Source organism: Pogona vitticeps, chromosome 1 (assembly GCF_051106095.1).
Source record: "Pogona vitticeps strain Pit_001003342236 chromosome 1, PviZW2.1, whole genome shotgun sequence".
Taxonomy (NCBI): Eukaryota; Metazoa; Chordata; class Lepidosauria; order Squamata; family Agamidae; genus Pogona; species Pogona vitticeps.
In genome coordinates this window covers 245,472,677-245,526,897 of record NC_135783.1, presented here as the reverse complement: position 1 = coordinate 245,526,897, position 54,221 = coordinate 245,472,677, and the positions used below count along the sequence as shown (strand labels likewise).

Here is a 54,221-nt window from a genome sequence, read left to right as displayed (position 1 = left end):
TAAATGCAGATACAAAATGGTGTCACTCGCTTTTACAGATAGGCATTGTATACTTACCTCTCCAAAGAGTGTAAAATTAAGATTTCCAAATCACACCAGGAACCAGGGAGTATGTGCGACTATCTTTCTATTTCCATATTAACTTGCTAATTATGTTGTTTGACTCTTTCCTCATATCTGGAAAGGATGTCAGTCTGATAATGTCTAGAAGTTTCCTTTTGTTCAGCCTTGTTTGTACAACTTCTCTTATCACTGTGAGCTAATGATTTCTGCAGTGTTTGTGCCAAATTCTAAACACTATTGGGATTAATTTGAGTTATGATCTAACATGTATTAAAATAAAAAGAGGTAAAGGAAGGACACAGAAGGTCACTTAATTTTTTTTATTTATTGTCCTCAGAATTGAGCCACTCTGAAGACACTTTTCCCAGAAGCTGTGACTGCAGCATGCACAAACATGGTCTCCCCCTGTGCATCCTATAAAGTGTGGAAGAGAAACGGGCATCTGTAAACTTTCAAGGAAGACCAAATATGACATGGATTGACTCCATATAGGAAGCCAAGGCCTGAGTTTACAAGAAGCTGAGTCCGGCTGTTGAGGACAGGACATTTTGGAGGTCATTCATTCATAGGATTTTAGGAGCCTTGAGATCTGATCACATCTCCTCGATCCCAGCCTGCTTGCATTGGCTTCCTGTATGCTTCTCTGCTAAATTCAAAGTATTAATGTGGACATATAAGGCCCTTAACAATTTTGGACTTTGTTAGCTGTCGGAGTGCCTGTCCCTAAGATCTTCTGCTCTTGTCACCCATTCCTCCAAGCTCTGATGTTGTGGGTGGATACCCTGAGAGAGACTCGGAAAACTAGAGGAATCAGCCCTTCCTGGTACTGTCTGCAACACTATGGAACACCCTGTCTACAGAGATGCACCAGGCCCCTTCCTTCTAGCCTTCTGAAAGCTGTAAAACTTTGTAGTGAGGTTTTTCAGAAAAACCTTTCCCTGTGATAAATTTTTGTTATTTTGCTGCCATCACCACCAGGAGTTTATATTCGGATCGTCTGTCTGTTTTTTTGGTTGGGGGTGGTCAGGTGTTTTTAGGTACTGTGAACTGACCAGGGCAGTGGCTTGCCACTAGATGAGTGGTATATAAATGCGATAAAATAAATAAACCAAAAGTGACTTAATGACATGTTACTTACAACAACAAACTCACAAGAGAGAGGCATTGGGAGGTGTAGTGAATAGAGTGATGGATTCTGGAGACCTGGGTTCAAATCCTATTTGGCCATGGAAACTCACTGGGGGATGGCAGTGATAAAACAATTCCTGGAACATCTCATATCCCTTTGAAAGCTTACTAGGGTTGCTACAATTTGGTAGCACAGAACAGCAAAACTCACAAGGACACATAGATAAATGTCACAGAAGACATTTGGCTTCACCTTTCAGGCATAACGTTTAACGGCATTCTCACCACATTTTGCGGTGGTGCTTCTCTTGTGCAACTGTCCTGCCTCATTCACAAACTTATGATGTGGGTGTTGTCATTCACTTATAACCCTTCCATTTCCCCTCTTGTTTCTTCAGTCCTTTCACCCTCCTTTAGATACAGTAAGGAAAAAAAAGATTAAATAAATGGATGCTTCTTGATTGCAACAGACACTTCTAGACTCATAGTGCTAGGAGCTATCCACCTGGTAGCACCCACCAAAGCAAATACTGGCAGTTATGTATAAAAAATAAGTGTGTCACGTAAAGGGCAAATCCAGTTTTCATTTCACGGTTTACCTCACGCTGTGGATACCAATTTTCTTCCAAACCAAATTTTTCATAACAGTTTAAAATCCCACATGGGGCTGTTTTTTTTTAGATTTCTAAATGTTAATAGCATGGTTAGTATTATTTTGTTCAGGCAAGCCTGCTGAAATGACCATCAGTACACAAGGAACTGCTGTCACCAATACATGCTGTTGCAGAGTTTTGAATTTTGGTTAAATTCCTCTAGCCGTGCAGTGGAAGTGCAGGGATTCACAGAGCAGAGTAGCTTCATTAACTGACACTTGCAGTCTCAATAACTCACTCTCAGACATTAATTGGAGAAAGAACAAAAATCAATTTTCTTTACTTACAGTTGTGAACAGATCAAACAGCAAACTGAGAAACATGTCTGCTTTCAGCAACAGACTCAAATAGAGGGAAAGAGCCACTGAGTACAGAGGTGGGACTCTTTTTGAATTCAGAAGCAGGAGGGAACTATTGGTTAGTGCTGGAGAGATTGACAGTCACCCCAGCCCAGAAAGGTCTTTCTGAGCCAAACCTACTAAAGGCAGTATGTGAGGTTGCAAAAACATCAACAGATGCTTATGTGGTAAAGCTTGAAAACATTTATTTTTCAGACTAGAGCACCCAAAATCCTCCAGCCAACATCATCATGCTAGCTGGGAGATTATGGGACGTAGTCCAAAAAAGCCATTTTTCTATGCTGTGGACAACATAAAGCCATTCAGTACGTATGTGAACGAGTAGGAACAGAATAGGTGGAAGGTCCTCTCCTTCCACCCCTCAGTATTGTGCTCTGCTGTGTCAAAGCCACGTACCTCTTTTCATCTGAGTAAAATGAGTTGTTGTAACTATTTATGAACAATGAGGAAAATACTTCACTGAAAATTTAAATGTGCTCTGTGCAAGAGTCATGGCTGTCAACTATTTCCTCTCAGAAATGATGGGGAAGCAAGCTGTAGCTCTTTCAGTCCACAGTGGCACATCTTAGATTTGTCATCCAGCCTCTTCGTGTTCCATTTCCCTTTCAGGAGGGAAATGGTTGGAATGGAGTCCCAAGAAGGGAGTATTTAAGCACACTGCAGGAAATAAAGTAGAGAGTCTTGAAATCTGTGCAGCTGCCACAAGAAACTGGAGGGAGGGAGGGAGGAAGCTGCAGCAGTAGCATGTAGCAAAATGTTCGGAAAAGATAAGAGCAATGTCAACATCCTGAGCCTTGGCCAACAGGAAGGGGGATGGGACAGAGACTGAGGAGATGTACAAGGAGAGACAGGAGTCCCTACAGCCGTTCCCTGAGTCATATAAATGTCTGCAGGAGGCTGAGCAGCATCACTGTGGAAGGTTCTTCCCCAACCCTAACCCTATTCACTTCTGTTACGTGGGCCTGTTTGTATACAAAGACACTCGTCATGTATCCTAGTACTGGAGCCTTGTAAACAGTTTTGTTCTTTTTTAATGAAAAATCTGGAAAATCTCTGTTATTTACTGGTTTGGAAAAATATATGCTACCCTACTTTGCTTACATCACAAGAAGAGGTCAATATATCAGCCGCGACAGAAATGTCATAAGTCATTGCCATCTGTGTATCTAACTACCAGAGTTTGTGAAGGATAAGGAAATATCTGGGCTTACGAATATATTGCATAGCTGCCTAATGCACTACAGTATTTGTTTCCAAATTTCAAACATTCCCAAGGACTGAGATAGCAACATATTGGTTTGGATGCTAAGCACCTCCCATAGCAGGGGTCTGCTCTTAATGGGGAGAGGGGGACACTCCCCTCACTTTGCAACCCCCAGCACAATCTTCCTGACTACTTTGCAGGAATCCTCCAACTATTCGGAACAGATTTTTAATAGCTCCTGGGTCCAGTTTCAGGGGTGATGCTTGCTTGCATGCATATATTCCATTTATATCCTGCTTTCAATGCCACGAGCTTAAAGTGCCATGTATGGCTTTCCTCTTCCACCGTTTATCTTTGCAACAGCCCTGACAGGTAGGACAGTATGAAGAAGAGAGATTAGCCCAAAGTTGGTGAAGGAATTTCAAGCTTCAGTGAGATCTTGAATATGGACACTCAAACTATTAAAGCCCCTGGACACTTTTCTCCACTTTCTTCTTATGCTCTTAAAATGCCGATTTACTAGCCCATGATCTTGCCCCCCATGCCAGCATAAGGCACATGTTTATTGACTACAGTTGGCACATGGGGATCAAACAAGGAAATGGAGGGGTGGAGGAGGAAAGGGAACTCACAGCTGTGCCTACAAGAACAAAAAGCCCAGTGGGAAAGAGCCCCAAACTGCACTGATCAGACATTTAGCTCCTCACCCATCAACCCTTCATCTAAAATTGTGTCTGACAAGAACTCACACCTCCCTTAAAAAGCACTTATGCCTCTTCACGTTGACTCCCATTTTAACACATATGCTGAAAGCTGTGGAAAATAGAATGCAGATGTATGCAGCGTTAATTAATGTTTGACAGAGGCTTTAATCCAAGAGGACCAAAATGATTAAAGGCATTGCTTTGCTTGAGCATGCCACATGATGGGGATGGGGGAAGGTATGGAGATAGGTGAAATTCAAGGAGTATTCTGCATTTAATCAAGAAAAAACAGCAACATACACTCTCAATATAAAAACCAACGTATTGTAAGCATATATGAAATGCAGCTGTAGACTCAGGACAAAAAGGAGGGTACGGTCAGATGGTGAGAAAGGATTGTGTCTGTTCACACCAGAAAGGACTGCTTTATTGGGGGGTGATCTTCCTTAAAGTGACACTTCCATCCACCCCCAAAAAGAGTAGTGTTGATGCCGAACCGAAAAGGCCCGCCTTGGGCATGAGCCAGGGTTGGGCTGGAGCGCTATCGCCTATACATCATGGGATCACCGGGAAATTGCTCATGCCAGACCACACCTCAAGTGTTCCAAAATGCAAGCTATATGCTGGTGTGATTTCACCCTGAGTTAGAATAGAAAGGAGGAAGTTTTCCCTTTTCTAAATTTGTCACCTGTGGGTTGCCTAAAAATATGACAGACTGCTGCCTGAGTAAGCTTCCTATGTTCCAGTTACTGAAGTGCCTTGGTTGAGACAAACAGCCTGAAGCTGAAAAGTCTTGCCGTTCAGCATGAAATGGCAGGAGACAAGGCAATCATTTTGAATTAGGCATCCCATCACATTCCAGAGCTTCATTTGGGGGGTCTGCAGAACTTTACGACGCAGAGAACACAGGAGAGGATGTTCAAAATATGACTGAGTCGCCAAGCAAGTCAGCCTCACTTCACCCAGGCATGTGCAACAATAAAGGAATGAATCCTAGGAGATGTGATGAAGTATCCTTCCCTGGATACTTTTGGAGATTTCAATTCCTCCAGTTTTCTTCTTTCTTCCTGAAGTAATAATGTAACAAAGCAGTGGCATTCACAGGGTCCAACCCTTGTCCTTTTCATTTAAAGGAAAGGTTGGTGGCATAGATGTGGATATGCCAGGGTAGGTTTAAGCATGTTGGTACAATCTAGAGAGTCCCTCTCTCTCCAAGCCAACGTTAATGCCTTGGACAACCACCTGTCAGATCTCCTTTAATTTGGATTCCTGCATTGAGCAGGGGGTTGGACTCGATGGCCATATAGGCCCTTTCCAGTTGCATGATTCTATGATTCTTCTATGATTATTCTAAAGCCAGTGTCTAAATTGTCCTTGACTGGTTTTGGGGTTGTTCTTATGGAACAATACCAACATATTGGCTCCTCATGTGTGCATTTTTAAAATGTCTCATATATAGGAAATGTTCTGGAGTTGCAGTGTCTGTTTGGTAAACCTAAGTGTTAACATGATCCTTTGGAGCAAATGATACCCCTGGAAATAAGGGGAAGGTGCAAGGCAACACTAGACACAGAAACACCCTGAAAAGGTCACATCTGGCTTTGAGAGAGCCAACCTGTGGCTTGGTTAACTAGCTTTGCCAGGAAAGTGCCATTGAACTGGACTACATTTGTGCCCCAAGTGCATCCTCCTGGGACCCCCACCCCCCCCACCCCAACAGAGGGCAAGCCATCCTTTTTGTTTTCTCTTCCTTCTGGGAGGCAAGGTGAGGAATTTCAAACCTGCTTTCACACTCTTCTTGTCAGATCAAAGAGCCCCATAACCCCTGGCTGTTTGTAGACACCCAGCCCCAGCTGTTAAGGATCAGCCTTTCCTTGAGGGAAATGAAAGGAGGAATAGTAAACCTGGGTAGAAAGCTCAAGAAAATTAACATCCAGGCCCCTCACTTACACAAACAGGAAAGACAAATATTGCTCAGCATGATAAATAACATGCAGATGGCAACAAAAGTAGTTTGGAGTTTTTGCTTCTCGAGCTAACAACAAGGAGAGACAGTGACAAATCCTGTTATACAGGATGACACTTTGTGACTAAAAAGGTCATCTAGGTGGCTAGGTCTTCCAGTAAAGAAAAACTGCTAATAATATGATTCTATTGTATTATTATTATTATTCTGAGGAGTTTAATTGTAATGTACACTAATTCGGAACTGGCAGCCAGCTAGGAAGAGTTCAGAGCAGTTCTTAATCCCCAAAGCTGGAACAATGCATGAAAGCTTCCGTTGCTATATTGAATGATGGCCACTGGATGTAGGAGAATATTTTATAGAGGCTGAGGACTCAATATTATGCCTTTCTATGCCCTTTTCAGTGCCTGCAATGGGCAAAGGGATGATTTTAATCCACATGCTAAGTACTCCTTCATGGTATGGCCAAGACAGGGATGAATCACCAGAAAAAGACAATTTTCAGTGACATCCCCATGGCAACTTGTAATATGTATTCCAGTTCAAAAATCATGTATGCAATGCCACAGGTCATTTTTATCTTACTAGTATCATTTTCTGATGTTCAACAGTGACACTCATTCTTAAAGAAAAACCACTTCTTTTCACCAACCTTCCATTGCTGGTAGCACAGGGAAATATTTATTGAAAAGCTGTAGGTTATACTAGACATTAAAGGGACCTGGTGGTGCTGCATGTTAAACCGCAGAAGCCTCTGTGCTGTAAGGTCTGTAGATCTTCAGCTGTAAGATCAAATCCACGTGACGGAGTGAGCGCCCATCGCTTGTCCCAGCTCCCGCCAACCTAGCACTTCGAAAGCATGCAAATGCGAGTAGATAAATAAGGACCACCTCGGTGGGAAGGTAACAGCGTTCCATGTCTAAGTCGCACTGGCCATGTGACCACGGAAGATTGTCTTCGGACAGACGCTGACTCTATGGCTTGGAAACGGGGATGAGTACCGCCCCCTAGAGTCGAACACGACTGGACAAAAATTGTCAAGAGGAACCTTTACCTTTACCTATACTAGACGTTAAAATACCTAAAATACTCATGCTTCAGAATATAATTCTTGTTGGTCTACAACCTGGAATGTTTTGTGTATGTGTGTGTATATGATTGTATTGGCTATATGTTGATATGAACCTCCTTTTTGTTAAGCTCTTTCTAATGTTGGCTAATTTGTGGCTGACGAGGTACATCAATCCAAATTTCTCATTTTCTTATTTTGAACCATAGGTTCATACTGGCATGCCTATGTAGCTGGATTCTAGACTAGGTGACTCTTCAGCAACTCCAGGTACTCTTGAGCCAAAATGATTTCTCTATATCTTTTACTGTCAGGAAATAGGACTGGTGTTATCACACTGGAGCTGCCTTTGTTACCATGTGGAATGGTCTTTGGAAAGGAAGACCATTCTTTAGACCACACTTGTGTGCTAATTTGTTTCATTCTTGGCCTCCAGCTTGCTCTTCTATAGGAACTGGGTCACCAAATCCCCATTGATTTGATGGGCTTATTCTAGTACAACATACTGTGCTAAGCAACAGGATTTCAGCCAATATATCATCAATAAATTCAGTCACAGTTTGCCGAAAGAAAAAGACATGTAACAAATCTGCATGTTGGTGAATTGCACTTCCAGCATCTATCCAGCAGTGTTTTTTTTAAAAAATATCTAATTGCTAATTTATGAGGCGTAAGGTACCAGTGAAAAAGGGTTTTATTTTCTCTCTCACACTTACTGAAACTGATACAGATTTTTGAAGGGTTTTACTGCTGAGGATTGTACTAAAGATTTGGTATATTTGATGTGATTGCTTTCTTTTGTTATTTGCATTTGATATTATAGCCCTTACTACTTTGGTGATTCCTGGTTAGTAATGCTATAAAATGAACAAACCAGTATTAGTGGCTGTTACATTAAGCATGATCCGCTTTAGACTATACCTGGGTAAACAGTTCCTTAGCTATTACTCTGTGTTACAGCAGCAGAAGGTTTTGATGGTTGATAATGGAACCCACCACATGGTGTGACTTGATTTGCCTGCATACTATTTTTGAGACTAGATAATTTTTTGTTAACTGTGTATCATGTCTGCAATATACAGATACTGATTAAAACCTCATGTGACAGAATAACAGCTCATTAAAACACACACACACACACAACAGAATGACACAACTAAAACAGGCCCGGATGCAAGTTTGTTCACCTCAGGGGTGGTAACGCAGAACCCAATTCCTATTAGCTTTAGGTCCCGAGCTGAACCCTCTCATAGCCTGCTGGAACTGGCTGAGACCTTCTAGGCCTGCCTTTTAAAGAGACAGTGTAATAATAAAAGATGTAAACCATATTACAGGCCATTGTCAATGGTCAGGTGCAATGTTTCCTAGGAAGAGCAAGACATTTTAGCCACCATGCTTTCCCCAGTTTCAGACTGTACATAATTAGTCCTTATGAGAACCTATATTCAGCATAAAAGCATATGGTAAACACATGCTTTGTATGCCAGAATGTTTAGTTTTGGGTATTATTGCCTCTGATTTTTGGGTAATTTATGACAGAAGTGATCTTTGCTCTTCCTAAGATTCTGGGAAATTGTTGTAGATTTCCTAAAAGGATGAAAATGTATTAGGCTAGATAGAAAAGTAGTCTGTTCCTGTATTAAGGGGGCAGCTACGTTTATTTTAGATCATGAACTAGATAGTTTTATTCTGGCTGCCCTTTGGATGGCCGTCATTTTAGTTGTGTATCATGATTTCCTTTCTTTCACTGTCCCTTCAGTTCCATGATTTATGATGTATTTCTACATTCCTTACATGGTGAGCTGAAAAACAACAAAACCGTTTGCTAACCCTGGTGAGAAGACGAATAATATTATGAACATACACAGTTTCCCATTTTAAGCACACTTAAATCATAACACTATAAGGACTACAAGGATAAAACAGATTTGGTATAGATGTAGAAGTGAAATATATTTACTTGGGGTTACATATCATTTTCTTGTACAGAAGTGAGATATTATTTTAAAAATAAAAGTAATAAAATACTGTAATAACAGTCACATGCAAATATACAGCTCCTTGGCCAACAGCCCCCTGACTGCAAAACGTGTTTTGAAATAAGGAGAAAGAATGCTGGCGTGAACAGCATGGGGTGTGTTGAATTCCATTGGGATCATGCCAGCCCAGACATTGATGCCACCCCTATTTGCCTCCTTATTTGCTGCTCTCTGGGCAATGGGCCCTGGACATCAGCACTCCAGTTGAGGTGGTTCCTCAAGGAATGAGCACCACAAAGTCTTTTAAAAGGCGCTGCTGTGTTCTCACAATAATCTTGAATAATATCTGTGAGCAGGCCTTTAGATAGCAATAAAGGATGCCTGACCCTTGAGGTGTTGTTGGACCACAGCTTTCCCCATCTCTCACCACTGACTATGCTGGCTAGGGTAGACGGAAGTTGCCTCTCAAGAGCATCCGAAGGCCACAAGTTGCCCAGGCTTGCCTTAAGATTTCCCTGAACCTTGCCTCCTGACTTGTTCCCTTGCATCACTGACACTTGACGTGGTGTCCCTGTGCAGTGGCTGTGGATATGGTGCTGATCTCCTTTCGGGAAGCCCTTGGCAAACTTGCAGCAGGAACCGCCTGCCACTGGTGGCTTCAATTATGAATGTGTCCCTTGGGGGAAGACTTCTGTCCCCTTCAGCATGTTGGAGGAAGTGCTACATCTATGGCCTTTAGACAGGGGCATTAAATCTGTCGGGTTGGTGACATGGATAAACAGAAAGAACAAATACCACCAGCGCTGGGAGCAGGATAAGGTGACACTCAAATGGGTGCAAATGGAATCCTCATGTTTCCCTTTGAGGAAGCCAGGCAGAGCTGTGTGAGCGTGCATGCGTGAGGTCCAAGGCAAAACATCTGGAGCAGAACTGGGGAAAGGGCTCACAGACTGGGGGAGGATACGTTATTCTGCCCAAGAGTACCTCTCTAGGATGCTCAACCCAGGGAAGCACCCATTATCTCACTATCTGTTACTGTGGCTATCTGCTTCAACCAGACATAAATATTGAGAGAAACTGGAGCAATGAAAGCGGGAGGACAACTCCATGGACGATATCTTGTCCTTCTCAAAAATCTAGTGGTCTTTGTGATTTAGATAAGACCAGACCACAATCTTTGTGGTTTAGATAAGACCAGAGCCCCATTCCACTCCCTTCCCCTCCTCCCACTTCCCTCAAGCCTATCCTGCCAGTTTGTGGTCTGTATGATCAGGCATTGACTGAAATGTTCATCTCCCTTCTTACCTTTTCTTATTACCTGGTGATAGGTTTGGGGCCCATTCATGCAAAGAAACTCATTATACTTTTATGGGGGAAGGCCTGCTCTACACAGGCCTGTTGTTGTAGTATAACTTATAGTGAACTGCAATGAACTTTCAAGCCAGGTCAAAAGATATAAAAGCCCATCCACACTGAGAATTTATTTCACTTTCCTAGACTCATGGAACTGGGATTGCATCCCAATGTCCATGCAACATAGGGCTGAAACTAGCAGTGTTTGTGTGGGGTGGGGACTTCACTTTCTGGGTTTTCTTATATAACCACCAGATGCTGACGTAGTTTTGTTCTGCTTTTGTTCTTTGATGTGCTCCAGTGCAGGATCTGCTGACTAGGACTCCTGTATTGTGTTGTTCTGTATTGATCTGCACACTTTGTGGGTGGATGTCATTGGATGATGTTCCTTTAGGGCACTTTATTGCTGGCCAATCTCTTCCTGCTGTTTAGACACGTAAAACAAGAAAATAAGGAAGGAGAATGAAGTAGGTGGGGAGACAGTGGAGAAGATAGGTAAAAGAGGAGGGCAGGTTGTGTTGGAAGTGAGACATCAGAGATCACTTCTGGACACATTCCAGACATAATCAAGGATAATAAAAATTTAATTTGGATGGACATGGAGAAGGAAGGTATACAAGAAAGCGTGGAAAGAATTTTGTCTAAAGAAAAAAATTGCAGAAGAGATTAAAAAGATCAAAAATCCTTTCCTTAAAAATATGATGGAAAATTGGAAAGAATTCAGAGAGGTATTGAGTCCACCGATATCTCCTTTATCTCAGGTAGTGGAATTAAAGAATTTTCCGGAAAATTTAAAAAATCTAAAGAATGTACTAAAAGTAAACAGATAAGTAGATTAAAAGACTGGATAGAGAAGATAAGAGGAAAAGGGGATATAAAAAAGGTATTAGGAGGAGAAGGGATTTCATGGTTAAATTTAATTCAATTAGAAAGGTGAACGAAAGAATGGTATATTAAAGAAGGGGAAGGTATAGAAATTACCAAATTTGAAGAGATTATAGAAAAAAGACTGAAATCAGAGGAAATGACAGAAAGAAAAGGAACAGTAAGCCAAATATATAAATTATTAACTCAAGCAGAACAGGGTATTTTAGGGTTAAAATGCAATGGCAAAATGATTTGGATAAAGAAGAAATAGGAGAGGAATGGGATAAAATATGGGATCAGAGAATTATGAAGAACATGTCAGTAAGGATTAAAGAAAACTGCTATAAAGTAATATGGAGATGGTATTTAACGCCGGTTAAAATGAATATAATGGATAAAAGTGTGTCAATGCTATGCTGGAGTTGTAAAAAAGAGAAGGGGACGTATTTACATATGTGGTGGTTATGTGAAAAAAAGAAAGAATGGGAATTAATATTTAAAGAAATATCTGAAATAATTGGATTGAATATTCAAATGTCTCCGTTAATAGCCTTACTGAATCTGATTAAGGAAGACCAACTGGTGAAAGAAAATAAGGAGTTAATAGTAATGATGATTACGGCAGCAAGGATAATTATTGCAAGGAATTGGAGAAATGAAAATCAAGTTAACTTGGAGGAATGGTATAGAGAATTATGGGATATTGCAATTAACGATAAACTGACATGTGATATGAAAATAAGTAGAGGCCAAATGAAAAATAACGATTTTAAGAAAATATGGAATGTATTTTTAGAACACGTATTTCAGAGAGGGAGGGGGTATACGCCGAGAGAAGAAACAATGAAATTTTGGAGTAAAAATGGATGGAAAGAAGTGTAATGCTAGTCCTGAGGGTGATGGGTGCACAAGGGTCATTGTATGTTATTGTATTGTTTTGTTTTGTATTTTATATAGTTTTTTTTCTGTAGTAGTAGGTTATTAAAAAAAAGAAATAAAAAAAGAGATCACTCTCTGGAGGTGTGTAGGCAGGCAGCACCAGGACAACCCAGTGCATTTCAGTACATCCTGTAACAAATACCCTCCCCATGTGTGGACACCAACACCTGGAAGACCTATTTAAATCTGCAACAAGATTCCAGAATTATCCAGAACAATCCTAAACAGAGACCAGGGTAGTGACGCTTTTCCTGCACAGAGATGTACAAGCATTCTGTCTGCTGTGCAGTCTTTGAAGACACATGAATTCTCCCACAAAAGATTGTGAAGTGTAGCTGTTGATACCTCTAAACTCATAGCAGTGTACATAGTTCAGGTCCCCTATTTTCACTCTCACAACAACCCTGTGTGATGGGCTAGCAAGAGGATGGACCTCCAAGATTCACTGCTGTGGGGGATTTGAAGCTGGGCCTCTCCAGTCCTATTTGAACACTTACCACACGATGACATACTGCATCTCAGTAATCTTCCTCCTCCACCTCCTCTTCAAAATCAGAGTCCTTTATTATCACAAGAATTTTTATGAGAACTCGATGGCAGGTTATTATCATACATGTTTTAGGCCAGTGGGTTAGGCCAGACTGCATTGCCAGTCTGCAGTAGATGTGGGGAGCTGGGGAGAAGTAAAAAGGTTGTTCTAATTTGGATTCATCTTAACTAGCCCAGTGCTATCTCTGGACTGAGATTCAGAACTGCTAATCTTGGATTAGAAAGAAACATGGCAGGGCATCTGAGGAAACAATGGGTAAGTCAGTAACATAAGCATTTCCCCACCATATACAAACACACACCTTGTTTCCCTTTCCTTGTGGTACTTCCCCACTGCAGTCCCAGAACACAGATGAATGAGGAGACGAGATGGAGAATGGATCGGTTATCCACACACGGCATCTGTGGAGGCTAACATATATTGTTGCTCCCTGGGGGAGAAAGCAGGGCAAGGCTAGCATTAGTGAGGCAACGTTTGTCGGGACACAAAGAGCAGCTGCTGTTTGACCTCCCAGACCCCTGGCCTCTAAGGATGCAATGTTTGTGGTGACCTCTGACTTCTGCTAATATGCTGATTTGAGTCTACAGCAGAAGGAGGAAATATTAAAATAGAAACCAGCCGCTCTCCACTCAGTGTCTCTCCTGCGTTTTGCAGATACATAAAATGAATAATCTTAGCCTTGTGGATTTGTTAGGTTAATGAGGAAAATGGCAGAATCAGCAAAGTGTGCCATTTTTGATTGCACACACAGACACTGTAAGTACATAGTATATAATTCTGTAACACACCCATTATAGTGTATTATGAACATATTGTATGTATGTATTATAGGTACCCATGCATATAGCCGCCCCGAGTAGATGCTGTCTGGGTGTGGGTGTGTGTAAAAACCTAATGAACAAACAAACAAATACGCAATACAATATCTTTATTCAGTGCAACTCAAAACAAAAAAGTATTTGATTTCCCGAAAGCCCAAACTTGTTTATTTTGCAAACTCTTATGTCTAAGCTTTGATGTACAGTAAATTGCAGGTGTGAAAAGTATCGAAAAGGATAGACACCTGAACCTCTCATGCACTGGGGAAGCCCCATGCATGGTTGTGCTGTGGACTCCGATGCAATGGCCATGCCTTCTTTTGGTGACGTGTGCAGTAGCCATGTGAAGGAACTCAGTACATACTGAGTTGCAGGATCCCGTTACATGGCCACTATGAACAGAAGGGTGAGGGAAGATATGGTTGGTGTATAGTGAGACAGAGGCAAGCAGGGCTACGTGCCAAGACGTCATGACACTTGCTCAGTGTCTAGGACTATCCTGGGTGTATTCCAATTAAGTAATGGTTTCTTTGAAGTCAGGTCATTCTACCTTCCACGAAATTGTAATAGAGGATTTCTAGTAAAAACATTTGTGTGTTCTGCCTGCCAAATTCAGACATAATCCTCTAGAATCTGTTTCGGAGTATTGATCTCAGTAGGCCTTAGGGGGAGGATTTCCATGCATTTCACATTTTCTCTGAAATCTATATTTGAACCCATAAGCAAGTTCAAACATATTTATGAGTAATCTGGCTTTTCTCATAAACATGTTCAAACCTACCCATAAGTTGCAGGGGAAAACATGACATGTCATAGAAATCTTCCTCCTATCAGTGTTAATGGGGAGGGATTATGGAAGCTGTGGATGGAAATATAGCCCATGACTGGAACTGGAGTGTCCCTTCTGAAATTTTGGAGTGAGGCTCTGCTCAGTTCGATTCACAAGCTGCTCCTAGCTCAAAGTATTTAGAGAGGCTGCAGTAGATTGTTGGAGAATGTCACTGTGTGTGTGTGTTCTTAGTTAGTACAACCTATTTATGTACATTATGGGCATGCTGGTGTCATAAAAATTTTTGACACCATCTAATGGCTGCCAGTCTAACACTGTAGCAGCAGTGAGAGAGAAAGGGGAAAAAACAGAGATGATCCCTGTATATTTTGATGGAGAATCAGATCTTGGCCATGGCCAGGTCTGCCTTTTTTCAGCTTAGGCAGATTGCACACCTTTACTACGGTCTCAGTGGGAAGCCCCTGAACAACACTGGATCATGTGCTCATAATCTCAAGCATAGAATATTGCAATGCTCTTTACGTGGGGCTGCCCTTCAATGTGTGGTCCAGAAGCTGTAGCAAATGCAAAACACAGTAGTCAGGTTAGTGTCAGGAGGACCATCAAAACATGACCACATCTCGCCTGTTGTGGTGCATTTGCACTGGCTACCAGGATGCTTCTGGGCCCACTTCATCGTGTTGATGCTGACATTCAAAACCATAAAGGGTTTAGATGCTGGTATTTATCTGAGCATTGCTCCTTCAGAATGACCTCTTGCCCAATCTGGACCTCACCAATCCATGATATTACAAGTGGTCATCCCAAGGGAGGTCTGGAAATGAACAATGGGAACCTGGGCCTTCTCTGTGGTGGCTACTGTGAATTCTCTCCTGGTAGAGATGCAACACTTGAGAGTCCCCTGGTCTGCAAGGATTGGAAAAGATCAGTCTACATCCCAGTCCCAAAGAAGGGCAGTGGCAAAGAATGCTCCAACTACCAAACAATTGCATTCATTTCACATGCTAGCAAGGTTATGCTCAAAATCCTCCAAGGTAGGATTCAGCAGTATGTGGACTGAGCACTAGCAGAAATACAAGCTGGATTCCAAAGAGGCAGAGGAACTAGGGACCAAATTGCTGACATGCTCTGTATTATGGAGAAAGCCAGAGAGTTCCAGAAAAACATTTACTTCCGCTTCATTGACTATGCAAAAGCCTTTGACTGTGTGGACCACAGCAAACTATGGCAAGTCCTTAAAGAAATGGGAGTGCCTCACCACCTTATCTATCTCCTGAGAAATCTATATGTGGGACAGGAAGCAACAGTTAGAACTGGATATGGAACAACGGATTGGTTCAAAATTGGGAAAGGAGTACGACAAGGCTGTATATTGTCACCCTGCTTATTTAACTTATGTGCAGAATACATCATGCAAAAGGCAGGACTGGATGAACCACAAGCCGGAATTAAGATGGCTGGAAGAAATATCAACAGCCTCAGATATGCATACCACTCTGATGGCAGAAAGTGAGGAAGAATTAAAGAACCTCTTAATGAGGGTGAAAGTGGAAGGCGCAAAAAATGGTCTGAAGCTCAGCATCAAAAAACAAAAAACAAAAAAAACCCTAAGATCATGGCCACTGGTCCCATCACCTCCTGGCAAACAGAAGGGGAAGATATGCAGGCAGTGACAGATTTTACTTTCCTGGGCTCCATGATCACTGCAGATGGTGACAGCAGCCACGAAATTAAAAGGCGCCTGCTTCTTGGGAGGAAAGCGATGACAAACCTAGACAGTATCTTAAAAAGCAGAGACATCACCTTGCCGACAAAGGTCCGCATAGTCATAGCTATGGTTTTTCCAGTAGCGATGTGTGGAAGTGAGAGCTGGAGCATAAAGAAGGCTGTCTGCAAAGAGAACAAACCTATCCATTTTGAAGGAAATCAACCCTGAGTGCTCACTGGAAGGACAGATACTGAAGCTGGGGCTCCAATACTTTGGCCATCTCATGAGAAGAGAAGACTCCCTGGAAAATACCGTGATGTTGGGAAAATGTGAAGGCAAGAGGAGAAGGGGACAACAGAGGATGAAATGGTTGGACAGTGTCATCGAAGCTACCAGAATGAATTTGACCCAACTCCGGGAGGCAGTGGAAGACAGGAGGGCCTGGCGTGCTCTGGTCCGTGGGGTCACGAAGAGTCAGACACGACTTAATGACTAAACGACAACAATGATAACTTTAGGCCAACAACATTTTGCTCACTGATTCTGTACATTAAAAAAAATTCCATCTCTACAATGCTCCAATATTCCAGCAAAACTATCCCAGTGTAGTCTGATGTAATGCTTCATTGTTCCAATTTTTGAAATGCCTGCTTGAAATCTAGGGGAGTATAAATCTATATAATGGTGGTGAATAAGTTCATAGTAAAGTCTAAGCATCAGAAAATAATTTATACATGTTTTTCCTGAATTTTCCTCACTTTCTTTGTGTGTGAAAAGGAACTAGTCATAATATTTCCCATATTTTTTGAAAACAAATCCTCCATTTTGGGAATTCTACCTCACAGACCCATATCTATGAACACCTAAATGTGGCTCACCTGGACAAAAGGCCTAGTTGGGAAAGCTCCATTGCTAAGCATAGGCCGAGTTTCCACTTCAGGAAGACGCCTACCCTACTACTAGCCGGGACCTTCCTTTTTAAACAGGAAGATAGGGCACAGTGCTTTCCCAGCTAGGCCTTTTCTCGAGGTGAGCCACATTTAGGTTTCTGTGGGTACAGCTGGGCCGGGTGGAGCCCCCAAAATGGAGAATTATGGGATTTTTAGCCACTCCCCCTGAAAATCCCATGCCTGAAGGGAATAATAAAAGGGAAATGGGACCCCAAAATTAAACCAAGGTGATCAAGTTTTTGGATGATCTTTTGCGGATTTAAACTGAACTGAAAGCTCAAGTGCCCTGATTCTGCTATCTCTCTAAACCATCTAGTTCCTTGGGAGGGGAGATGTGTTCTTGAAACAGTAGTGTAGAATAACAGGAAGTGTGATTAGGAGAAAGGGCCAGAGAAAACACACTTAATTCCTTCTCCAGACTACATGTGGCTTCTGTTTTTTCCCTCCCTTTATTGCTATAGATGGACTTTTCTTTCCGTTTGGCTGTTGGGACCCGGCATGAGCAGGAAGGCACAAAGAAGTAAGGGAAAATCTGCCCGATCCCTGGAGACATTCACTTCTTTGAACATCCTCTTGCTTGCGAAAGACGGAAGGCTGTGAGTGTGCGCAAACAGTTGTATGTACATAAATGAGAGCGCTGCACTACGTTATAGACACCTAGGTTTGCTAGACAGATTGATAGTCAGAAACACAGAAACACTTGTTTATAAACAGAGAAGCATTTGCTAGATGGTACACTCATATATCGTATATCCGGTGTTGTTCATTTTTAGGTCCCTCAAACACATGTGAGACATATTGTGCCTGTATCTTGAGTCAGTATACACACATGAATGAACATTGCTTGATTTGCTTGGACTGCAGCAACTCCAGCTGATGGTTAAAATACTTTTTTTCTTGATTTTGTGACCCACCCTGAATGTGCTCCACTAGCCTTGTCCACCAATAAACTTAATAAACCTTCTCTCTGTGGTTGTACTAGGTATGGGGAACCAGTGAGGTTGTCAGCCACTTAACGTACCACTGTACAGTACTGGGAAGCCCTCCTGTCTTCCACTACCTCCCAGAGTTTGGTTACATTCACGTTGGTTGCTTCGATGACACTGTCCAACCATCTCGTCCTCTGTTGTCCCCTTCTCCCCTTGCCTTCACACTTTCCTAACATCAGGGTCTTTTCCAGGGAGTCTTCTCTTCTCATGAGATGGCCAAAGTATTGGAGCCTCAGCTTCAGGATCTGTCCTTCCAGTGAGCACACATTCTCTCTCTTAGCACAAATTAAATAACACCTCCACCTTGTTAAACTTTTTATTTTCGTGTTACATTTATGAAAAAAATTCCTCACAGTTACAAAAGTTTATAAAATCTATTTGCAGAAGGTGTTTACATTCCCTTCCCATTTGACTCCAAAGAATTGTCATAATACAGAAATCTTAAAAAAAAAAAAAAAAAAAAAAAAAAAAAACCTGGCAGCTCTGCAGAGTTTCTCAGTCCAGCCATAGCTGGTTAGAGGATTCATTCTCTGAATTTCTTCTGTGTTGCATCTAGAATTAATACCACCACAGATTGGCATTATCTGTGTTGATACCGAAGAGTGGGTGATCTTGGGAAGATTGTTCCATGCACCCCTTACTACCTCAGCCCTATGGTCTTTTCTCTCTGTGTGTGTCTGCACATATTTTTTTAAAAAACTATTTTAGCAATATTGCTTTACCTTCTTTGTCTTCGGTTAAAATGTTCATTTCCTTGCACAAAAATATAAAACTTTTTTTTTCATACACACTTCTTTTTGTTCCCTTGGTTATTGTGAGGGAGAAGAGAGAGCCAAGAGTAGCCTAGAAACAGGCAATGACGGATGAATGCATACAAAAGTACTTTTACCATGCAACATTTGCTCTGTGCCATTCTCCAGTAGCTGATAATGTCATTCTATGCAGGTCTATTCAGAAGTAAAATGACAGTCTTAATTAGCTGGCAGTAAGTGCCACTGAACTACGTAAAATATATATGAAGCTGGGGGAAAGCACAGGGTTGAAGAGGTAAAATGAACTTGCATCTTGTTAGCAAACTTGTTACTAAAAGGAATAGTTAATCAAGTTTTTAACTAGCTTCTATAGTGGCATAAGCAACCTGTTACAATGTGATGTGGGCCAATTTATGTGTAAAATATACACATAAATGCACACACACACACACAGAGAGAGAGAGAGAGAGAGAGAGAGAGAAGAAGAAGAAGAAGAAGAAGAAGAAGAAGAAGAAGTGGTTAAACCAAAGCATTGGCTGGCAAGAAGAAGCACTGAGGTTGCTGTCTGTCTCTTCCATCTTATTCTACACCTATGCACTTTTCCCCAGCTGGAAAGCACAGTGTTACAGATATATTAGATATGAAGGAAAGTAATAATAGCTACAGAGTCTTTGGACTGGTAGTGTTAGGATCCTCCTATCTAGAAGTACCCTAAATCACCCTGGCTGCCAGTTATGCTGTCCTCAGATCCTATATCTATGTAATCGATGTACATTGCAGATATTCAGCAAAAGAAGTAAGACAAAACAGAAATTGACAGAGGAGAAGCAAGTGTTTTAATAAAAACCATCCTCTGTATTGTGACTACCTACCCAAATCTGAAATTGTCCTATGGATGTAAATTCTGGGGACATCATGAATTTCATAGCATTCAAAATTTAAGGATTTGAGTCTCTGGGATCTCGATTTCGTCACTCCAGAGAACATTATTGACAGTGTATGCCCTCAAAACTGCTTTTTGCAGTAATGTGAATATATGAGTTCATTAAAACACTGAAATAACATGACTATTCCAGATGCTTTCATGGAACACACAGTTTGGTTTACATTTCCTTGAAAAAAAGAAGACAGATGCTTTTGGTTTTCCAAAGCACCCAACACTGAAAAAGTTTCCTGAAGTATCCAACTAGTTTCACGGAGCTCCTTACCCTGTCTGTATTTCATGGGCTAGACACCAGAGGTTCCAAAATGTTTTTTGTGGGGATGGGTTTAAAAATTTGTTTGGGCACATTAAGCCTTACATAGTCTTACAAGACACCATCACATCTCTCAAAAACAGATGATGGACAAGACAAAATGTCGATGTTTCAACCCAAACATGCTTGGTGTTATAATACAGATTAGCCTAATCTCCAGAAATCAGTCTCCAATTGCCTAAATCATCCAGGTAGTCATGGGAAGTGTACAGTATATGAAAAGCTGAACAAAAGACTTCCACAGTCACTATAACTACAGCACTTGGACTAGAGCAAGCCTTCCAGTGACCAAGGGCTTCTTCACACATGCATGCTCTTCTTCACTCATTGACTACTGTGAATGAGCCATGGTTTCAGTTTTAGACTGTTCAGAGTTATGGTTCATCATGCGTACTTATCCACTCTGAGAGAACCAGCAGCAATTGACTATGCAAAAGAAATAGTGACTAGAAAATGGTAGATATTCAGCAACACACACATAATTTATGTTCTTGCACTGAACATGAGATCAATGGATTACATTCATAATGTGGGAGTCCTTCAGAAAGAGATTTCAAACTAAAGGAGACACTGGAGGTATTATACTCCGTTGACAAGCTGAAATTTTTTTACTTCTCACTCAGCTAAATGCCCAGCGGTTGTTGTTGCTGGACATTTTAAAGAAACATCCATGTTCTTCCAGATATTTCTGTGTCTGGAGACATATGCAAGATGCAATAGGAGAAGACAACATGAAACTAGCTCAGAAGGGATGGGAGAGCTTATTCTCTTTACGTTTTTCTATATTTTTTTCCTCACGGGAGAAGGTGTGTATCTTTAATTAGAAGCAGATAGATGAGAATTTACTCCCAGCATCTGGGATCACTGATGGAATTATTAAATTAAGTTCTTTCCAATAGATTCTCCCAACTGTATTCATCAACCAAAAGGTGCAAACCAGGTGCACAGCTGTCCCATAACAGCTGAACCACATGGAAATGGGATTGATGTTGTTTCTTGACAGCATATATTTCATGCAACTGGAGGGTGAGAGAATCTGTGCAGAACATGGTATGTAGGCTGATAGGTGTGCACATAATTAAACTCCTGTCCACGCTCTGAACTCTGTATTTATTACACTCAGGTGCAGCCCACATTTAGCAGCTTTATAGTATGGATTGAGTTGAAAGCTGGATGTGTCATGGGCAATCACACAGACCGTTGCATGACACACAGAATGCCCACTCTTATTCTAAAAATGTCCTTTTGATCATTGCTTCGCCAGTCTAGGTGAAGCAAATCAACTTTGCACTTTTCAAGAAACCACATTGCTGCTTTTAAAAACAAGAACCAACAATGTAAACACAACCAAAGATGAAGCACACAGGAAGGACACATAGATAGTTATTTTGTGGCACCCAAATGTATGAATTATGTTTGTTTTTTGGCTATGTTCTTGGTGTCAGAGGCACAGAAATCAAACATCTTGCTCAGGAATGAAAACAAAATATCTCTTTTTGAGGCCATAAAAGCAAAACTACAAGAAATAAAGCAACCTATTCATCACTGGCTATCGTATATTATTTCTTATATAAATAAAAAGGGGGAAAGAAGTATTAGGTATCATTTCTATGTATGCACTTTCTAGAACAAATCCGTTTTTCTGTATTTCTTTTTCTTTTTTGAAAGGTCTCAGAATTAGATTATTGAAATGATGGGTTTAGGTTGTTCTTACTGTATCTATAGAGTAGGGATGAGCAATTGTGGCTCTGGATGTTGCTGGGCAACTTCCGAAATTCTTTACTTTTGGCTTTGTCAGCCAAGGTGGATAAGATTTACTGGTTAACCATGTCTGGAGAGCCTATGTTGCCCATACCTTCTATAAGAGAAGAGATATTGAACCAGGTATTCTATGCATGGACATCTGTGGATATAGACATATGCAGGTGCATTGCTCTACCCTCCTTGGCAAGGAGAATGGCAATCACTTGAATTTATTTCCAGTATAGATGGCACCAGCAGTGGGACAGTTAAATATATCTTTAAAGCATTTTTATGATGTTCATGATGGGCATTTCACACAGGATATGTGCACATTGAGATTATATAACTCTGCCTTGCAAATGAAGGCCTATACAGTTTTAGCCCTGTTTCAGCTGGTCTCCAGATATTTTCTGAATGTCATTTAAAAACATACTTTTAGGGTCATTGTATCCCCTTCCTCTCACCCTGCATCACAGTATTATTCTCTCTCCCCCCCCCCGCCAATCACTGTGGTGACATCTGTGTCAACATGTGACTTTGTGAATGGCATAATACATTACTCTTTTGAGGCTTCTTCCTAACTGGATGATGAAGAGTCTTGTAGCATCTGAAAAATGAGCAGTTTGTAGATGGAGTCCACTTCCTCAGTCCATGGAAGCTTATGTCAAATAAAGCTTCTCAGTCCTCAAGGTGCCACAAGACTCTCTGTTCTCCTTGTTTGAGGAAATGACCATGGCTTCCCCTTTGGAAATAAAAGTATGATAGTTTCAGCAGTGGCCCAAGACATTTTGGTGCCTGAGGCTACAAACCAAAATGGTTCTGTCACCTTGGAATAATAAGAAAAATAGACAATTTAGCACTCTTGATGAACTCTGAAATATGCTCCCTGCTATAGCTTGCATCTCCCTGACAAATGGTAGGTCTGGCTGTGGATGGTCTAAGAATGGTTACTTTCAAGTAGAATTTGCCATGAAGAGGTTACAGATACACCACCCCAGGATGGGGGTGGGGAATGGTTATATGAGTGCCCTCTGAAATGATCCTCCCTTCCAAGGTCAGGTTTTTACCTGCTATCTTCTTGATTTTGGTGAGACTGGGTGAGAAAAATAGAAATTCTCTGTCCTCTCACTCTCCCCAGCCCCTCCCTTCCAGCAGCATTCAATAACTTGTTTTGGTCCTTTTTCTATTTCTGTGGAAAAAAAAGTTTTAAAATTGTCAAGTTTCAAAATATGTTAACTAAAGTCAGCACACAGAGGAATCTCTAGGAGATGGTTATAGGCTTTATAAGATGGTCCCCCTCCTGGGAACGTTGGCTATGGCTGGTCCTACAGTTTAACATGCCAGTTCAGCATCCAAATCCTCATGTCCAGTCCGGCTTCATTACTGTCAGCGTTAGGACAGTGGGCCTGAATGCAGCAATGGTTTGTCATCAGTGAGTGTCCTTTGTGGTGGCCATGTGGATTTCATACCTCTTTCTAGCAGTTGGAGATGCAGATTGAAGACAAGTGTGTGGAAGAGCTGGAGAAGACACAGATTAGATTGCAATTCCTTCCCTTGACTTTGGCTTCTTGGGCATTCTTGCAAAATGTACTGCCTTCTGGGTTATATGGATCCACTGGGATAGCAAAGGTTTTTTTTTAACAGATGGGATTGCCAAAATCATTCTCCCTTTCTTGCAGTGCAAACCTACTTCATTCCAGTGGCTTGGGATGAATGGAAGCCAACAGCATCCACAAGAACTAGGCTTTATATTACCTTCCAACTTTTTTGCCATGCCTTGGAGCTTCCAATTCTGTCTTGTAGCACCACCTGCTGCTAGAGCTATGAGTAAGACCAGAACAACCCCACAAAGCCTCTTCATCCTGAGGCCAAGTCAGAAAGGAAATGTCCACTACAATATAAACTTACAGCTGGGTATTCCTTTACTCTGTGGAGGGGGTGGTGGTGGAATCTCTAACCAAGAAAGTTTGGTATCCTCACCAAATGACAATTTCTGTGAATTTGAGGGAAACCAGGTTAATTCAGCTGATATATATCCAGCTGGTCTATTTAGATCTACCCCAAAGTGCTGAAGAAAAACAAAGTTGCAGATACTGTGAAAAATTCAATATTGATTTAACATCATATAATTTGATTCCCATTAAAGTGGAGCGTGTTTTTCTCCATGGTTTCCCCTCCACTTGATTAATCTAGCCAATGCACCCTCTGAAGGGAAGTTAGCCAACCCTAATCCTGGTCTTATCTCCATTCGGTCCTCTCTAACCCAAAATTGCACAAAATCTTCTTTCTGAGCGAGACACTGACATCTCCTACAGCGGTGCTTAGTTCATGATTCCCTTTATATTGAGACTCTCAGATCAGACACTCCTTGACAAATCACCTAGAACCACCACCACTGGCTGCTAACAAATGCACCAGATACTTGTGGAAACTGTAGCACCAGCTATGCTAAATTATTAGCAACTGGGATGGAATAACAGGATTTATTTGGCCATTATTTTTGCCTCCCCAAATCATTTTGAGGATTCTGATAGAACTGCAAGCAGTGTATGTATAAATAAAGTGAAAGGGTGAGACACGAGAACTTATTAGGGTGGTTTAAATACAGTTCTTTCATCTGAAAGCATGATAATTGAAACTCAGTGTGTGATAATGGGATGGGATGCTTGGAAAAATGGAGAGCTTCAAAACTTCAAAAGCCAGAGACCTTTGTGTCTGTGTCAGTCTGTGGTCATGTGTGACATGAGTGCTCTGGTGTGTGTTTGGCTGTTTAGATGCTACAGCTGTGGATTCAAGGCATTGACTGAGAATGGTGCAGAAAGTACATGTGCATATGGTATGTAGTACTTGTGTGTGAGAGTGTGTGACTGTAAAAGTGTGTGTGTGTGTGTGTGTGTGTGTGTGTGTGTGTGTGTGTGTGTACAAGAGTAAAGTAAGGGATGAAGCATGGTCTGAGCATCTACCAATGCATTTCTGTCACTTTCCAGAGCATGGCTCCCTTGCTGCTTCCAGCACGAAGAGGATTATACAAGGCACACTTCGATCTCCCTACTCTTGCTGGCCTTCTCCCGCAGCCCCAGTAAGAAAGTCTGGACAGTGCAGTCTGGCGCTGCTGTTCAGCGGCTGGTGAGGGGGGAAGGCTCAAGAAAACGGCAGAGCAGGGAAAAAGACAAGTCCTATTGCTTTCCCTGAACATGTTAGCCCTTGGCTTCCCCCGGCAGTGAGCAACACTGGAGCTGGAAGGATCAGGCGATGTGGCTATATTTCTTCATCCTCATTCGCTTTGCTCCAGCGGTGGCAACAGTTGGCAGTAATACCCAGCAGGAAGTTGGTGGCAACGGAAGCGATGGAGACTACAAAGCCCACAAAGGCAATGAAGAGATAATCATCCAGTGTCAAGGTCAGATGGCAGGCTTTGAAGCTTTCCTCTGTCAGCGAAAACAGAGGGGCCCCTTCCACTTCGGGTGGCTCCCGGCACTCTGCCAGCTGAGTATCTGAAATGATAAGAAGAGGGAGAATACACACAGATCCATATGTAGAGAAAATGGGAGTAAGATGGAGAGAGATAAGTTTCATACAAAAGGCTAATTTTCTGGATGCTTAACATTCCAGCTGGAATTCATGGGTTCAATAAGCACTTATCAGGTTTAGGAAACTGAAAATTGAGTTTTTTAAAATATGAAAAAAAAACAGAAAACAAAAAACTGAAACAAAACAGAGAGAGAGAGAGAGAGAGAGAGAGACTACTTTATTTTGTTGATACCTCAGAGCCTGGTCACTGCTGATTTACATTGATTCCAGTCCTGACCTTTTTCAATATCAATGTAAAGTCACATGATATGTAAATCAGTATGCATGTTTACTTGACTTAAGTTACTTCAATGTATTTCTGGTAATTAAAACTGGTTTGGGAAGCTATACTGAAATTATTTGAGGAATAAATTTCTGGCTTTAAAAAAAATGATATATCATTACATGAATGGCGCCACCTGGTGTCATATATTCACATGAAAACACCGCAGAGGTAACCCCAACTGATAACTGATGGGACGAAATATGGTTTCATCAGTCAGATGGAGAGAATGGGCAAGATGGTTCTAACACTGAATGTATTGATGAACTGATGCAGGGATAAAGTCTTGACAATGAAAAAAAAATCCATATATGGCAATACCATACTAACTGATGAATCACTAAACATTTTAATAAAGATGGTTGTTGTGGGTTTTTCGGGCTCTTTGGCCATGTTCTGAAGGTTGTTCTTCCTAACGTTTCACCAGTCTCTGCTCCCAAGCAAACTACACCAGAGCACAGAGTGCTATCCTCTGAAGATGCCAGCCACAGAGATTGGCAAAATGTTAGGAAGAACAACCTTCAGAACACAGCCAAAGAGCCTGAAAAACCCACATCAACCATTAGATCCCGGCCGTGAAAGCCTTCGTGAATACATTTTAGTAAAGAATTTTTAAAAAAAATTAAAGGAAAAGTGATGGTGCCCCTGCTGCCCCAAATCCACATCTACACAAAGTCAAACAACAGCAGCATTCACAACTACCAAACCGAATTGAATTAATGGTTGTTGCGGGTTTCTCGGGCTCTTTGGCCATGTTCTGAAGGTTGTTCTTCCTGAACTTTTTTAAAAAAGTCAAAGAGCCTGAAAAACCCACAACAACCGTTAGATCCCAGCCGTGAAAGCCTTCACAAATACATTGAATTGAATTAAACCAATTTAGGAACTGAGGTATTTTTAAAAGCCTCTGCCAGCCAGTCAAAAAAAAAAGTTGCTTTGCAGCCCAAATAAATCAAGTTCACCCGTGTGTTGTGTGCCTGGGAATTTATTAATCAATTTAAATAATGCTAAACCTGATTCAACTGTGGTTCTTATTGCCAGTGTGACTGAGCCCTCAGTTTGTCTCTTAATATTCTTCTGTTTTCTGTATGTAGAACAGTTCTTTTTTATTTTGAAGCAATTTCTACTCATCCTTTACTAAATCTACAGCTGCTGTTGTTACTTATGTGGCACTTTCACTTTCTTTGGAAACCTTTCGGGTCCTTATGTTTGAAGTGATAAAAAATCAGAAATGATGGCACATTCCCATTTAATTGATGGAGCATTGTGAGCCCATCCATACTTTTCAATTTTCCTTGCACCCATGATATTGATACTGCTTCCTAGTGTTCACACAATGCAGGGCTGAAACTAGTGCTGAACGAGTCCATGTGGAATAAAAATATATACTTTTAGAGGGGGGTTTACATCACTGCTGGTTGGTGGTGTGTTTTCTTTCTCCTTTGCTGTGAGGTGTTCCAGTGCAGAAGCTGCTCATGTGGTACCCTAGTAATGTGTTGTTCTATGCTGAGCCATACACTTTGTGGGTGTGTATCATTTGATGACCTTTTCTTATCCATGTTTTTCTGCCAATCACTCTTCCTCCCTCCATGCTCTAGTAAAAGAAGAGGGAAAGTGAAGACAGAATGAAGTAGGCAGGGAGTGGCAGAGAACACAGGCAAAAGTGAAGGCCAATCTGTGTTAGTACTGAGACGTCAGATAGCAATTCCAGATGTGTGTGGAGAGGTGGTACTGGGATGACCATTGCATCAAAGTGTATCCAGCAACAAATAGCCTCCCCAAGTATGGGGATCTACTGATATGATATATTTAAAACTGTAACCAGAAATCTGAAAACAACCCAGCACAGCCCTGGAGGCACAAGAGACAACACTGCTATGTGGATGAGTCCAAAGACGTTTACTAGTTTTACAAGTATATCCCATAATTTTGACTTGAGCATATATTGAATCTGTTTATCTTCCACTCCAGGTCTTATCTACACAGAGGGGAGGCTGGAGTGATCTAAATAAGGTTGTTTGAGTTACGTGGAGGTGCAATATGCCATTTGGTGTCTTCCTCACATCCAAATAACATAAAGACCTCAAGTATCCCTATTTAGCCCAGAACCTTCTGCTGTCAATTTCTGATATAATGAAGTGACTTTAATAAGCGAGCCACTTCAGGATATCAGCAAATGGAACACTTCCCCTGCTCCTCTTTGTTGGAGGGGCAGGGGAAATGAAATAATAATAATAATTCTTTACTCTGCTAGACCTTCGCTGATGTAGTAGGCATCCTTCAGTCTCGAGAGACTATGGTAACGTGCTCTGTATGGAAGTCTTGGAACAGCGTCTAGTGTGGCTGAGAAGGCCAATTCGAGAGTGACAATCCCTTCCACACTGAAGACAAATACAATCTGTCCCCTGTCCAGCTCCCTGGTTTTGCTGGTTTCGGGACTGCCTCTTTGCCTCGGCCTGCTGGACAAGGGTCTCTTCAAACTGATGTAGCACTGATGTGCTACATCACTTATATTAAAAATAATTATTTGCCTTTTCTGAAGCACTAATTGAGAAACTGTCCACAACTGAAAACTTTTTCTGATTGCCATCTGTTATGGGATAAATCTGCAAATCCAGTAAATCTGTGTGTAATGTAATGTGGCTTTGATAAAGTGAATTATCTAGTTTTTCTGAGGAAGTTACTCTAGGTTCTCTACAGGATCTATCATACAGTAAAGGCTAATCATAACTAAATAGCAGCTGCCTGTGCTAATGAGATATCACCTGGAAGTTTGGCTTTGATATCCCAGCCAAATAGAGGTAAGTGAAATGTACAAGCCAAATAATCAGTTTGCCTGGTGTGTGTGTGTGTTAAAAGAAAAACATTATGAGATACACATGAAAGTGACTAGGCAGTATACACAATTAGAGCTAACAGTTTTATCTCACTGGAAGAGAGAAAATGTTGTCAGCATTGCAGATGGATTGCAGCCTTCATTGTCATGCTGTGTAATAAATCAATCAATGAGACATTTGAAAACATCCAGACAGTTAATATACTAAGGACTGCTTCAAGGAGAAGAAGGTAGCAAGGCTACCTTCTGCTCACTTCTCAGTGGCAGGATTTGCTGTCATTGGGCCATGTAATTTGCAGCTTGTGAGATAAGCAAGAAGGTCAAGAAATGATCAATGGTGCTGAGGGGGGCTCGCTAGAAAAAGTGGGAGAGAATGCTGATTTATGATTCCCTATGCAATCTGGAGCTTGCCACTACAAGGACAGAGAAAGAAAGAGAGAGAGAGAGAGAGAGAGAGAGAAGAATAGCATGACAGCTCATCAGTAAGGCAGCTTGCATAGTGTATTCATTTGCATCCAACTCTACCAGAGTAGACCTTGGGTCTAGATGGGCGGGATAGAAATCTAATAAATAAATAAATAAATAAATAAATAAATAAATAAATAAATAAATAAATGCCACCATTCCCCTTTTAATGGATTGCATGTTTCTGAGTGGTCTCAAAAGGCCACTTACTTGCAGCATAGTAATACAGCCATTGAGAAATCCCCTACAGAGCTGCCTAACCACTTGGAGACCTGGTTGCTTAGAAAAGTTCTTTGCTTCCACTACAGTTTCCAGAATGACAAGGCAGCATGGCCATTGCTTATATTAGCGAGGAGATTCCTGGAGGTGTTGTCCAGAAAGGAAACTTCTCCAAGCTATGGTCTGTAGCTTCGGATCACGTGATGACATGAGCATGGCCACGTATTTAGAGGATTCTTTCAAATGCCTCTATGCCCTTAAAGAGCTCTCCTGTGTGTGCCAATCATCTGTAGCATCCAGACAATGGGGAGGAAATGACCCTCACTAAGTTTTTTGAAATCTCTGGAACTGAAGGGTATAAGGGATGGTGGTTCCTAGCTCACTAAAGGGGTAGAGACTATAAACAACCACCTCTCCATCTGGCCAGATGGATTTTTCAGTCACCTTTATACCCCCTAACCTGCTACTGTAAGATGACCCTTTGTCCCAGTGTGCACTTGGAATAGCGAGGCAAGATGCCTCACATAGCTAAACCGCAGCCACAACTTTATTAGCATTAACAAGAGAAGACTTGCGCTGAAAGTTATCACATATTATGTGTTGGTGATGGCTTAAACCCTGGCTAAAAGCATGGCTGAAGCAATGCACTGCTGTCTTTTGTCTCACTTGGAATACCATTCCATATTGAGGAAGGCTTTCTTGAGCCACTAATTGTGCCTCCAAGGCCCAGGATTCTAGCTGTGTGATCCTAATGAGCCCTGATGAGATTCCGAAAACCCTGAGTGGCAAGTCTAGAAAAACCATCAGTGACTGTACAAGTTCCTTATCTCATGCCATGTTGGTGGTTTTGACCAGCCTCTTGAACATCTGGCCCCACTCTTCAGAAAACCAATCTTCACTGGTCCTGCAGTGTGTTGTATCACTGTAATACTGCACTTTCCTGAGCTAATATGGTCTACAGGCACAATATTCCCACTCAACACTAATATACTTGGGTGGTCTTATACTGACTCTCTTCTGGTCTGGTGGGTAGGTGTGTGCGTGCAGAGGTTGTCTGAAAGAGGTCCAGCAACAGATGGCTTGGTTAATTAGGTCTTTATGGCCATGATTCCCTACATGTCTGAGACAAGCTCTATCCTTAACTTGCAGTCATTTCTAGTAGATTTCATAGAAAGTATCTGAGGCTCAAACAAACTAGAGATGTCTTAATGGTCTCACCCTCTGTCTCACTGTGTACATATCATGTGTACGCACATATATACTTGGATGGAACTTGAAACATTTCTATTTGTAGTTGGGACATTGAATTGTTTGGTTTAGAATCCCTAATCAATGGTGTGGGGAAAAGATAACTTTTGACACACCAGGTCTAAATTAGGGGGTGGAGGAGGGAGACCAAAATGTAATTTATAGGGTCACCATTCCATGAATCAACAATATTGCTTAGCATTCTTAGCCTCACAATATCTCCTTTAGAGAGTTGAGATATAGGCTTAGCATTTGCCCAGATGTTCATAGTGAGTTAAGTACTGTATAGGGAACTAATCCCAAGTTTGAAGTGAAGAACTGGCCCATCATTCAATTTCACCTACCTGACATGCATCGCTGGATCCTATTTCTCAACCACCTCAGCAGTGGCTCCATGGTACAACCGCAAACCCAGGGATTGCCTCCAATTTGAAGTGTCACCAGGCCTGTGAGACCCTCCAGGGCTTCAAGGCTAAGGAAAGACAGGGCCCCATAGCTGAGATCAAGGTCGCGAAGTTGGACCAAGCCCCGGAAAGCCTGGGGGTGCACCTTCCTCAGCCAGGGGTTGTGGCTCAAGTCAATGTGCACCAGACTGTAGGCTTCCTGGAACATATCGGCCACCACGTGAGTCAGGTTGTTGTAGCTCAAGTCCAGGTGAGACAGGCGTTTAGATGTCAAAAAGAGTCCAACAGGTAGTTCCACAAGGGAGTTATTTCGCAAATCCAACACCCTCAACTCGGTATAGCAGGTAAGGTATCCAGGAGGAATGGTAGTGATGCGGTTGTGAGCCAGGCTTAGGTTCTGGGTGTCCAACGGAAGATCTGGTGGCACCGAAAAGAGCCGAAGACCACTGCAATCCACAACCTGGTTCCGGCATGTGCACAGGACTGGGCAGCCAGTCACAGCACTGGCAAAGACCACCACTGCTGCTACAAGGAAAGGGCTCAGTATCATGGCAGGGTAGCAGTGAGGTGCAAACTGCTCTCCTCCCAGCTGGATGCAGTCTGCACTCATTTTGGCAAGCTAGAAGCTACATGGCACAGGGAAGGCCAATCAGGAAGGGAGAACAGCCCAGCAAGTAAGAGCCACTATACAGGAAGCCTGCTACATTCTGGCTGGAAGGAAGGTAGGACAGTGAACCCTCATGTCTCCTGATCTTGAGGCACTTGTTGGGGAAGTGTGTATCACAAAAGAGCTTTAACTGGGCCAGAAGCTGATGATCTTTAGTAATTTATTAAGATGCCTGAAAAAAATCCTGTAGGAGTATGAAGTACAAAAGAGAAACCTACCTACTTACATGAATGTATGGCCTTGCCTTGGTCTATGGAGATAATGAAAACATATGGTAAAAACAAACATGTGTAAATAACTATGGTGGCTTTTACGCAATGTTTTGTTGATCATTAAATCTCTTGAGCTTGAATTAAGAGAAAATGTGTTTCGTTTGGATTATGATTATGATTATGATTATTTTACCTTTTTGTTGTCTCTTGAGAACATTTGGTGCTGATGCCTCTTGCAGGAGTTCTTGTCGCACCAGAACAACACAATCAGTCCAACAAATTTTGCGGTCCCAATAGATCCACCTGTAATTCTACGGAGCTGAAAGAGTCTTCTCCTGGGGGAGAAGAAGTGTAATTAGAAACGATGTTAGAGATGTTACGGAAGGTATCAGAATGAAAGGAGCATTCGTAAAGGAAGTCATGAGTTTGCAGAACTCTCTTGTGCTCAAGTTCCCAAGAAGTTGTGTCAGGAGAGGATCCCTTTGACAAGTGTGCTGCTGAACCAGAATGGTGCAGCCCTCTTGGAAAGGTCAGGAAGAACTCAGCTTGGACATCAGCCAGTTAGGAGTCCATGGCTTGTCTTGTTGGGGAAGAAGGTTGTCAGTCATCGTTCTATTTAGGAGAATGTTTCATATTTCGGAAATATTGAAAAGCCACGGAATTCCAAAGAATTGGCTACAGGGATTCATTGTGTTCTTAGAAAGGCTGACCTGGAAACCATAACATGAGAGTGAATAAGAATGTCTGCAACATCTAAATAGAAGAAAAGGGCAAAGGGGTGATGCTGTCCTTTAATCCTGGCCTCCTCTCCCAAGAGATGGTAGTACGATTCTTGCTGAGCAACCTGCCAGTGAAAGAGAATATGGATTAAAGATGGAGAAAAAAGGTCACTAATCAGCTTTTATGCATTTCTCAACCCTGCTTTTTGTTGTTCTTTTACGTGTATTCAACCTGACACCACTCTTTAGTCTACCTCCTTCTTTGCCTTCCCTTACAAGATCAACCACTGCGCACTCTTCACAAACCACTGCTGAAGTCTTGTACTTCTTCTTTGGACCCCTTAGCTAAGGGGTGCTTCACACTGCTTTCTTCATAAGCTCCTCCTGCTGCAGTCACGCAGTTTAGCACGGAGAACAACTGAGAACAAGAAACACATGTGTGGCTGGCTGGTGGAATGAATTTAGTATAAAGGCCAAAGAAGCAAATTTAAATATTAGCTTCAGCTTTGGCTTAAGCTTAGTGAAGGCCTTATAGATCTTAGTCCTGCATTGAACTCCTGGTTGTCTGATAGTGCTGGAAGGATGCACAGTCTTGTCAATGCATGTCAGTATACAGTAAATGGCCTACATTATCTCCTACTATTTCAGGCCCAGCTGAAGGGCACAGCCCATCCAGAGAGGTCTGCTGAGGCAACTCACACCTCCTTGCACCACCTTGAACTGTCGAACGGCTTTAGGCCTTCCTCCACACAAATTCAAAGCTGAAATTTTATTCTCTTGAAGAACAGGCTCAGTGTTTCAGAGTCCCTATATCTCTCTTCAATGCAATTATTTCCGAGCCCTCAATTCGTGCTGGGCAGATGTTTTACCTTGACCTTAACCACTCTTCCATTCTTGTCTTTTCCTTCGGTTGCCTCTCTCCTTCCAAAGCTTTCTCCTTCCTGCACATCTCCTCTCTCTCTCTCCAGCCTTTCCTCTCCACACACAATATTTTATTTTGAATACTGAACAAATCAAACAATGTACCCAGATGGCCTGCAGAGCTTGCATTTTATCATTTTTATATACATTTGCAGCCATTCCCGTTCACCCAGGCACACCCTGCTCATGCAAGATATTGAACACCAAGCCCCTACTTTTCTGACAGAGACACAGGCACCCTCACGACCCTTCTTTTCTCCCCACCGGGCTGCCCATCCATCTTTTGTCCAAAAAAAGAGAAGATACTTACTCTGAAAAGAGGATCTCTGTATCTTCAAGCTCAGATCATTTCGGCTCAGCTCTGGTGCTGACTTATGCTGCCTCAATCCTCTTCAGAGTGCTTCTCCTTCGTGACAGTGCCTACTCCTTCCCGTTCCACGGTGCCTGCCTCTTTCCCTGCTTCCTTCCTCTGTTCTTCAGGAAGGCAGAAACGTGGAGGGGATTTGCAAATCCAGGCTCTTAAGGACTTGCAGATGCTCGCGCTGCATGTGTGCATGTGCATGTCATTTCAGCCAGGTCTTTCCCCACCTCCTCGTCCCTCCTTCTCTCTCACCCCCCCACATGCTTTTTTCCCCCTTAAGGGCCAGGTACTGACGTTTCACGGTCTCTTAGCAACTGCCTCCTCATCGCCCGAGCAACAGGAGAGCTGGCTGTAGACCCCACTGAGCTGAGGCAGGCGGGCGAGAATAAGGATGAAGCAATGGGTGAAATAAAAAGCGCACCCACGGGATCCCAGAACTGAAGAGGGAGGATACACATCATGGGGGGTGGGGAGGGAAAGGGGGAAGGAGAATCAGGCAGACAGGGGGGCGGCTAGAGACCAGGGAGACAGACGTGGACTGAAAAAGATAAGGCAGACAGGGACACGCAAACATACACACAAATGAACAGAAATGACGTGTGGGGGGCGCAGGATAGGCTAGGAATAAATAAGAGATGCTGGAGAAACACAGCTTTCTTCTCTTTGCCTGTAAATGGTGGCGTTAACAAAGGGAGACTATCTGGAGATGAATCCCCTCTTCTTAACCACAGCCAGAGACAACAAATTGTACTGTCCTGGCAGCCATGTTAGTGTTTTTCCTCTCCTTGCCTGCCCTCCTCCTTCATGGCCTACCAAGGCCTTTCAGGAACCTTTGATTACTTATTTATCAACCTGCACTTGGGGGGTTATTTTTTATTCTTTCTCTGTGGGGGTTTGGCACCTATTAGGGGATGTTTCATGTCTGTGTTCTTATTGCTGGCAGCTCGTGGGGGAGACAGATGGTGCAAACACCCAGGAGAGAGGCTGGCTTTTTCACTTTATGTATGGAGTCCTCCCTGGGGTATTTATTAATTGGTTTTCTTTTTAAGATCCCACTAGGTTCCAGAGGAACCTCCTGAGTGCAATGGACTTCAGAAATGCAGATGGTTCATTTGCCAGCCAGACTGCAAAAGGCACAGCAGTGCATAAACGTCTCCAAATGTCCTCCTTCAGATGGGCAGTTTCTACCTGTGCTAATTAAGAAATATCACCATGTACTATGAAACTAAGCCTGAAAAATGCCACATAGGAAGAGCATCCGTGAGGGCATTTGCCTTTTACCTTGGCATCCGTAAGAATGGCTTGAAAACTGTCAGGGTTTGAATTTAGCTGTATACTATAGAAATACCAAGAAATTTACTTGCGATCTGTGACCATATGAAAACTAGACGGCCCTCCCCCACACTCACTCAATTCCTATCCCATTTTCTTTTATCTTATGTGTACCTGTCCCAGTCTTTCATGGACCAGCAATTTTATGACAGCCTGAAGGAGCAAGACTGCTGGCATCAGCTAAAAGCCTAGAAAGCCCCAGGGCCTTTCTAAGCTGAGAATTGTGGGGCCAAGGGGAAATGAAGTAGAAAAGATCAAGAACAATTGCACTCATGTAATGGCAGAGGACAAGAGAGCACAGAGCAAGGGAGGTGGAATGAGGTAAGGCAGCATCAGATCCAGCTCTTACACAAGTGAGGGGAAAAAGCTAATACTGTAGGATATATTTACCAGGGCTTAGAAAAGTAACTTGGGGGGGGGGGGGCTATAATACGCAGAATCCCTAATCCAGTTCTGGGAATTGGAGTCCTACCCTATTATTATTATTATTATTATTATTATTATTATTATTATTATTATTATTATTATTATTATTATTATTATTATTATTATTATTATTATTATTATTATTATTGGTGTTATTTACGATTCTTTATGGGTAAAGGTAGATGATAAGCCGCTGACATGGGTCTATGAACCCACACTGGTACTTCTCCACAGAAAATTGCTGAGGGGTGTGAGGTATTTGCAGGGCAGAAGTATTTTGTTCATGGTGATGCTCAATCATTACATTATCTGTTGCATATTCTACGCACCCCACAGCTTTTCCCCGTCTTTTCTCCCCAAATGCAGCTATAGTAAACATGAAACTGCAGGCAGGGGGAAAGTGGTAGTCTAAGCAGGGCAACTCTGCCACTCTTTCTCCCTTGGAAATCATCTGCTTCGTCATGGAGAAACCATGTGGCTTATGGATAGACTCATGTTAGTCTTAATTCCCCTGCCCCCCAAATCTATTGATTTTGTAATATTTTTGTAGTAAGTTTATGTTGGTCCATGGTTCATAATCCTGTCTTGACTACTTGTTAAACTGGAGGTTTTATAAGGGTTTTTTTTTGGGTTTTTTAAAATGTCATTTAATTTTGTTGTTGTTGTATACTCATGTTATTCACCCAGATTACTGGCTTGACTACGAAATGAGCATGGCTTAAATCTAAACAAACAAACAAATAATAAATAATTTTAATTCTTTATATCCACCTCCAAAATCTAATTCTACACAATTCTTTGTACTTTGTACTGAATTCTCAGCACTGTTACCAAGCTACATTTCTTTGAGATTTTGGGAAAGCCACTTTTAACAAACCAACTCATCTAATTTCAGCAGCTAAGGAGGGTTAGGCCTGCATTGAAGACCACCAGGGAATATATGAAATTTCTAGGAAGGGCACAGGAAAAAAAAAACTAATGGAAATGTTGAAGAGTCACTGCCATTGAGAGCACACATACCAGCCTGAAGAGACCAGTAATTGACTCAGTACGAGGCATCTTTTTATGATAGGCGAATGAACATAATTAGCACTACTTTTTACGCATTTTGTTAAGTTGCTAATACAAGGGATACAGAAAGGGGAAATTAGTGTCAAACTGTTGAAGTTTGGTGGCACAGCCACACCTCTCTCACCAGATCAATAGAAAACCCCACGATGTGTTTTTATTCTGTACAGTTTCATAGAATACTATGTTCCATATTGCTTCGTGTTCAAGAACTACAGAATCCCTGAGTAGAATGATGGCAGGTCTGACTTCAAAAAAGTCCTCAAAGTGCCTAAATTATGTTGGACTTTTATATACAACATGCCATGCTGTCTGCACCTTGAAAAACTGGGAGGGACTTTTCTGGGTCGGACTATTCAGCACTAACCAATTGTTATTTCCAGCTTTTTAAAGTCAAAGAGAGCCCCACCTTGCTGCTGAGTGTTCTATTCCTCTCTTTCATCAGTTGGTAGCAGTTTGTTGTTGTTGTTGTTGATCTGTTTGGTTGGTTGCTAGTATGTGTGCAGTAAAGAAAGCAGTTTCCAGAAGTCTGTAATTTCAAGCAACTGTAAGTAACCTGTAAAGAAACATTTCTTATTCTTTTTCCTACAAATGTTTCATAGTAAGTTATTGAACTTTAAGTGCCAGTTCATGAGAAAGGGGTGGACTCTGGGGAACTTTGAAGTTATTCTCCTATGTGAATCTATGTGCATCTACTGTGTAACAAAAAGAGAATCTTACTAGAAATTCAAATCTGTGCAATGAATTATATATCACACACAACAACTTTGTAAAATTTGGCTTGATTTGAGCTAGACTCACTTGCTTGTCCTTCTGGCCATCAAGGGTATCCACAAAGATCTCCTCTAGCATCACATTTCAAAAGAAAGAACTTTTTTTTCCTGTCCACTTGCTCTACTGTCCAGCTTTCACACCCATATATGGTGATCAGAAATACAAGTGTGTATATGATCTTGGTCTTGATCTCCTTTGACACATCCTTATAGTTTATATATATTTTTCTAATTCCTTCATTTCAGACCTTCCAAGTCTCACTCTATAGCAAATCATTTGTCTTTCTATACACTGACCTAACGGTCGCTTCTTGTCCACAATATGTACAAGTTCCAGATTAGGACACTCAAGTGCTGAGGCACACCTGTTTCTTTCAGAACAACTCGTAGTTCCTCATGAGCTGACACAATCAACGTCTTGGATGTAGTCTATAAAAACATAGACTGATCTTTTTTCTGAAATTCTTTGGTGCTCTCCAGTAGCCAGTGGATATTTGCAATGTGATCTCAAGTACCTCTTCCTTTGGGAACACAATCTATTTCCCTGTTATATTGATTTCTGGATCCTTATGTATATGATTTATTAACTGACAGTAAATAGTTATAAGTATGATCCACGTTGATTTTGCAACGTTCTGCCTAATTTCAAATGGATTGTTGCTATGCTTATAAGGAGTCATTGGTTGTGTTAGAATGCTGGGTGTTGGAATGGGTTGTTACAACAATACCCATGCAGGTGTTTGCGGGGTGATAGTGCTGCCATTTTGGAGTCCCCATTCAGAATGATCTGCAGTCATTTCTTGCATCTGTGTATGCAATTGTGCTGGGCTATTTGTCATCTCTTAGTTTAACAGATGGAACGGTGCTGGGAGAATTATTTCTGTATTTTATTTCATTTTTTTCTCAGAAATGCTTTTTTTAAAAAAAGTGAGTCTATCTTAATTTGTTAAGCATCTCACTTAGGATAGTGATGCCTTCGGAGGGTTTTCATCCCTGTGTTGCAGTTGGGCAGAACTATATGCCAGCAGGTTGCTTTTGGATCAGAAGGCTGCTTCATATCAGATATTTTGTCCTTTGAAGTGGATCCCACAGTACAAAATAACTAAATATCATCATGACAGCTGGAAAGGGTAGCCAGATTCTTAAAAACACAGATTCTGTGTTCAGTGACCAAGAAATCATGAGGGCATCTTGCTAACCAGTATTTTTGAAAGAGAAAGGACACCGTTTACGTAAGTGGATGAGGTTCGTTTTGCATCTCATGTGAAGTGTACAAATCTATTCCAGAGCATAACAAAATCTGACATGATACTTTCTATTGCTTATCTCAGCATTGTGTGTATGTGCCTAGACAGCCCTCTAGAACAGAGACGGGGAACGTGGGCCCTTCAAATTTTTGGACAATTCCCATGGTCCCTGTCATTGGCTCTACTCTTAGTGACTGAGGGAAGGTGTAGCAGAAACATTGGGAGCGATGGAGATTCCTGACCCTGACCTACAAAGTCTGCATTTTCCATTTCTCCAACTCTAAGCAGCTTTAAAATATTGTAATTTAATTGTATAGCACGTGGCATTAAAGGAAACTTGTATGCAAAAGAATACGTACAATCAAATTATCGGCTTCCTGTAACTGAAACTAAAAAGCTAACGAACAAGAGCTGAAAACCCCCTTTGGGGCATTTTTAACAGTGGCTGTTACTTCTTAGCTTGCGCAGATAGTGCAGAGGCCATCGGTCTGAAAGACCAGCAGCCCTTTTTGTCCTTATCCCCACATACCAGAAGTAAAAAAAACCAAACAAACAAAAAACATACACACACTCAGTTATGATTTTTAGGATTGATCATTTCACTCAAAACATGACTTGTCTCACTAGGTGAGTCTATATTTTTTGTTTTTTTACTGATTCATACTCAGTTGCTTTAGACTGGGAAGTGGTTTTCTTGGGGCTCTTGAGGGACAGAGGGAGGGAGAGAACCAAGGGTGAGGGATGAATAAATGCAGTTTGTTAAGGAGGGTGCGTCATTTGCACCATGGTCCATGGTAAATCTGGCACTGAAAAAGAAAAACTCTGTGGTGCCCCTTGATGCCCTAAGCATGTACTTTTTTGTTTGTTTGTTTTTTAAATGGTTAATCCCGGGCTGCAATTGGCATATTCTTCAAATTAAGTGATCTTATCCACATATTAGTTCTGTTTGCATATCATGTAAATTAAGTGCATTAATTGGTCCATTATTTTCTACAATACATTTCAGTTTGGCATCATTTCTAGAGTAACCACTCTGCTCAGAGAGGCAGTATAGTGCAGTACACAGGGTGCTGGATTTGAACCAGGGAGACACAAATTAAAATGCTGGCACATTTCTATGCTCATTCATATAAGATATGTCAGAGAGGGTGACTACATTGACAAATAATACGAGAAACATTTGGGATTGGGATGGTGAGATTTGTTTTATTTTCTGTTGACCACATGACATGTAAGTCAATGCAAATAAGCCTGAAGCTGTATTCACCTATCTGTATTATTCAGACAGAATTAGTTCTTTGAAAAGGTCATATCACTTCTTTATCAATGCTGGAAACCTTCCAGAAATTCAAGATTCACAGCAACCATACACTCAAGAAGAACAGCAACAACAATAATAAGCCAACATTTCTAATAATTTATTATCTTCCTCCTTGCCTCTTGTTTTTCCCAACTTTCCCTTTCTTTAAATATATCACGCCACCAAACTAAATACCCAGAATTTTTTGCCATGGGGGGGGGGGTCTTGTCAATAAAAATACTTTAAACATTCATTAGTGTGTAATACAGATATACTGTACTATATTAGCAGATTATCATGGAAAAGAGCAAAATGTGGAAAGAGTAGGAGTGCCTCCCTGCACTGTTAACCCAGATCTTTAAAGGGGTAGATTTTGTAGAGAGAGCTTTGTAGAAGAACCAAGAGAATAATGGTGAGAACTCTGTGTATATTAAACATGGTCCAAGATGATGATGATGATGATGATTTCAAAACTGCTAGGCGCAGCTGATCAAAATGATAAAAACATTGATTGGTATCACATGACAGATACAAGTATTAACCAAAAACCTAAATATCTGTTGAATACTGACGTAGTATATACAGCGGTGCCTCGCTTAACGATTTTAATTGGTTCCAAAAAATTCATCGCTATGGGAAAACATCGCCGTCCTTAAGCGAAAATCACCATAGGAAACATCGCTAAGCGAAACGCGGTTCCCCCATTGGAATGCATTGAAACCTTTTCAATGCATTTCAATGGGGGAGAAAAAAAATCACCAAAAATTCAAAAAGAGTCAGAATGAAGCCAGATTTGGTTAACAAAGGGTTTATTAAGTGCACTAACGATTTCAAGCACTCTAAACCCTTTTAAAACAATTTAACACCTTTTAAAAATAGCAAAAACGGAGCTGTCAAAAACATCGCTAAGCGAAACAGGGGGACCTAAACTGTCGCCGCTAAGCGAAGCAAGGTCCTGAACATCGCTATGCGAAATTCCCCCATTGGAAACATCGCTAAACGGAGTGCAAAATCGCTCCTAAAACCTCATCGCTAAGTGAATACATCGTTAAATGAGGCAATCACTAAGCGAGGCACCACTGTATGCTGTTCCTAATATTGCTGTTTTTCATAGCTCTGATGATGTTATTTCTAGAATCTGCAACTGCTTATAATACTATGTGAACTTTTTTGATATTATTATTATTGATATTATTAATATTCAAAAATAGTAGGTACTTTAGAGTCAATCAAAATTTTAAAAACATTGACTGGTTTATATAACAGATTCACATTTTAACAAAAAATCTAAATATCTGTCTGCTAAATATTGGTGCAGTATGTATGCTGTTCCTATTATTATTATTATTGTTGTTGTTGTTGTTGTTGTTGTTGTTGTTGTTGATGATGATGATGATGATGATGATGATGATGATGATGATGATGATGATGATGATATACTCCTGTTATATACCATTTTCTTATGATCTGACAAATGTGTTTTGTATGTTGGAGCTTGTCAGAAGCCAGCATCAAAATGCAGCATAGGTAGGAGAAGGGCAATGGAATCTGTTATTAGCATTAGCACTGCCAGTATTGGGCAAGCTATGCCTGTGGCATATATAAATGAAGTGGGTAATTGAATAAAAGGATCCAGGCTGTCAACCAGAAAAGGTGGTACAAAGCACACTGTGTCCTAAGATAACAAGGGAAGGTCAGAGACATACTGAAAGATTTAAACATGTGAATGTGATTCATTTATTCTAACTAGAGTGGCCAATTGTGATTTTAAAAAAGTGGGAGAAATGTATCACCCCAGAAAGAGGGCAAAAGAGAGATTTACATAAAGTATGCATATACTACACTAGTGCAAAGTCAGACATTATCATTATCATTATTATCACAATGTGTTCCACTTACACTGAATAGGTGATCAGTGTTTGATACCTGCTAGAATCTCTCCTACAGAATAGCAACTTGGCCAACCCACGCCTTGCAGTCTTCACTGTTAAAAACCTTAACACTGAAGGACGCCAAGAAAGTCATGACTAGAAACCAAATGTTTTCTATTGTGACGCCTACGTATGGAATAAATTACCACTCAAAGTTTGCCAGGCACCCTCCCTCCCGTTTTTTTTTAAACTCCTAAAACTGAACCATTTAAAACTGCCTTTTATTAATGCCCTCCTTTTGTTGACCTGTATTTTAAATCTGGGATATATTGGTTTCAGTGAGCAATGTTGAGGTTTACTGTATTGTTTTTTATTGCTTTGTTTATTTGTGCTTTAATTTATTTTTACTTTATTGGAGTATATGTATTTACAGGTAAGGTGTTAGCCACCCAGAGAAGTCACATTGAACTATTGGGAGGTACAGAAGGCAATCAATCAACCAGCCAACCAATCAATCAATGTGGTTGCTCAAACTATTAATAGTGAATTAGTGGTTTCCTGGCCCCTGGACTCCTTTATGATGGTTCTTGTTGCTGTTGTGACTTATATACCACCCTGTAGTACAGCACTCTCAGGGTAGTTTACAACATAATTATACAAGCAACACTTTGCCGTCCACCCGTCAGGGCTAGGTACTCATTTTACCGACCTCCAAAAGATGGAAGACTGAGTCAACCTTATTGTTTATATTTGAAGTGCAGTTGGACTCGTAAGTCCTTCAAACAGAGGACACATTCAAAGAGACAGCTTTCCTCTGTAAAGTTGGAGAACCCATGGTCAGCTTTTGCAAACCCAGTGTCCTTCCATTCTGCTTCTCAACCAGAAAAATGACTGGCCCTGAGGTTTTCTTTTTCTTTCCTTTTCCTTTTTTGATGAAATGTGCTGTGATTTGTATGCCTTCGTTCTTTGCAGCTTTTGGAAAACAACAATACGAACCTCCATTAAAAATCCTGGGAACAAAAATAGAAGAAAGCCTGGCTCGTGTCCTTGACAGTTTTGGAAATAAAATTCCAAAACAGATTTCAGCAAGCATGGTTTCCCTGGTGACATTTTGGGTCTGTTTGGCAGCTGGAGGAAGCCTTGCTTATGCCACACTGATACGGAGCTACAGCAGGTTAGCAGGTTGCCTGGCCAGCTTCACCCTTACGACCCATATCTTGCTGGAGCTGAGGGAAAGGTTGCCCTGGAAGCGGGTGGGTGGCATTTGCTTTGCCTTGCTGAAGAGCAGATGTCTCTGTGCATGACATTCATGTGGGAGAGGGGGAAAAAAGAAAGAGAATGGCAGCATTTTGAATTGACAAAGACAGAGTCTTCGAAGGGCTCAGTGGGAAAACAATTGTGTGAATTTGGGACAGGGGATCATTATATTTCAGAATTCACAATCAGGCAGACAGACAGACACACACACACACAACACACACACACGTACATGTCCCTTTGTCAGCATCCAGGCCTTGAGCGATGCGCATCAGTTGCCCTGTGATGAATAAGTTGACAGGCTGACAGCAGCAGTCATGCAGTCACATGAGAGGCAAAGTACTGAGACATCAGTGGCTCCTTGCAGATGTTGCAGTGTATGATTGCCACCTGCTGGACTTTCCCTGGAATAGAAGTCTAGAGAGGAATTTGGCAGGTGTAAAGACAGGAGAGCTGTTTCACATAATCTGGGGTTGATTAAATGCTTTTTATAAACCTCCAGAGCATATGCAGTCGTTGCCATATCCCTCTGAGTGCTTCTAATTTCTGTAATCAACCCTGATGATGTGTATCATCTGTATGGGTCCAACACACAAATTCTTCCAACAAACAGATGAGATTTGTTCTCTTGGTACTTGATAAACCCTGTTATTTAAAGAAGAAATAATGCTTTCTTGTTGGGATGCATCAACTTAGATCTCTTTGTTATGGCCACTGCCAGGAATGCTTGCAATTCATTTAAGCACTGAAGTCACTTATGCTGCTAGGCAAGGGTTTCATATGACACTTGTTATTTTAATATGGAACAGAAAATGTTCTTTTTTTAAAGCAAGTAAAGATCAGTAATCATAATAGTGTTGTAGGCTGCTGCAGTACAGAAGCAAGATGTGGTCACTAGTTTTAGATTTTGTATCCACAGTAGAATGACCCAAGGTGAGCTAATGGGTAATTAAGTGCTGTCAATTTTTTTAAGTTATGATGACAATCTCTGGGTTCTCTGAGTATAAAGAACCCACAAGTGGTTTGCCAGCCCTTCCTTCTTGTGGCATTCTGGACCATAGAGCTTGTCAAAGGCTACCTCGGATGGCAGGGCATGTAAACTGAGAAGGTGAACAGGGATTTGAACTCTCAGTCTTGGGCTCTGCAGCCAGGTGGTCTAATCCACGGAGCTATCCTAGTCCAGAAAGTGGACTAGAAAGAGTGAAAATATATCCTGGAAGACAACCCTCTTTTTGAAGGTGTCCTCCTTTTGGAGGGTTTTTGGAATGCAAGTATGGTTTAAAGAACCATGAGGAGGGCTTTCAGGGACCTTGAAGTTCTCCATTCTTAGTGAACATCTGGATAAGAGACTCAGCAGGTACACCAGTTGTCTGGTCACCATGTTCCCTCCTCCTATAATTTCAAATTATAAAAATTGTTTCTATTTTTGCTTTGCTACCTCTACATTACTATATGGCAGTCAATGCAAATTATCTTCTTGCTTTCTTGATGATGCATGTCCTCCTTTTGGGTGGCACATTAGTGGCCACCCGGCTGCTTAACCCTTACATCAAAAGCCTTCAGTCCTTCCTCTAGAAAACGTGATTTCTCTCTCACTTCACGTGACTTCCTTGTGCTGTTTACCTCAACATCCAGTCACCACCTCATGATGGAGGTCACCAGTACTAAGAGGGGAACTGTTAAGAAGAATAAACAAAGGAAAGCTGATCTGTTTTATGTGATGATGTTGACATAATTCACATCCTCACATTCACATCTTTGTTTCAGTTTGTTTTATTTATTTAAAATATTTTTACCCCATCTTTCTCCTTGAAAAGGATGCAAGACTGCTTACAACATGGAAAGACAATATTTAAAGTTTAAAACAGTGAGTTATAAAGAAGCATCTTACATCATTAAAAGGCATTAAAAGACCATATTAAAGCTAGGAACAATATGTATACAAACATTAAAAGGAAAAAAGATAGCTAGTTACTGGGGGAAGGCTGGCATGAAGAGAAAGACCTTTGCCTACTTGTGGAAGGAAGGCAAAGATGGGGCCAGTCTGGCTTCCTGTGGGAGGGAGTTCCAAAGCCTGGGAGCAGCAACAGAGAAGTCTCTCTCCGTCCCCATCAGACACACCTGTGAAGGTAGTGGGGCTGAGAGAAAGTCCTATCGTGATGATCTTAACACTCAAGCTGTTTCATAATGGGATATATGGTCTTTGAGATGGCTTAGACCCAGGCCATTTAGGGCTTTGTAGGTTAAAAGCAGCATTTTGAATTGTGCCTAGAAACTAATTGACAGCCAGTGGAACTGTTGTAATAGGGGTTTATCTGATCCCTGTAACCAGCCCCAGTCAGCAGTCTGGCTGCTACATTTTGTGCCTGCTGAAATTTTCTGACACTTTCCATTGGCAGCTCCACATAGAGTACATTAAAATAATCCAGCTGGGAAGTAAATAGGGCATGTATAACAGTGGCTAGATCACATCTCTTAAGAGACAGATGTAGCTGGTGCATTAGTTTTAATTGTGCAAATGCACTCCTGGCCACCACTGATATCTGGGCATTCAGGCTCAGGGATGAATCCAGGCTCCAAGCTGTGCACCTGTTTTTAAAGTGGGTGTGTAATTCCATCCAGTACCGGCTGCATCCCTGTTCCTTGATTTGCCTCTTTACTGACCGGAAGCACCTATCTCTTGTCTGGATTAAGTTTCAATTTATTCGCCCTCATCCAGTCCATTAGTGATACCAAATACTGATCTAGAGGAGTGGCAAGGAGAGATAGAGTTGGATGTCATCTGCATATTGGTGACGCTGAACCCCAAAAATTCCAGATAATCTCTCCCAGTGGTTTCATGTAGATGTTAAGTAACACAGAAGGCAAAACAGATCCTTGAGAGAACTACAGGTCAGCAGCCGGAGTGTTGAACATCAATCCCCCAGCACCAACTTCTGAGTTCTTTCTTCCAGGAAGGACTGGAGCCATCGTAAAACAGTGCCCCCAAATCCCATTCCAGAGGATACCATGGTCGATAGTATTGAAAGCCATTGAGAGGTCCAGCAAAACCAACAGGGACACAGGTCTCATATCCAGTTCCCAGCGTATATCACTGTGATTTAAAAATTTCCAGAATGGATACCTTTGTTTGCACGCACACTAAAAATATTTATCCTTTCTCAGTTTTCTTCTACATCTTTTCTTCAACCAACAACCATTCTGTGCTTGTATACACCATTGCCTGACTTACTATAAGGCAGCTTCATTGTGGCTGTATTAGTGTTGCTATTGTTATGTGCCATCATATTGCTTCTGATTTATAGCAACCCTGTGAATTAATTACCTGACAAGGGTCTTCTCGTTGCAAACCCAAGTCTGAGGTTCCTTTGTTGAGTCAATCCAGCTTGTCTTCCTTTATTCCTGCTGCCATCAACATTTCCTTGCGTTGTCTTTTCCAGTGAGTCTAGCCTCCTCAATGGCGGTTCTAGCTACCATGCAGTTTTGATTAATGGTCAGTTTCCATATTCCAGTAGGATTCATTTCCATGCTGTTATCTTCTTATTCTTTTTGTCAGCCTTTTTATTATGACCATTATTCACTGATGCTGGATTTTACCTTTCAGCTCTGCCATCTTCTGAAAGCATGTGTTGCTTGCACCTGCATTTTGCCCAAATGGACAATATTCAAATGACATGTCAGCACCTGTACAGACACACACAGAGATGGAGAGTAGAAGGTTTGTCACTGTCAGAGTGTTCTAAAGCAAAGATGAGGAATTTTTAACCTCACAGATGTTTTGGAAAAGATCTCAGACTCTCTTAGCATTGGCCATGGTGACTCTGGCTTCTGGAATTTGAAAACCAAGATACCTGGAGGGCCAAAGTTTTCTGATCCACTATCCTCCATTGTGGTTAGAAAAATATAATTGAACAGCATCATTTCTCTGTCTCTTATTGGTGAACCTTGGATTGGCTGACAACAAAATAGACTGGGATGAGGATGGGGAGCTGTAGGAACGCTGTCAGGAATCACAGAAGTGGAAACAAATCAAAGCTTTTAATTAGGAGTTTGTTGATCCTGTTCTTAAAGATGAATATTTTGTAAGACATAGACACTTGTGTCTGAGAACCTCAGTTTGATTTTACACAGAATCAATTCTATTTTTAGAACAAAATATATGCATGCACGGGGGGGGGGAGGTAGCAATTTAGCTGCTAATTCTTTCATGTGGATGAGGGTTATGGATGAGCAGCAGCAGCAGTAAGATCGTGAATAATAACAATTGAACCATTCACACTTGTTGAAAAACAGCCCTGACAATTCCTTTGTGTTTGGGTGAGGAGAGGTTAAACTGGTGAAGGGTTTTTTTCTTTTGTGGAGTCACTTTTTGAATGGTAACAAGCTGGGTATTCAATTTACTGACCTTGGAAAGATGGAAGGTTGAGTCAACCCCAAGCTGACTACATGAACCCAGGATCAAACTCGGGTCATGAGCAGAGTCTTGACTGCATTACTGCAGTTTAACCACTGCCCCACAAGGCGCCTGTTACATACAGCACTGATGGTACCTGTCTGTCATGGGTTTGGAGGGAAAGTTCCATCCTATGGGGAGTGGAAGGCGGGACATCAGGGGGAGGAGCTGTACTGTATATATATTTGGAGCTTGTGTGGAGAAGCAGGAGTTGGAGTCTGTGTGTCAGACTGGGTACAACTGTGTGTCAGTTAGTACCTACCTGATAGGTTCAGGTTTCTATGTGGGTAGCCAGAACTGATAGGTTCAGGGTCTGTGCTTTACTTTAAAGTGTTCTGTGTGAACCAAACTGTTGTATGTATGATTGAGACTAAGCCACGTTGCAGTATCTTATTTACTTGATCTTTTTATTTACCCTGTTTGTTATTTAAATAAACCTTGTTCTTTTGTTTGTTAAAAATCCATTCCTGGTCTGTGTGACTTCTTATAGGGAATGGTTGGTGGCAGCATAATTAAAGGGTGGCACACTCCAGTAGTGTGGGATACTCTACTTGATTGTCACATTGATTGGTGTCCAGCGTGTGGGATACGACTGGTCCAGTTGTCCAGTGGTCCAGCAAAGCCTTGGCAAGTGTGCCCAGAGCAAGGGGGGTCTAGTCAGGGAAAATCTGAGAGCGCGTAGGTAATCTTCTAGGCTTACCTCACGGGGAGGTACGCTAGTGGAAGAACGTGCACACTCAGATTGGGGACTAGATTAGGGAGCTCTGAGGCAACCAGTTTTGGCGGGAAAAGGCTGAGGCAAAGCTGTGTGAAGTAACAGTGATCTAGCCTGTCTGCTGAGAGGCCTAGCAGAGGGGGTGGATTCTGCCTGGCAACAGTAGCAAGTTAGTGCTGAAGGAACAGCAGCAATCTATAGAAGGCTGTTCCTGAGGCAAAAGGAAAAAAGTCGTCGCTTTATTTTGAGGCTTGACTTTTGAAGGCAGCCTGTTCTGGGGGGGGATTATGCCCTTGACTCGAAGCCAAATGGCAGAAATGGGGGAAGTAAGAGACCCACAGGTAGACCAAGGTTCTGAGGAGGAATTTGGCTCAGTGCAGGATGAGAGCACGGGAGAACAGAACCCAGAACTCAGAAAAATGCGCCTAGCCCAACAGCATGAACTGAGGGTGAGGGAGATGGAGGAAAGGGAAAGAGAGAAAGAAAGACAATTTGAATTGGAGAGAGAGAGAATGGCCATGAGGAGAAAAGAGATGGAACTGAAACATAGAATTAGAATGGCACAATTAGAATTAACATTCCTAAATAAGAAAAATAACAATTTATCAGTTGAAGAAATTTCGGAAAGAGAAAAGTATGAGGCTCAGGCCAGACAAAGTGAGCAAGATCTTGAAAAAGTAAAAGAGATAAAAGCTAGGGCTGAGGAAGAAATTTTACAGATCAGGGCTGAGTTTGAGGCTAAGCAAAAGGAGCTGGATTTGAGAATAAAAGAGAAGGAATTGCAGCTAGAGAGGAAACCGAAATCTGTGACAGAGGCGGCAGAGATCGCAGATTTTATTTATCAAATAAGAAAGCCCTTAGGTGCTGAGGGGAAATCTGTAGGTAAACCCAAAGAAACCTACAGCAAGTACTCTCAGGGACCAGGGAAAAACCAGCAAGGGGGAGGGGCCCATGTTGAAGGGAAGCCCTCAGACATGAAACCACCAAGACCTCAGATTTTGGAGGGAAAACCAAAACCAGATGAGAAAGACTCCAAGTACAGCAGAAAATGTTATTTCTGTCAAGGAAAGGGCCATCTAATCTCAGAGTGTGAGAAATTAAAGCAGCTAAAGGGAAATTTGCCTCATGATTTGAGTGGAACCAAGCCAAAAGCTGTGTTCTGTGTCCAGAAAGAGCAAAGCTCCTTGCCACTGAGGGAGCCTGTTGCCATGGCTACTCAATCTGGACCAGTTACATCTGCTGATCAGGCTGGGGAAAATGGTCCTCTTGTGGAGGTCAAGCGCTGCTTACTAGTGAGGACAGATTCGCAATTGTTTGAGACCGCAGGGGTGGACGTAGGAATACTTGACCATCAGTATAGGGGGCTAAGGGATACTTGTTCCCAGGTGACCCTGTGCCATCCAGACATTATTCCTAGGGAGTATATAATCCCAAATGAGAGCCTGAAGGTGGCAGGGATTGAGGGGCAGGTGATCTCACTGCCAGTAGCTGAGGTACCTGTGAGCTTTCAAGGCTGGAGGGGAGTTTGGCGGCTAGCGATTTCATCGACTCTGCCAGCAGCCGTGCTCGTGGGAAATGACCTGGCTGAACATGTGAAACGGGTGCTAGTGATTACACGTCCACAAGCCACCACGGGGACAGTTCAGGGGGGTACTGAAGGGCCCGAGGCGGAAGCAGATGAGGGTAGTTCCGAAGCTGTGGTAGAAACCTTAACCACAGACAGCAAATTTGGCCAAGAGCAAAAGGCAGACGCCACTCTCCGAAAGTGTTTTGAACAGGTGACAGACACCCAGCTAACACCTGAAACCACAGCGAGATTTCGTGAGAAAAAGGGAATTTTATATAGAGAGACCCTGAGGAATATCTCAAAAGGGGGAGATGGGATCAGAAGTCAGCTAGTGGTACCTGAAAAGTATCGCCCCATGATCTTACAAAGGGGGCACTCTGACATGTTTGCTGCGCACTTAGGGGTGAACAAAACACAGCAGAGAATCACACAGAATTTTTACTGGCCTGAAATAGGGAAGCAGATCAAGGAGTTCTGTAAACAATGTGATGTGTGTCAGAGGCAGGGGAATAACCGTGACAGGACCAAAGCGAAGTTGTGCCCTTTGCCTGTGATTGACACCCCGTTCAAGTGTATAGGAGTGGATATTGTGGGACCTTTGCCCAAGGCCACAAAGAGGGGGAACCGGTTCATTCTCACCATTGTGGACCATGCCACAAGGTACCCCGAAGCCATACCCTTGACTAACATTGAAACTAACACAGTGGCAGATGCCTTGGTGGGGTATATGTCCAGGATGGGATTTGCCTCAGAAATAATCACAGATTTGGGCACATCGTTTACATCAAAGCTCATGAAACGGTTATGGCAAATCTGTGGAATTAAACACAAGGAAACCACTGCCTATCACCCTGAAAGTAATGGGTTAACGGAGAAGTTCAATGGGACTCTGATGCGCATGATTAGGGCTTACTTGGCAGAGAATCCAAACAATTGGGACCAGAAGCTGCAATCCCTTTTGTTTGCTTATCGGTCAGTGCCACAAGCCAGTACCGGGTTCAGTCCGTTTGAACTTTTGTTTGGGAGAAGGGTGAAAGGGCCACTTGATTTAATCAAGCAAAATTGGGAGCAGATCACCCAGGATGACCCACAAGATGTTGTGACATATATAGACTCTTTAATGAATGACCTAAAGAGAAACTTAGAGCTAGCAGCAGAGAACCTGCAAGCTCAGAAGGTTAGACAGAAAACCTGGTATGACCAGCAAGCCAGGGAGAGGCACTTTAACCCAGGGGAGGAAGTGCTTTGGCCTAGGCCCTGCAAAGAGAACAAACTGCAGCTGGGTAGCCCAGAAATAAAATACTTGGGTCACATAGTAGGGGGAGGAGTGATCAGGCCCCTAGAGGCCAAGATAGAAGCCGTTCGTGATTGGCCCAGACCCAACACCAAGAAAAAAGTCAAATCATTTCTTGGGTTGGTGGGCTACTACAGGAAGTTCATCCCGAGGTTTAGCGAGATAGCGACTCCGCTGACCGATCTGACGCGGAAGAAGACTGATGACCGCATCCCGTGGACCAGCGACTGTGAGGCGGCGTTCCGGAGGTTGAAGGAGGCGCTCATCCATTATCCAGTGCTGCGTGCTCCTGACTTCGACCGGGAGTTCATCATATACACCGATGCGTCTAACAGCGGGGTAGGAGCAGTTCTTTGCCAGGAGGATGAAAATGGTGACCAGCATCCAGTGTCCTACCTGAGTAGGAAACTCCAGAAAGGTGAGAGACATTTGGCAACCGTGGAAAAGGAGTGCCTGGCCATAGTATACGCGATTCAGAAGGCCAAGCCTTACATCTGGGGAAGACATTTTATTCTGTGCACTGACCACTCACCACTGCAGTGGTTAAAGACAATGAAAACCCATAATAGTAAACTTATGAGGTGGGCTTTAAACCTGCAAGATTATGACTTTGAAGTGAAGGTGGTCAGAGGGTCAATGAACTGTGTTGCTGACGCGTTGTCAAGAAGACCCGACGAGTGAAGACGGCGAAGAAACCATGGACTATGTATATTTTGATGACCAAAAGTTAAATGTACCTGTTTATTAAACATGCTTGGTTTGTATTAATAAAGGTAACTTAATGTATTGTAAATGTTCATGTTAAATGCCTAAGTGATATGTTTAACCTAGAGTGTAAGTATGGGATTGTGTATTATAATGTTTAACTGTTATATGTTTTGATCCTGGTTGTTTTTTTGGAGAAAAGCACTTTAGCTTTTCCCCTGCAAAACAACTTATAAAGAGGGGAGGTGTTACATACAGCACTGATGGTACCTGTCTGTCATGGGTTTGGAGGGAAAGTTCCATCCTATGGGGAGTGGAAGGCGGGACATCAGGGGGAGGAGCTGTACTGTATATATATTTGGAGCTTGTGTGGAGAAGCAGGAGTTGGAGTCTGTGTGTCAGACTGGGTACAACTGTGTGTCAGTTAGTACCTACCTGATAGGTTCAGGTTTCTATGTGGGTAGCCAGAACTGATAGGTTCAGGGTCTGTGCTTTACTTTAAAGTGTTCTGTGTGAACCAAACTGTTGTATGTATGATTGAGACTAAGCCACGTTGCAGTATCTTATTTACTTGATCTTTTTATTTACCCTGTTTGTTATTTAAATAAACCTTGTTCTTTTGTTTGTTAAAAATCCATTCCTGGTCTGTGTGACTTCTTATAGGGAATGGTTGGTGGCAGCATAATTAAAGGGTGGCACACTCCAGTAGGTCTGGGGTTGTCACAGCGCCTTCCCAAGAGAGAAGATGAGTTACTTTAGATTCTACAATCCACAGGAATATATCCTCCAACACAGATTAAAATAGACATGGATGTGTGGATTTTTAATAGAGATGGTCAGACAACATATAGGAACAGTGGAAAGCATGGCATGGAAACCTAAAGTGTAATCAAATGCAAAAGTTATTAATGAGGAAGAACACACAAAACACCCACAGAAATCATCGAATTTGTGTACTGCATTTAGGAAGGCCCGAGAAAAGAAAAAAAGGCCCTTTCTATATGTTTCTGTTCGCTTCCTTCAGAAAACTATGTGGACTCCACTATACTTAATTAAAAAGTAACAAATTGTTGTGATTAATCGATGATGCCAAAATGACAAAATAATATTTCTTTATATTATTTGAGATTGTGGTTGTAGGGTTTTTTTCATAGTAGATAAAAAGAAAGAGGGTGAGAGGGAGAAAAAGAAAGCTGTGGGATTCAGAACCTCACAGGGCAAGGAACTCTCCTGGGAAAATCAAGACCGCTAGAGACAATGGAGATACCGCAACCATGTGGTCATCAACAAGGGAAGGTAGTCCTAAGTAATTTCCAGCATTCATCACTGAGAAGCATTTGGATTCTGCATAGTTTCTGCTGACCAAATATCTGCTCAGCTTCCCCATCTTCACCAGTTAGTTCCATGCCAATAGTGGAGGCAAGGTTATGGCCATGTTGTCTCCCTTCCTTCCACTGATTAATGCTTCCCATGCAATCTTCCACAGGACAGGAGGAAACAAATGTTTGCAGTGCTTACACCCCAAGACTTGCAACACCTTTACTCAAATCCTATTTTCTACTCCGCAGAATTTATTGACATGAGAAAAGTACAGGTAAGTACTCTCAGAGATTGATGATTTAGGGAGGGATCCTATACATGTAATAGCCAATTGGCCCATCTAATTGAGCTCAGTGGGATTACTCCTAAGTAGAAACATACTGGATTGCAGTTAAGGTTGCTGTTCTTAATCATCTACTTCAGTTTTCAGAAGCAGTGGTTCTTTCGATATTTATGGTCCTATACTGAACATTAGAACGCCATTCATTTGCTAGATCAACCATATATAACTCATTAATTCAATTAATAAGGCTGAGAGATAGGGATTATATAATAGCTAACAAGGGTCAGACTTGGGGTCAGACTCCCTAGGATTAAAGACCTACTCCACTGCATGGCTCTCAAATAGCAGAATCCAGCAAAACTGGGGGGAATGCCCTTCTCTACCATAGCCTTCATGCACCCCTAGAAAAAGGCCTGGATAGTTGAACCTCCCACCCCACCCCTGAGTTTTTGGGCAGGGTGGAAGGCTGATGTGGGGATCTGAAAATTCACTCAGCACGGACATGACACCTAAACTTAGGTAGATATGTTTAGGCTACAGAAAAAGGAGCCTTGTGCTGCAGTGGTTAAACGGCAGTAGAGCAGTGAAGATTCTGCTCAAGACCTAAGTTCGATCCAGATGAGGTCAGAGAGTTGGCTTAAGGGGGATGCAGTGTTCCATCCATTGGTAACATGAGTACCCAGCTCATAGGGGAGGGGGCAATGTATAGCCTGCATAAGTAAATTGTAAATGGCCCAGAGAGAGCTTTAAGCACTAGGGGTGGGGGTGGGGGATATAAGCAGCACACTTTGCTTTGCTTTGCTTTACCTTCCCCTGCCCTTCCCCTGTTCCTCTTTGATCTTCTCACAGCAGAACATTTCAGGCAGCA

The 54,221-nt window shown here is 42.0% G+C and overlaps 1 protein-coding gene across 1 annotated transcript; it reads right to left on the bottom strand.

Moving 5' to 3' along the window:
- Positions 1-18,391: 18,391 nt before the first annotated feature.
- LRRC55 (leucine rich repeat containing 55) lies at positions 18,392-46,364 on the bottom strand. Its single transcript, XM_020792449.3, has 3 exons — positions 33,692-46,364; positions 30,803-32,585; positions 18,392-25,334 (listed from the first exon to the last, which is right to left on the bottom strand). The coding sequence occupies exons 2-3, from the start codon at positions 31,470-31,472 to the stop codon at positions 25,099-25,101; spliced, it is 906 nt and encodes a 301-aa protein (XP_020648108.3). The 5' UTR covers positions 31,473-32,585; positions 33,692-46,364; the 3' UTR covers positions 18,392-25,098.
- Positions 46,365-54,221: the final 7,857 nt, after the last annotated feature.

Bases quoted from the DNA above. Each gene is read 5' to 3' on its own strand.
- LRRC55 (XM_020792449.3), bottom strand. From the start codon at position 31,472: ATGAGTGCAGACTGCATCCAGCTGGGAGGAGAGCAGTTTGCACCTCAC. The intron at 25,335-30,802 runs GTAGGTGAAATT...TTATCATTTCAG, and splicing joins GATCCAGCGATGCATGTCAG to ATACTCAGCTGGCAGAGTGC.